Source organism: Nyctereutes procyonoides, unplaced genomic scaffold (assembly GCF_905146905.1).
Source record: "Nyctereutes procyonoides isolate TBG_1078 unplaced genomic scaffold, NYPRO_anot_genome, whole genome shotgun sequence".
Lineage (NCBI taxonomy): Eukaryota > Metazoa > Chordata > Mammalia > Carnivora > Canidae > Nyctereutes > Nyctereutes procyonoides.
Window position 1 is genome coordinate 1372383 of NW_026575117.1, and position 71854 is coordinate 1444236.

General features: G+C 45.1%; 3 protein-coding genes and 1 pseudogene across 3 annotated transcripts in view; 2 read left to right on the plus strand and 2 right to left on the minus strand.

The window, feature by feature from the left end:
- The window catches only part of LOC129515142 (olfactory receptor 10J3-like), a 5478-nt gene extending 1554 nt beyond the window's left edge, over positions 1–3924 (minus strand). The window contains exon 1 of the mRNA XM_055333870.1: positions 3887–3924. Coding sequence (XP_055189845.1) covers positions 3887–3924 — 38 coding nt within the window. The remainder of the gene's footprint in view (positions 1–3886) is intronic.
- Positions 3925–20506: 16582 nt separating this feature from the next.
- Positions 20507–47039, plus strand: LOC129515357 (olfactory receptor 10J1-like). The gene is made up of 2 exons (XM_055334227.1): positions 20507–21006; positions 46109–47039. Exons 1-2 carry the CDS (start codon positions 20507–20509, stop codon positions 47037–47039), a joined length of 1431 nt encoding a protein of 476 aa, XP_055190202.1.
- Positions 47040–65018: 17979 nt separating this feature from the next.
- Positions 65019–66265, minus strand: LOC129515143 (olfactory receptor 10J4-like; annotated as a pseudogene).
- A 4412-nt stretch (positions 66266–70677) lies between these two features.
- The window catches only part of LOC129515274 (olfactory receptor 10J4-like), a 2020-nt gene continuing 843 nt past the window's right edge, over positions 70678–71854 (plus strand). Inside the window, exons 1-3 of the mRNA XM_055334081.1 lie at positions 70678–70903; positions 71140–71350; positions 71727–71854. The exon at positions 71727–71854 is cut by the window's right edge and continues 843 nt beyond it. Of these exons, the coding sequence (XP_055190056.1) occupies positions 71287–71350; positions 71727–71854 (192 nt within the window). The 5' untranslated portion in view covers positions 70678–70903; positions 71140–71286. The remainder of the gene's footprint in view (positions 70904–71139; positions 71351–71726) is intronic.

A 71854-nucleotide genomic window follows, 5' to 3' on the forward strand; every position in this document is an offset into this window, starting at 1 on the left:
CAAGTATCCTCTGAGGCCACAGAAAACGGCTTGATAAGGTACACAGCAGGCCGTTGGCTTATCTCCTTGAATTCTAGCAGAAAGCCATATGGAACAGATCTGAGGCCATCCCTTTGAGTAGGAAATGGGTTTTCCTAGTGTGAGAGCAAGGATTAAAATTCACCTAATCAGAGAAAGACTGGATGTTCTCTTTTCTCCCTCCAATGTTGCATACTCCGAGCTGAGATAGGGGCAGACATGAACTCATCTCATGTGAGCTCAAAATTAGAAACTATGAAGCAGCAGGTTTAGCCTGGCCCTTTAAACCCATGTCTACTCTTGGTAGAACTCACCATGTTCAACCATTACCTCCATTCAGAAAGCTGAGAATCATCCTTTTCCACGTGGAAAACAATCCCTCCTAAAATTCTGTCCTCTGTCCCCTCCTCCCTGTGCTTTCTACCAACACCCAACTTCTGAGCACACACAGCAATCATTCTCCGGAGGGTCTGCAATGTTCTCCCAACCGAGCTCCCTCATCGCATTGACCTTGGTCCAAGTCCAAACCTGCCTCCTGAATGAATGTTGTCATAACATTTTTTTTTAAAGATCTGCCAATGGGATTCACCCAAAGAATACAAAAACACTAACTCAAAAAGATTTACGCGCCCTTATGTTTATTGCAGCATCATGTGCAACAGCCAGATTACACCAGCCGCCCAAGTGTCCATCAGTAGGTGCGCAGATAAAGATGTGGAACGCACACACCATGGAGCATTACTCTTCCATAAAAAAGAATGAAATCTTGGCATCTGCAACAACGTGGCTGTAGCTAGAGAGTATAATGCTAAGCAAAGTAAGAGAAAGACAAATACCATACAATCTCACCTACATGTGGGATTTCAGAAACAAACGAATGAAGGAAAAAAGGGATAAGCCAAAAAACCAGATTCTTTATTGTAGAGAACAAACTGATGGTTATCAGTGGGGAGGCTGTAGAGGGAGGGATGAAACGGGTGAAGGGGACTAAGCGTGTGCTTATGGTGACGAGCACTGAGTAATCTATGGGGTTGCTGAAGCATTACATTGTGCACCTGAAACTAATGTAACACTGTATGTTAACTACACTGGAATTAAAATAAAAAAATTATAAATCTGCTTATGGAGCTTTCCTGCTTAAATTCCTTCAGTAGCCATCCAAAATTTTAAGCATAATGTTTAAAATCATTTGTAAATTGAATATAGTAATGGCTCCTAGAATCGCCGTATTAAAGGTGTTAGTGTATTTGAAGAGCTTGACTGCGGTGGATAGGGGTCTTCAGCCCAGCATTCTAGGATTTATAACAAGCCTGTGATTATCCAGCCTCAATTTTACACATTTTATCATGTCCCTTCCAATTGCTCACATGGACTCCGTCATGTGCTTTTAAAACCTTTCTTGAGGGATCCCTGGGTGGCTCAGTGGTTTAGCACCTGCCTTTGGCCCAGGGCGTGATCCTGGAGACCCGGGATCAGGTCCCACATCGGGCTCCCTGCCTGGAGCCTGCTTCTCCGTCTGCCTGTGTCTCTGCCTCTCTCTCTCCCTGTGTCTCTCATGAATAAATAAATTCTTAAAAAAATAAAATTAAAAATAAATAAATAAATAAATAAATAAATAAATAAATAAATAAAACCTTTCTTGGGGTGCACCCACCAGATCCATGTACTGCGACACGTATTATCCCGACACAGACAGGCTTCAGCAGAATAAGATTTTTAGTTTTGCTTTCAATCCCCTTCCTGAAGACACCCGACGTTCTCCTTCTCCCTTAGACCACAGTAGCCAGTCCAGCTGACACATCTAGGAACAATCTGTAGTGACATCCAGGTTGCGTTCCTGGGTGATAATGGATAGTTCAGAACCCATCACTGGAAAACCACAGTTTTCATTATACTTGCACACTTACGCTGAAATTCATCCAGCTTATTCTTATAACTTCACTTTCCTGGCAGAAGATTTTACTCATGCCTCTAGCCTAGAATATTTCGGTTTCCTTCCTCCTCCAGACCATTAGTCAGCTCTGAATTACCCACACCTGAAACAACTCCATCCCAGCACCGTTATGTGGGTAGATTCAGCAGAACGGCCAGTGAAGGAGGCACAGAGTGGGATGGCGAAATGAGGAACACTGGCAGGAGCAGGATTACTCATCCACGGTGCAAGAAATGGAGGTGAAGGTAGGAGACAAACCGGGAGGGAGGACACAGATGGACATCAACCTCAAAATTCAGACCATATCTTTAACTTTGGGGTTGTTACCATTTCTTTCTTTCAAATAAATGACACATACACAAAAAAGTGAAACAAAGCCTGTCCCTGACTCAATCTTAGATGAATATACTACTTACATTTTTTCACCAGGGAGGAGAACTTATCATCTCATTATTCTCTGATTTTTTTTAATCTTCTGTGAATAACAAAATTTTGCTTCAAATCCAAGCAAAACTGTTTCTTCAGGGGTTCAAAGTGTCGAGTACGTCACAAAATGTGAGTGTTGGTATCAGGAACAGAAAGATAACCAAGCCACGGTCCTTGGCCTCACAGAGCTTGGATTTCTGCACGGTCTTTTGAACAGGACCCCATGAAAGGTCCCTCAAGTCTTATGTCCCTCCTCCTTACATTAGTTCATGTATCCACACTTCCAAAATGATAAAAATCACAAGACCTTCTATGATAGCTCGTGTCACCCGGACCACCGGCCACTGCGGGCTCTCTGATGACTACGCGACCGTCAACACGCACCATCCCCGCAGATAAGGAAGTGGAAACTCACCAACAGCCTGTTCCTCTGCTCTTCTGAGAGTCACATCCCTCCGCTCAGAAAAATTTGACTGCCTGCAATAAGAGATATGGGTGTTCTGTTTTGTTTTTACTAATAGTTATAAAGCATTTCCCAGAGTTTTGTCAATGCCCTTCCTGAATGATTTAAAACCCATCGGTTACTTGAGTTTAGATCACTGTAAAAATAATGCTATTCTACCAAAAGTCTGCAAATTTTCTTATCTGAAGATTACTAACATCTTATTAAGCAGAGCTGTGGTTTAATAGGAACCCCTCCTTCGCTGGCTAAGCTTGAGATACCACCCAGAATGTGACACTCGAGAAACTAGAAAGGAAGGAAACAATGCATCACCCCGTCTTCCAGTGTCTGAGTCTACAAGCGACGGACAGAAAAAGTCCCATTAAGTTCCTCTGGATTCCCACAGTCTCCTCTGACAGAAGCTCCTTTATGGGTCACAAAGCAGTAACTCTGGCTTGAGGTTTCTTAATAAGGTGCAGACTGTCTCAGACTCCTGGGTCTCTCTCCCCAAAACAGCAGCAACTAGTCCCGAGTGACCAGGAGCAGAGGGCACAATCCAAACAGCACAGCACCTAGAGACCTCGTTACTCAGGAAGCTCGTTTGCTAATCCTGGGATTCACATTTTCAGAGAGAGACAGAAATAGTTGTCTTGGCTCTTAGGAGAAATCTCTGGGGTGAAAGGGCTGACTTCAAAATTTGTTGGGTTGGGCCACAGTCCTGCTAAGGTCTGTGCCATACTTCCTGCCCATCTCTCTGGTGCCAAAGGAGAGGAGCTTAAGACCTTGTGGAAATGACTCTTCACGTGTGGCATAAGGAAAGCAACAACTGTCAAGTAGGATCCAAGTGTGGACCCCTGCTGCCAGGTCCACCGAGGACTGACCTTCAGATACCCCGCACTGGATGCCAGTCTAAGTCCCAGCAAACAATCAGCAAGCCAGTCTCTGACTTGTGCTGTAAGAACTTTGCACATTTTTACTTAAATTCCAGCTAACATACAGTGTGAAATCAGTTTCAGGTGTACAATATAGGGATTCGACACCTCCATAGGACAGCCGATGCTTCTCACAAGCGCATGCCTTCATCCCCATCACCTGCTACACCCATCCTTACCCCCTCCCGCCCTGTGATCATCAATTTGTCCCTATAGTTAAGATTCTGTGGTGCCTGGCGGGGGGTGGGGGGGTCCGTTGGTTGAGCCTCTGCTTTGGGCTCAGGTCATGATCCCAGAGTCCTGGAGTGGAGCCCCTGCTCAGCGGGGAGCCTGCTTCTCCCTCTGCCCCTCACCTCTGCTCAGGATCGATCTCTCTCTCAAATAAATCTTTTTTTTTTTTTTTTTTAAGATTCTGCTCCTTGGTGTGTCTCTCCCCCCCTCCACCCTTTGCTTGTTTTTTTCTTAAATTCCACCTATGAGTGAAATCATATGGTTTTGTCTTTCTCACTTTTATGCCTTTTTTAAATATTGAAGTATAGTTCATGCATGATGTTTGTTACACTAGTTCCAGGTGTGCAACATAACCCTGTCCTATGCCTTGCTCACCACGCGGGCAGCCACCAGCTTTCAGCAGGCAACACTATCCTCTCATCCTGGTGACTTATTCTACTTTCAACCAACCTCTCTCATCTCTGCTCTGCTCGCTGCACACCCCCCACCATGCTGGAGCCCTGGCTCAGTTCCCCCCAAGACCTCAAACCCCCAAGGCCCCCTTCCATATACTACGTCCATCTTACTACCCACAGCCCACATGGACGTTAATGAGTAGCTTTAAACTAGGTAAGAGTTGGCACTCAGTTGTCACCTATTTTTTCACTCCTTAGTTCTATTCATTGCATTGATCTTAGGTTCCTAATTCAATTGTAAGCACCTTTCCAGACTCTTATCTCTCCTCTCAGGGTACTTAGAGCTGCTACTAATCAAAGTAATTACCAGCACTTATGATACTTGCTCTTTATAGGCTACGTACTAAACTATGCAACGTACATGTTAATTCATTTAATCCTAACAATAAATCTATACGGCAGCATGACTGTATCCATCTTCGCAAGAGAAAACAGGCCCAGAGATGTTTTGGAACTTTCTGTAGGTCACTGAGCTGATATATGAGAAACCAGGACTTAAACCAGGCAATCTGGCTTCAGGAGAAACACTAGCCCAAGTCTGGACAAAGAAGAATTCTCCATAGCTATGGGTTACATGGAAGTTAACTTGAAATCATGCCCAGTGGTGGCACAGCTGGTGACAGCAATCTAGGAAGGCAGCTTGGTTATGGTGGAAAAGAAGTGGGCTGGCGGTTGTGTTTACTCTGCTTTAGTGTCCAGATCTGGTGGGCTTTTGGACAGACACTTCTCTGATCCGGTCCTCCCCCTTCATCTGTGAGTAATGAGGTCACACTGTGACATGGGATGGTGATGACAGGGATGCCTCACCAGATGTTGCCCTGCACTACGCATCCTTCACGTGGCCTCGTGTGACTCCCAAGAACACGGCGAAGTAGACGTATATTAGCGTATCACTCTCCCCATTTTACAAATGAAGACACAAAGGTCAAGTAAGAGAAGGGGAATAAGTGGCCCTTTCCTGGGTCCCTTCCCCCTGTGACTCTTCACATCTGCATACAATCGAAGGACTGAAACCTCTCTCTTCCATCTCTGCAATGACGACAAGAGGGTGAGTCCCTGAATGATTGAGAGGCCGAGTCTCCATAAAGGAAGGACATGGAGAAGTGTTAGCCTAACACCCCGTTTGCAGTTTCTTCAAGGAACTCTAATTTGAGGTTTACAGGCTTTGGTCAAAACACTGAAACAGGATGAGCAGAGCATCTGGCGGGCTCCACGTGCTCCAGGGCTGCCCTCTAGGTGAGCGGGTAACGAGGAAATGAATCCTCACACCCGGAAACCAGCTTCGGTCTCACTTGATCCCTGCTTCCTGATATGGTCTCGCCCCTCATCTGACTACCTGCTAGGGGGTCAAACAGAGGAAGATAACATAATGTAGAGACTCGGTCGATCTGTACTATTTTTTTCTCATAGAGCAGAGGTAAGCAAACCACTGACTGCTGACCCGTGAACCCGCCATCAGTTTTTGCATAATCTACAAGGATTATATAGGATGGTCTTTACATTCTGTAATGATGGGAAACAAAAGTTAATATTTTGTGACATGAAAACTATGAAATTCAAATTTCAGTAGCTTTAAGTCTTTTTTTTTTTTTTTAAACCATAGCCACATTCACTCATGTACTGCCTATGGTTGCTTTTCTGCTACCATGGCAGCATTTAATAGTTGCAACAGAGGCTTCTGGTCCACAGATCCTGAATTATTTACTACCTGGCCCCGTTCGGGAGAAGTTTGATGTAAGGTGTCCAGGCTGCAATAAATACACTGATGTACTGATGTAAAGTGTCCAGGCTGCAATAAATACACACTAACCATACCAGGGACAAGAGGCCAAAGGGCTAAGAATCAAGAAGAAAAAAAAAAAGCACTTAATAGAAATAGACTCTTAAAAAAGTCACTTATTAAAGTTATTAGATACAACTCTGAGATAAATAGATTGTGGGAGATGCATCATAAGGCGACGCACACCGGTCACATCCATGGATGATCCTCTCCTCCTGAGCGTAGGTGGAACTGGGACTTGCCCCCACCCAGGAGAGCAGGTGATGGGACGTCACTCCCAGGCTTACATTACATCCTAGAAAAATCTGTGTTAGCAGACTGGAGCCCAAGACCCTCTCCTGCTGACTCTACAGGAGTGGGCTGCCACGTTTTGAGAGGACTCGCTGGAGGCCTGGGAAGGGAACGTGTGCGCTCGAGCAAGAGGGCAGATCCAGCCAACAGCCAGTGAGAACACAGCCTCCATCTGAGAACCACGAGGAATGAGACTGCCAACCACCCGAGTTCGGAGAAGAACGCCGAGGTCCAGAAGGGACTACAGCCCGGCTGACGTTCTGATTCTAGGGTTGAGAGGCCCCGAGCCAGGGACCCAAACCCACCCAGAACACCTGCCTGTGGGAACCATGACGTAAATGTGTGGTGTCCTAAGCGGTCACATTTGTGCTTATTTGAGAAATGAGAACATGAATGTAACTATGTCACATGACACATTAAAAAAAATTGTGGCCCTGTGTCGTGAAGCAATAAAACACTAATTTTTATTGTGTTGAAGAAAATGGGTAACAGGTGGGGAAACCACACAGACAACTGGAAAATATTTTTAAATAAAGTGAAAATAAGTGAAAACAGGTGGCTCCGTCGGCTGAGCATCTGTGTTCGGCTCAAGTCATGATCCCGGGGTCCTGGGATCCGACCCCACATCGTCCACTGGGCTCCCTGCTCAGTGAGGAGCCTGCTTCTCCCCCTCCCTTTGCTGCTCGCCTCGCCTGTGCTCTCTTGCTCTCTCTCCCTGTCAAATAAATGAGTCTTTAAAATAAATAAAGTGAAAACATCTAAAGTAAAAAATATAGTAACCAAAACTAAGAACTTAATAGTTTAATAGCACATTAAAAAATCTAGAAAAAAATTAAAAATTAAAAAAAATCTAGAGATAAAAATCAGAAGAACGTATCTGAGGTGGAGCACAGAGAGGGGACCGAGGCAGTACCCCACCCGTCAACGAGCAGACGAGCCATACAGAACCCAGTGAAAGGTCTAGAATGTGCGTAACTCAAGTTACAGGTGCACAGGAGGGAGAGAACCATACCAGAAGCAAGAGATGAAGAAATATGGCCACAAGTTTTCCCAACCTGATGAAAACATTAGGAGGCAGATTCATTCTGAACTGCATGCAAGATACATACACATGCCCTCCACCCCCAACCAAACGGGGGTAGACATCTGGTGTAAAATGGCTAAAAGGTAAAGACTAAAACAAAAAGCCTTAAAAATAGCTAAAGGAAGCAAGATAACATTATTTTCCAGGAATGACAATACAACGATGGACTGGCTGCTTAATAGCAACAATGAGAAGCAGAAACCAGTGGAACGCCAGCTTCGAAGTGCAAAACGAAACGAAAACAGCTTCAGAAATTAAAAAAAAAAAAAAAAAGAAGCATCAGTGGACTTTCGTTAAAGAAATACGGAGTTCTTCAGATGGAACGAAGATCCAACTCAGATGGAAACCAAAATGAAATATGACTAAAATGAACTCTAAAATAACAGAAAAGATAAATGTATGGGCAAGCACCAATGAATATTATGCTTAATATTATCCAATAAATTAATATCTTGTGGATATCTATTCGTGGAATTGCAATATACAGCAATAACATCAAAATGGGGATATATCAAAATCAGATTTCACGAAATCTTTGCTTGGTCCTTGAAACACAATCTCTAAGACAACCATTAAGATGTCGTATAAAGGGATCCCTGGGTGGCTCAGATGTTTAGCACTGCCTTCGGCCCAGGGCGTGATCCTGGGGACCCGGGATCGAGTCCCACGTCGGGCTCCCTGCATGGAGCCTGCTTCTCCCTCTGCCTGTGTCTCTGCCTCTCTCTCTCTCTCTCTCTGTGTGTGTGACTATCATAAATAAATAAAAATTTGTTTAAAAAATAAATAAAAAATAAATGTAAGATAACCATCCAATTAGACAAAAACCGTCACACTGGATAGGAAGACACAGTTTTGTTGACAGCAGACACACGTTCGTTACCAGCGGACAGCGAGATTAGCCATAAAAGAATGGGGGAAAATATCATGTAAACACTAATCAAAAGAAAGTTGCTGTTGTATGTGAACATCAGGAAAGAAGAGTTCACGTCTTAAGAACCTGAGGCTTGGTTTTGTGGCCTGATATCTGGTGTAGCCTGGAGAATGTGCAACCTGTACTCTCTTTTTAAAGTATTTATTTATTCATGGGAGACACAGAGAGAGGCAGGGACACAGGCAGAGGGAGAAGCAGGCCCCACACACGGAGCCCGATGTGGGACCCGACCCCAGGACCTGGGGTCATGCCCTGGGCTGAGGCAGGTGCTCAGATGTCACCCGGATGTCCCTGTGACAGGTGCTGTCAAGGAAGCAGCCCATACGTCCAGGTCAGGAGGCGTAGGGGCTGCTGAGGTCCTGGTCCGTCCTGCAAGGTCCCCCCAACCCAAGCCCTGAGCCCCCAACCGTGCAGGCTGCACCATCCCTCCTTTCAATTCTGTCCTCTTTGCTTCATGGATTTGGGGGCTCTGTGCGTATAGACGTCATGATTTTGTATCCCGCTGCCTTAACGACTCTTCCACCACAAACCCATCTTTGTCCCCTTAAGACGCCCACTCGGAAAGTCTCTCTTGCCGGAGAGTCACATGCCGGTCCCCGCTCTCCTCTGGCTGTGCGGGCGTGTGATCTCCTTACACACTCTACTGTCACAGTATCTGCGACTCGGATCCTAGACGCACGTTGGGTAACAGCCCATCAACGCCTTGTGGCTGCTTAAGATCCAGCCTGACGCCCTTTCCCTTTGGACCCGAGGATCCAACACGGTCACTTTCCCCGTCGTTAAGGCCAGGGGTGGATTAACGCCTTTCCCCTTCGCTGGTGTTTCCGGAACTCTGTGGCCCTTTCATCCCTGTTGCACTCTTCCCGCTTGCTTTTCTGCTAAATGACTTTTTTTTTTATTGTGCCATGTTGATTCTCCCGTTCATTTAGAAACTAGATTTTTTTTTTCTTTGAGTGTTTGTTGTATGCATATCTAAGTGATCACCATGTGGGTCAGGTTAACCCAAGGCCGATTTCGACGCCGCGCAGTAATATGGAAACATGGCTCCATGGCCCCCTCTGGCTCATAGAACATCTTTATTTTTCACAAAGCCAATTTGTAAACCCATACGGTATTATAACAACAGAACTATTCTAAATAATGGTATTTCTTCAAAGAAATTAGTGTGGGGAGAAAATAAAAAGACAGACACACATGCACACGGTGATGACTTTACATATGTCATGGAGCTAGCGTTTCTGGTTTTCTTCATTCTTTCTTATAAAAATGGGTTATCGTCAATGGTCATTTCCTTTCAGCCTAAAGAACTTCTAATATTTCCTGGATGGTAGGTCTGCTAGCAACCAATCCTCTGTCTTTCTTTGTGTAGATACACTTTAATTTTTCCCTCCTTTTTTTAAGGATGTTGTTGTTAGATACGGATTTTCCTGTTAAATTTTTCCTTTCTTTTGGCAATTTGAATGCCATTTCACTATCCTCTGGTCTCAATTGTGTTTCCTGTTGAGAAGTCAGCTCTTAATCATAGTTTTTTTTTTTTTCTCTGTACATGGTGAGTCACTTTTCTTTGGTTTTCAAGATTCTTGTCTCTGAATTTGGCTTTCCGCAGCTTGGTGTCTTACATATGGTTCTCTCTGCATTTACCCTTCTCGGGATTTGTTGTGTTTCTTGAAGCCATCAGTGTTTTTCATCAAATTTGGGAAGCTTTCAACCATTATTTGTTTAGATATTCTTTCCTGCCTCGTTCTCTGGGAAGCCCCTTACACCTATGTCGGCGTGTTACAGGTCTGTGAGAGTCACTTTGTTTTCATCCTTTTGTTTCTCTTCTTCAAACTAGATGTTTTTTTTTTCTTATTTATTTTTTTAAGCAGGTTCCTCACTGGGTGTGGGGCTCCATCTCATGACCCTGAAATCAGGAGTCAGATGCTCACCCACGGAGCCGCCCAGGCGTTCTGACGCTGGATGGTCTCTATCATCGATTTTTGGGCTCCCTGGCTCTTTTTTTCTGCTATCTCCCTTCTACCTTTGATAGCATTTCAGTTACAGTTTTCAGCTCTAGAACTTGCATTCCCTTCTTTTCGATGGCCTCTGAGAGTCCCTATTTGTGTGATCTCTGCCATTCTATATATACAATTTTTTGAACATACTTCCCTCTAATTCTTTGACTCTGTCCATAAAATCTGCTCATCCGATTGCTCGTTCAGAATGAATTCCTATTGACTATTTCCCTCCCCTCACCCCGAATTTGGGTCATACTTTTCTCTCTCTTTACACAAACTTGTAATACTTGGTTGGTAACTGGATATATCATAGCAACTCTGGAAAATCTATATTTTCAAATGTCGTCATTGTTCTCCTCCGTTTTCAGCTACTCTTTTCCACTTAAACGCAGAGGCTGCTGTGCACGGGTGCTGACGTCTGCTCCATTTCTCGATCACGTTGGCTTCCATTCCCAGGGGTTTCCCTGCAAATACATAGCTCAGTGGCTCTCCGGCGATTTGCTGGATTAACTGCACATTAACACCTAGAACCCACAGAGTTTTACTCTCTGCAGATACACCCGGGGGCAGGCTGTCGGGTGCATTCAGCCTGGCTGGAGCCTGTTCCCAGACCTCCCTTGTGCCTTCAGAGTTTCTCTGCAGCTGGAGAAGCAGAACTTATTTCAGCCTTTCTACGACTCTCGTATTTTCAGGACCTCTTGGTTACATTTATGGCTTATTTGTTCCTCACGCAGAACTAAGACCGTAATAACATCAGAGCTGCAGAGCTGGGGGGTTCTCCCCAGGTGAGTCTGCATTAAGCCAGCAGAGCTGCAGGTTTTTGCCCAAGCTCCAGTACACATTACAGACCGAGCTTTCCGACACCAAAGCTGCTGGTTCTTCCTGCCAAATCCAAGGGGATAAAGCTAGACTTCCTACCCTCTGACCTGAGGTGGGGGCCTGCGGGGAGCGGGGGGCGATGATGGGAACGTTCCAAAACAAAAAGAGCGCACACACTCTTGCCATTTTTACCTGAAGCTCTAGGGGATCCCTGGGTGGCGCAGCGGTTTGGCGCCTGCCTTTGGCCCAGGGCGCGATCCTGGAGACCCAGGATCGAATCCCATGTCGGGCTCCCGGTGCATGGAGCCTGCTTCTCCGTCTGCCTGTGTCTCTGCCTCTCTCTCTCTCTCTCTCTCTCTGTGTGTGTGACTATCATAAATAAAAAAAAATTACCTGAAGCTCTAGCAACTTTTCGAGCATAAATGTTTCTTAATGTGTTATCTGCCTTTGGGCAATTTCCAGTACCCTTAAATCATTGCTTATATTATTCTATTTTCTACCTTTTTTTTTTTGCCCCCAGGTTAAGGAAAGAGGTCACGTAGTAACAGGAGTTGCTCCCAGAGGCCTTGGTGTGTCTGACTGACCACGGTGATCCACAGAACAGAATGGGGACCATATATTAGCAATCTCTATAATAAACGTAGATCGATGTAATAGGTCCCATATTTATATAATAGGTATTTTAATACGGGTTGTATCTATGTAAATACAATGGTAACAACACATTTTTAAGTCTATGTAATAGTAATAACGCATCTTAAAAATTATCTGCGGCAGGCCCGCGTAACCCTGACTTGAGTTCTGTGAACCGGCTCCAACCCCGAGAACTGGGTGAGACCGTGCCTTTCCATCCCGATGAACGCAGTCAGGATTCCATCAGGCCCCGGGAAGAGGATCACAGCGAAGAATCCTCAGATTTTTGTAAAAACAAAAAAAACGCAAAACACCATCCTTTCTTTCTCTAGATGGGAATTCTTCTGAGAACTGCATCCTGAATCACTTTCTGAGCCCTGGGAGCAGCAGGTCTCTTGGCGTGTGTGCCCTGGATGCGGCTGCGGGCTGGCCTCCCCGACGGCCCCGCGCCGGCCTCGGCAGCCCCGGTTCCTGTGGCGTTTGCAGTGCGCAACCGCGGCAGCCTCCTCATCTGCTCCCCAGCTTGTGCTCCTCCAACTCATTTTCCACTTGTGCACCAGACGCTCTGACTGTGCTACTCACCTCCTTAAAAGCTTTGCTGGCTCCACGTCGCCCTAAAACAAGCTTGAAGCTGCAAGACCCACAGGCGCACATCCTCTAGCGCCTTCTAAATTCATCTCTCCCTCCAGCTCTTGGTGCACAACTTGGCCTCGTTTCAGTTCTCAGGATGGGTTACTATCGAATAATCTATCACGTCCCTCACTCAGGTTTTTTTTTTTCTGCCTTAGATTCTCTTCCCTAATGTCACCGAGTTGACCCCCACTCATCTTAGAGACCTCAGCTCAAAACCATCGCTCAGAGGAATATTTAGGCTCCCCAGACTAACAAAACCTCACCCCCTTTCCATTACGAAAGCCTGTGTTTTGCCTCGCAGCATTTATTGCTGTTTGTAATGATGCATTCATTTGTGAGATTATAGGTCTGAAAGCTACCCGGCGTGGACATTTGTACACGACAAAAAGGTACCCGATCGGAGTGGGGGACGGTGAGAGAGAAAGGCGGCCCACTGTCCACTTGACAAGCCGTACGCCTTGCATCAGAGCTCCGTCGGTCAGAGGAAGGGATGCTCCCTAGTTGCAAAAACAGCCTCCTCCCCGAGCGGTGCGTGCAGATGCCCAATGCATCAGCGTCAGCTCTCTGCTTCCCGCCAGATGAGCTCCGTGGAAGCAAATCCCCGACTGTCCTCGTCATTCTCGTCCTGCCAACACGTAGCGTAGTGCCCGCGACGTAAATAGACGTGCTTTCGTGTTTGTCACTTCAACCAACTTCAGGATCGATCCTCAGCAATGTATTTTATTTTACACGTTTCTTCTGGGTTCCTTAGGTTCTCAATGAAACATATTTGTTTCTACAGCACAAATTGCTCTTGTGATTCAGGAAACGAAGGTAGAGTTTTATTCGACTAATTGCCTGGGATGCTAATCAGGCCCCTGGGACGGGGTCTCAAGCGCCTCCTCTGCTGCCCCTTGTGCCTGCTTCTCTCAGGGGAGTCCCTGGAGTCCTGGGTCCCACGTAGTCACAAATGCAGCTTGTGGACAGGGTTTAAAGAGGCTTCCCCTGTGCGGGAGCATCCGCTACGGCTGGAGGAATCCGTGGCCCGGGCCTTGAGCGGGTCACTGCGGCCTGAGCTTCCTTCACACTGGGGAAATGCGGCCCTTGTAGGCCTGGGTTCAGCGTCTCCCTCAAGGCCTTGTGAACACGCCTATTCTGAGTTCTTTTTTAAAAGAGTCCAGATGCATCTGCAACTCAGAGAACCTCTCTCGGGTCCTTTGCCAACTTTGCAAGAAGTAAGTGCTGCTGGTAGGAAAGAAAAAGAAAAAACAGGAGAGGGGAATTGATTTTAAATTTTCTAAGCTTCTTCCTTTTCCTGTTCTGGTTTTCTGGTGATTTTCTCAAACATTAGAGTTTCACACTTTCCCTGTGTCTTGCCTGATGGCTGTTTGAGCCCCGCGGCCTATAACAGGCCCTACACTGTTCTCCTGTCCGCAAGTAAATAATACGGGCATCGATTAAAAACCATGGAGGGAGGAGAGGACATGAGACAGTCTTTCTCATCCCTAAGTTGTCACCTACCACTGACGTCCCTGGTGTCTCGAGTGAATGAGGCTGAGGGTCAAGCGGTTGCACAACCTGTTGCCTCCTTCCCTATAACCCTAACCTCACGCCCGAATATCCGTTCAGTAGGGCTTGGATTCCACGCTACCGTGTGGGTTTGGGGACATACTTGTGCTCCACGCCTGGTCTTCTCAGTGACTAGATGTGTGACTGCGACGAGTAGTTTCTCCCTCTGAGCCTCGCACCCTCCATACGTAAAATAAGAGCATTGTATTTGCTTGCAGGGTAATCACTAATCTTTAAACTCTGCAGCCTGTCTTAATAGGCTGGCATCTATCGGGGCTTCTGGGTGGCTCAGCCAGTTAGGAGTCTGACTCTTGATTTTGGCTCAGGTCAAGATCTCAGGGTTGTGAGATCGAGTCCTACATCAGGCTCCATGCTGGGCGTAGAGTCCACTTGCGGTTCTCTCTCCCTCCTCCTTTCTCTTTTTCTCTCTCTTCCATGAGCACAGTCTCTCTGAAGAGGAAAAAAAATTCTGATATATATTTTAACCGAAATCTTAGCTCCTACATTTTGGTTTCTAAGGACCTCAATTTAATTTGCTCTATCAGCCTCTGAGGTCAGTAGGCTGCCTTGACTCCCTTTACTTATAATTATTAATCCTGAGTCAGGTTCTTTGCTCATTTAGCAATGTAATGAGAGAGGGGGGTCGAGATCACTACTTCCAGAAACTGTGAGAGAGACAGAGAGAGAGAGAGAGAGAGAGGGGTGGATGCAAATGAGGCTGGAGCTGGAGATTCTGGAGAAAGATGTGCTGTACTTGCAGCAGAAAAAAAGCAATAGATTAAAAAATAAAATAAAAAAATAAAATAAAAAATAAAAAAAGAGCAATAGAGCGAATCCCAATTCCTCTGCACTGTGCCCTGCCCCTCAGACCCTAGCAGTGCTGCTGGGAACTAAAAGGAAATTGGGTAATACTTATCAAGACCGCGTTCTTTCACAGAGACACCAAAAACTCAGAACGAGATACAGTGATTTCCTCTGTTTGGTAAGGCCTTATTACAGAAGGCTCATCCACTTCCGTGTGGGCGCCACTCAGGTCAGCAGCTCAGCTGGGACAGAAGGAAGGTGCCCCTACAGCCTTAGGGTCCCGGCCCAGGGGGTACCCCAGGTTACCCTCACCATGACATGGGGCATCCTCCGTCCTTCCGGGGATTAGTATTCCCTGCGGATCTACCCAGAGTTGCTCCTAAGTGGCACATGGATTATTACTTTGAAGGATAAAGGAGACTGTAAAATGCTTTAAAAAACCTCATATAAATTTCTCTAGTCTTTTTTTAAGAAGAGAGCTATCCACCCGAAGTCAGCTGGAGGACGAGTGGTCTGCACTAGTGATGATGGTTGGCCAACATTTAGGTCACTGGTCCAGGTTTTCCCACATTCTTCTTTCACGCTTTGCTCCAGAAGTCTCTCCATGTCTACACTCTCACCCGCCCCACCTTCTCCGGCTCGGTGCTCCTCGGGCCCACGTGTCCACAGTGGGGACAGCACGCACCCCCGAGCGCTTCCGGGCCTTGCTGTGACGGCCACGCAAGGGGCCTGCCTCAGACTGCAGGATCCAGAGCGCCCGTTCACCCCCCAGCTCCACTGACACAGTCACAGGCTCCACACGGCGACAATGGAGTTGAGCTCCAGGGTGTGGAACGGGCTGAGCATGATCTGTCACCGGAAAAGGTACAATCTAGTGCATAAGCCAGATAATAAATCATGTCGATTGACTGTGACAACTGTTTTGAAAGAACGAATGAAGGGCTGCAAGAGCCAGGATGGGAGGGAGTGGCCTGGTGGACAGACGGTGAGGACGAGCCCTGCGGGGCTTAAAAGAAACTGAAACTATCCTCCATCCCACAACATGAGTAATACGCATTGATTGTGGGGACTCTGGAAAGTTCGAGAGACAGCAAAAACTCACCCATAATTTCACCTCGCAGAATCATGCACTACCAACCTTTAGATGATTTCCATTCCGCTACTTTTCTAGGCACATTTTCATGTAATTGAGGTAATTTTGTGTATATCGCATCCCGTTTTGTGACTTACTTTCCATTGAATCACATAATTTTCATATGCATCATTTAAAAGTTCCCTAAGAGTCCTAAAATAATATTGTATTAGTTTATTTACAAATGTCGCATATATTCATCTGTATATCCGAGGTCTCTCGTAGACGTACGTGTTCCTACGTGCGCGGATATAGATCTTTACTTTCTTTACAACGTTGGGACGTGATTCTTAGTGTTTTTGTGAGATTTCTCCCAGGGAACAGTATCACAAACATTCTTCTTGACGTGGAATGTTACATTTTTTTATTGTAAAATAGGGTATTAAAGAGTGTATAAAATAAATGTACATTAAAAAAATAAGTAAAATAAATGTATATTTTAAGGAAACTAACCAAACACCCAGCTACCCTCCGCCGGGGGCTAAGAAACAGAAGACCATTATCAATCGAGAAGCCTCCTAGAGTTTCCTTTCGAATACTTCAAATCCTCGCCAAACAGTCACTATCATGCATTTTCGGTTAAAGCCATTCCACATTTATAAAAAGAGGATCCCCAAACAATAATTAGTGGTGCCTCCTTGTGAACATTACATGGAACCCACCCCCCGCCCCGTGATTGGCTTCTCTTACTCAGCATTATGCATGTGAGGTTCATGCACGTTGAAGTGTGAGGATGTGACGAGCGCCCTCAGCGATCGCCTATGGGGCCAGCAGGCCTTTCCTCTAAGGGACCTGGGCAGACCCGGCAGACTTGCAGGCCATACAGGCCATACAGGCTCCATCACCAGGGCTCAGCATCGCTGCCGCAGCAGGAGCACAACCTCCACAACCCACACGCCGGAGGGTGTGACTGTGTCCCAATAAAGCTTTATTTACAAAGTAGGCTCCCGGCCCGCCGCCTGCAGTTGGCCTGCCCCTGCTTTATAATTTGTTCATTCCAGGCTCTCCATTGTGAGTTTGCTTCAATGTATCCTTTCTGCTTTGGAAGAACATTTGGCTCATTTCAGCCCCCCCCACCCCGCCCTCCACAATGAACAAAGCTGTTTTCACTTCGTGTCTCTGTAGTTGTTCTGGATCAGACTCCAACAGTGAGCTCGCTGGCCCCTGGGACCCGCTGGTCTTCAACCTGAACAGGTCACGTCAAACCGTTTTCCAAAACGATTGTATCAGGTCACTCCCCTCCTGAGCTTCCACCGCTCGTGATCGTGATAGGGTTGATTTTCTGAGTCCGATGGCAAGAGGCTGTGGTCTGCATCTCACTTTGGCCTGGGTACGAAGGATGTTGAAACCTGTTCAAAGGCCGTCTGTGCTTCCACTAATATGAAATCCCTGTACACTTTCTAAATCTATCTATAGTAAGCTGATCTTTTTATTCTTTTTGTTGTTTAAAGCTCTAGATACAGTAGATACTAGTGTTTTTTACCTGTTGCTTTTTGCTGTAAATATCTTTCCTTCTTCCTGCTTTTTAGAATTTGTCTCGAGAACTGGAAGTTAACGTTTATGTACCAGAATATATCATTTTATGTTTTGCATCTTTTCCTACCCTGAGCCTTATAAATATTCTCATATATTATCTTCCAAACATTTCATAAGGTGTTTTGTTTCTTCTTAGGTTTTTAGTGCATTTGAAATCAATGTTTTTATGGTGCAATCTGATTTCACTCTTTCCCATACACATAACCAATTATTTCATCATTAGTTGACTCCTCTGTGCTTCCCCCCAGCCTACGGCGCCAGCTCTGGTGTGAAGAGTCCTCCTATTTCAGGACTGTTTTCCCCTGTTGGAGAGACTCTGCCTCTGTGCCAACACCACACCTTCCTAATTACTATTAGCCTGATAATAAGTAATGATGTTTGAAGGGCAAACCTTTTCTTCCTGTTTTTCTTCAGGACTGTTCCGGCTTCTCTCAGATCTCTGTACTTTCATATAAATTTTAGTATCAAGCTACCAATCTAACAACCAACCAACCAAAAACAATCCATTTGAGATTCTGATTGAACTGCACAGAATTCATAAATCATAGATGTAGGAATTCATAGATTTTTGATTAATTGGAATCTTCATAATCTCAGATCTTCCAACTTATACGCAGGGCCTGTTGCTCCATTACTTCAGTCTTTGGTGTTCTTCATTAAGGTTTTGTGGGTTTTTTTCTTTTTTATAAAGATCTATTTTCCTAGGTACTCTTTTTTTTTTTTGGTACTTTGTATTTTTAAGCTAGTATAAACACTAGTCCCTTTAATTTACTATCAGGTTGTTGAAGTACAAAAATTTGATAGACTTTTATACATAAATTTTGTAGCAGAAAGCCTGCTAAATCCTCCTAATAAGGTTAATAATTTATCTGAAATTTCTTTTGGATTTTCTATGTACACAATCATATCATCTGTAAAGAATTTCTTCCTTCTCAATCCTTATAACTTTAATTTCTTTCCGTTGGCTTATTGGATTGACCAGAATATTCAGGGCAATGTTGAAAAGAAGTGGATAAAGCACTCACTCTTATCTTGTTTCTAATCTTAAAGAGAATCCTTCTATATCTCCCCAATCAAGTATATGTTGGCTGCAGAATTTCTCTGCACATCCTTTATCAGCTTAAAGAAAGTTTTTTATTCTTAGTTTATTAAGGGTTCTTATAAGTAGACCCTGAATTTTATTTATTTATGTATTTATTTATAATAAATTTTATATTTTTATAAAATTATATATATATAAAAATTATATATATAAACTGAATTTTATAAATGCTCTTTTGGTAACTATTGAAATAATCATTGACTTTTTTTCCCTTTTAAACAGCTTATCTGAGGAAATATATAATTGGATCGTTTTAATGTGAAACAACTTGCACATTCTGAAGTAAAACCACCTTGATCGTGTACCCATTTCACATGTTGTTGGATGTGGTCTGATGACATTTGCTCAAGAATTTTACCTCTAGATCTGTGAGATCGGCCTGTTAAATTTGTTGACAAGATAATTCCAGCTTCGTAAAATGAGGTGAGAGGACTTCCTCTTTATTACCTAACATAGGAATTTGTATCTCAGTGAAATCAATTTATCCTTGAGTGTTTCATAGCACATATTAGTAGATTTCTCTTGGCCTAGAGATTAATTTGTAGGTTTTTCACTGCTGTCTTTATGTCTTAAAATAGTTTTCAGGTTTTCTACTTCTTGATTCAGTATTGATAAGTGAATATCTTGTTAGAAATGTACCCATTTCATTAAGTTTAAAAGCCTATTGAGGGCAGCCCAGGTGGCTCAATGGTTTAGCGCCACCTTTGGCCACAGCATGATCCTGGGGTCCCAGGATCGAGTCCCGCATCGGGCTCCCCACGGAGAGCCTGCTTCTCCCTCTGCCTGTGTCTCTGTCTCTCTCTCTCTCTGTCTCTCATGAATAAATAAAATCTTTAAAAAAAAGCCTATTGAGAAAAAGTCATTCATAATGTTACTTTTCATCTTTCTGAGTCTGAAGCTTCTATAACTGTGTCCCTTCATTAATTCATAGCTGAGTTTATGTCTTCACTTGTTTACTTGGTCAGATTTTCACGATTTTACCTAAAGTTTATAAACTTTAAGCTTTATGGATCTTCTGTATTTTATCATTCACATCTGTTACACCATTATTGGTTTTTCCCCCCTTCTACTTTGTGTTGTTTTTATAACTTCTTAGAATGGGTTCTCATTAATGTTTTCAGTTTTGAAAAACAAGCATTTTCTTCTTTAAAAAAATTAAGTTCAACTTGCCAACATATAATAAAATACCCGGTGCTCACCACATCACATAAAAAAAACAGCATTTTCAATGATAAACTTCCTTCCGATGTCCTGAATACCTGGTGCATGTTGTGTTACGTGATTCTTCTATTGCTGCTTAGTTCTACATATTTTTTTATTTCCATTGTAAGTTCTTCCTTGAACCATAGGTTATATTTTCAAACATTTCCAATTTTTCAAGTGATTTTTTTTAAATTTTTATTTATTTATTTATTTGTGACAGATTCTAACATAATCGCACTGTGGCCTGAGAATGTGGGCAACATTTTAGGAAAATCTAGTTTTAAGAAATTTTTGAGACGGACTTCATGGGCCACACATAGGATCAGGTGTCCTTGAAAAGAATGCTTTACTTCAAGCTTCCAAATACCCTTGCTCCAGTTTTCAGTGTCTTTGGCTAGTTCTACCATTGAATCTGTCATGTTCCTGGAAAAGGCGGTTGACGAGTGAAGTTTTAAACCAGGTCTTTGCAAGACTGAATCTCTGCTCTTGACAGGGTGCTCAGTAGGGGACAGGGTGGTCTCTGGTGCGAAGGGATGGTGCTGACCTTCTCTTTACCTTTCTGATTTGAGATCCTCAATGAAGACAGCCAACCACACAGAAGTGACGGAGTTTGTTTTCCAAGGTTTCTCCAACTTCGGAGAACATCAACTCACCCTCTTTGCCGTGTTTCTGGCCCTCTACATCCCAACTCTGGCTGGCAATATCATCATCGTGACTATTATCCGTATCGACCACCACCTCCACACCCCCATGTACTTCTTTCTGAGTGTTCTTTCCACGTCAGAGACTTTCTACTCCCTGGTCATTATCCCACGCATGCTTTCCAGCCTCATAGGTCTGAGCCAATCCATCTCCCTGGTGGGCTGTGGGACTCAGCTCTTTTTCTTCCTTGGCTTTGCCATCACCAACTGTCTCCTGCTAGCAGTAATGGGGTTTGATCGTTACGTGGCCATCTGTAACCCTCTTCGTTACTCGATCATCATGAATTGGAGGGTCTGTACCATTCTGGCATCTTCGGTCTGTGCCTCAGGGTTCTTGCTCTCCCTGGTTCAGGCTGTGGCCATTTTCAGACTGCCTTTTTGCAACTCACTGATTGAGCATTTCTTCTGTGATGTTCGACCTGTGTTGGACCTGGCCTGTGCTACTCCAGTCATTAATGACATCCTGACCTTAGTTATAAGCCTCTTGGCCATTACAGCCCCTGCCACCTTCCTCTTTGTCTCCTACGTCCTCATCATCTCCACCATCCTTAAGATCGCCTCAACCGAGGGCCGGAAGAAGGCCTTTGCCACCTGCGCCTCCCACCTCACCGTGGTCATCATCCACTACGGCTGCGCCTCCATTGCCTACTTCAAGCCCAAGTCAGAGAACACCAGGGATCAGGACCAGCTGATCTCAGTGACTTACACGGTCATAACACCTTTACTGAACCCTGTGGTGTATAGTCTGAGAAACAAAGAAGTCCAGGATGCTCTGAGGAGGGTGGTGGGTAGGAAATCCCTTCCCTAAGACGAAATCTCTCTCCAAATAGACATGCACGATTTCTAGATGGAAGCTTATAAGTAAAATTATAGAGCAAGGGCTTTAAGTGATTGGCGAAATTTCCCCCATCACAGCCAGGGCCAGAGCAGAAGTGATGCTGGCCGCCAGCTTCTAATAATTGATTTTCATTTCCTCAACCTCTTTGTTAACATAATAAAAACATAAGTCACTCTGCAGACGTGTAAACAGACACCAGTTGGCCCTCTTCCAGGAGGTAATTACAAGGTCAGGGTGTGATCTAGCATTCATCTCAAGCTTAAAGTGACCAGTCCACTTTGCTGAAGTATAAACCACATTAAAATCGTATGTGACTGAATCTTCTTTTCACATAAGTTGGGTGTTTGAACAAGTGGTTACTAGAAAGGATACTGTGCCAAAAACTAATCGCCTTGTGTTTTAATAAGATAAGCAAGGCAAAAATAGAGATATCTTTTAGGAAATGGGTTTGGGATCAGCTAAAAACCTTCTAGAGAGGAGGTTTTCAAGCAACCCGCTGCAAGTTTCCTGTCACACACATGTGGGGCTCCAAAAGGAACTGGGGTGGGGTTGGAGGGGAGTTAAGTGCAGAGGACTCCTAGCCACATGCGACAGCCATGGGGCTCTGGCCGCATCAACCAAGTGCACGTGACCCTGGTCTCTTTGCTTCTTTTGGCTGAACATAAGCCCCACGAAGGAGTCCTTGTGGAGCTGAAAGCAATGGTTCCCCTGCGGACAGGATGACCAACGAAGAGCTCAGAAGAAGAGCAGACAGGCAGCTCAGGGAGCAGGTTGCTGAAAGAACCTTGTGAAATCGGCTAAGAAAGAAAGAAAAACTACAGGAGGATCCAAATGGAAGCTTCCAGTGAGAGGAGAGTGCGTGGAAGGACAAGGGGACAGTTGGTAGGGCAAAAATTTGGGAAAGGTCTTTTGGATTGGGTCTCCCCCTGCCCTTCCTGAGCCACATCACAAAGGCAAGGAAGGAGAGTTCAGTGAAAATATGAAGAAGGGTCAACACAATTCCTTTCTGATGAATTAGGTACTATTACTCCCAAAAAGCTAAAAAGAAAAAAAAAGTCAACAGTAGAGGATTTTTGACATGAAAACTTCCATGAAACTAAAGCAACTGAGTCAGAAATGGAATAATAGAAGACTATTTGCCATTCCTCACCTCAAAAATATAAAAATGAACCAGGGTGAACTTCAGACTCCACCTGTGAGACAAAATGTGTTGAATAACACGATGATGATTAGCAGCTGTAATTGCTGAGCAAATCAAAGTTACTATACTGAGCTGTTTGTAAAAAGATACACAATCAATATGTGACTACGTGGTATTCTCACTGCAGAACATTTCTGAAATGCAGAAATATCAAAATGTGTAAAGTGATCACATGCTTCTTCTATATGCTAAGTATGCAGGTACATAAAAACCTCACTTTCAGAAGGTTCTAGAATTCATTTTGTCATTCTGAGCTCCCCATCTGATGGGTGGAGGAAAGGTCACCTCGTCCTTTCCATGCAAACTGGGGCAATTTAGTGAATAAGCCACGTTACGGTAACCATAATTAAATTCAAGGTTCTGTTCCTCCCCACTTCTCATTCTTCTTGGAGTGAATCAGTCACGTTCTGGTCAAGTCTTCTAGTTTTCTCAGCTTAGAGAAGGAACCTGCCCGGTCCAAGGTCACTGCCAACTGACCCACGTTGGGTTCAAGGGAGATACACGACCCCCAGAGGCCATCTTTGGTGGCATCTATCCAGAAGGTTCTGGTGTCATCATGTTCTTTAACCAGCAGAGTCCCTGCACCTCATCTTATGACTTTTCTAGGGCCACTGGCCCTCCCTCAGCCACATCTTGAAAGCATCTAGGCATTCAGCTACACCCTGACCCCATAATGAAGAGGAGTCAGTGAGATGTCCCCATGCCGCCCACCTGGAGGCATCACTCCCTCAGGCCTGCTCCACCCGTATTCTAGCTTTTTCTAAGAGGTTTCTCTGTGAAGAAAAAACATACTCCTTCTGTTTTTACCAGCTCTACCTCGCCCTTCTACCCCACAGCAGGGCTTAGCTGGCAGATGCAAGACTGGGCCTTCCCCAATATGCAGCCAACTCCAGGGTTGTTGGCTCCACAAAGCTGGATGCCTTTGTTTTGGCAGAAAAACCTGAATTCTTCCTAACTCTGTAACTTACATCATACATTTCACATATAAAGGACTTCAGTCCTTAAGCTTTTGATTTTCACAATTATTTGTAAGTTAAAAGAGACTTTCCTCGCTAAAAAAGTTTGCTAAAGTTAAAAACTGTCTCAGCTTTTAAGACGGATGTTTTAGTTATGAGTTTTAAAAAAAAAATCTTTTTGAAATTCAATTGACTTTTTTCTGGATTCTTTTAGGTTTACCCTGGGGCAAATGAAAGTCCTGTGAAACGACGAGGAATGTGAACACAACGTAGAATTTTTATTCCGCTGCATTTGTATATTCCACGTCGACAACATTAATGATCATGGAGTTTTTCAATGTTTTATTTGCTAGAGCTAGCTATCTGCCATTACTTAGATTTATATATATATTTTTTGGATGTTCTGCTTTATTTAAACATTTCACATAAATTTTAGAAGTGGCCTGTTCAATCTACAATCCCCACCCTCATCAAAAAAAAAATGCACACAGCATTCTTGACACAGTTAAACACATATAAGCAAATCACACACTGGTACTATTTTATTGGGATCCTACTGCATTTGTAATGTATGGAAAATTAACATCTTAATCATCTTCAATCTCTGTATTCACCAGCAGTGTTATTTTCCATTGGTTCAAGACTCTTTTTGAATCAGGAACTTTTACAGTTTCTATAATTTTCTTTCTAAAAGTTGTATAGTTTTATGTTTTACATTTAAGTGATCTATTTTGAGTTAGTTTAATGTGTGAAGTTTAGGTCAAAGTTTAATTTTTGCTTTCAGATAGCCAATTACTCCAGCCTTCGTTAAAGGTGATCATCCTCCGTTGACTTGAATTTGCACATTTGTCAAAAGTCCATCTAACCCGTTTCTGTGGATTTCTGGCTTTCCATCTGTTTCAGTGAGTTATGTGCCTCTTGCTCCAATACTGCCCCGTCTTGATTAATGTAGCCATATAGCAAGCCTCAATATTGGGTCGAGTATTCCCATTTTAATCTTTGTCAAGATTGTTTTAGTTATTCTAGGTCCTGTGTATTTCCATATCAATTTTAGAGGAAGCTTATCTATGTCCACAGAAAACCTTGCTGGGATTTCATAGGAATTGCATCAAATTTATGGATCAATTTAAGGAGGCCTGACATCTTTACGATGTAGAGTCTTCTAATCCATGAACACAATAGGTCTCTCCATTTATTTAAGTCTCCTTTGATTTCTTTTATCACCATTTTGTAATTTTCAGCATGCAAATCTTACATTCTATACCTAAGCATTTCATTTTTCTTTGGAGAAATTGTAAATGATATTGTGCCTTTAATTTTGGTTTCCAGATGCTCAGTGTTAGTTTATAGGAATGATTTTCATGTGTTGATATTTTATGTTGTGACTTTGCTTAAGTCACTAGTTCTAGGAGTTCTGGGCGGGGGGAGGGGTTGGTAGGTACCTTCAGTCTTTCTACATAGACAATTATGTCATCCACATAACTATAGGAGTAGTTTCATTTCTTCCTTTCTGATCTATATGCCTCATTTCTCTTTCCTGCCGTATTGCACTGACTATAATTTCCATTACTACCTTAAATGAGAGTGGTGGGAGCAGACATTCTTGCCTTATCCCTAATTTGGAGTGAGGGGTGTGGGGGACAGGAAGCATTCAGTCTTTTACCATGAAGGATAATGCTTTCTATAGGTTTTTTGGACATGCTTTTTATCAAATTGAGATAATTTTCCTCTATTCTAAACTTATAAAGAACTTTTTGTCATGAGTGCTGGATTTCAAGTGTTTTCCTGTGACAGTTGATACATGATCTTTCTTCTTTAGTCTGTTAATATGGTGGATACCATTGCCTGATTTGTGACTATTGATATAGCTTTGCATTCCTGAAATAAATCCAGTTGGTCACAATGTGTAATCTTTTAAAAATTTGTATTTATTTATTCATGGGGGACACACGGAGAGAGGCAAAGACACAGGCAGAGGGAGAAGCAGGCTCCATGCAGGGAGCTCATTGCGGGACTTCATCCCAGGACCCTGGGGTCACGCTCTGAGCCGAAGGCACTCAGATGCTCAACCACTGAGCCACTACGTGCCCCACGATGTGTAATGGTTTTTATATGTTGGATTTGGTTCCCTAATATTTTGTTGAGGATTCCTGCATATAAGTTCATGAGAGATACTGACCTGTAGTTTTATTTCTACAGCCTTTACATGGTTTAGGTACCAGGATAATATTGGCCTCAAATTATGGACTCAAAGTGAGTTGATCAGTATTCTATCCTCCTGTCTTCTAGAAGAGACTGTTCATACTTGATGCTAATTTTTCTTTCACAGTTTGGTAATTTCTCCAGTGAGATCATCTAGGCCTGGAGATTTCATTCTCAGAAGTTTTTAGATTATGAATTCAGTTTTTAGAAGACTACTCATTTTTTCCCAATGTTATAGGATTATTTAGATTGTACGGTTGAGTTTTGGTAGTTTGAGGACTTGATCCATTTCACGTTGTTGGATTTATAAACAAAGTTGGTCACAGTACTTCCATATTATCCTTTTAATAGCTGCAGAATCTGTAGTGATACCCTCATTCCATTCCTGATAATGGTGACTTGTGTCAAGTTTTGTTAGTCTTTCTAGAGATTTATCAATTTCATTGATTTTTCAAAGAGCCCAATTTGTTACACTGATTTTTTTTCTATTTTCTTATTTTCAATTTCATTGACTTCTGCTCTTTATCATTCTTTTTTGCTTGCTTTGGGATTTTGTGACTCTACTTTCTTTAGGTAGGAACTTTAGATTATTATTTTGAGAGGTTCCTTCCTTTCTAATGTAAGCATTTAGTGCTATAAATTTCCCCAGCAGCACAGCTTTAGCTGCATCTGCATGATAAATCGTACACTCATTTCCATTTTTTTCTATATTTTCTTTTGAGACTTTGACCTGTGGATTTTTCAGAAACATAATGCTTACATTTTTATGCTTTTAGAACTTTTATCATCCTTCTGTTACTTTGGGTTTGTATCCTGACCATTTTGTCTATTATGTTAGAAGACTATAGACCCTACTTAAATCTTTTACTTCAGCAGGTAGTTGCCTAATTTAGGATTAGCATGCAGAACCTGACCTACTTTTGTTGCCTGTAGTTTCAGTAACATTTAATTTTCAGAACATTTTCTGGTTTTGGGGGTGTGTTTGGCTTATTTGGTGCTGTTGATAGGACTCCGCTGGTGTTGCCTGAGGGTTGGAAGGGATTTTCCCAAGCTGGAGAGGAGTCCCAGCCTGTGGGGATGGAGACTTCTCTAGACAGGTACTTGTTAGGGTTACATTCCCCTTATATGTGGGGATGGAGATCCTCTCCTTTGTACACCCCACCCCTAAACTCATGTCACTGAAGGATGGAGGGAAGTTGGAGGGAGGAAGGAAGCATCAGGCTCACATGTCAAAGAGGCTTCCAGAACTGGAGTTGGTGGGAGCAGCAGCCCTAGTGTTTCAGGTCAGGGCACGGAGCTACAGACCCTTCGAGTAGAGAACACTCTTTCTGTGGCTACTGTTAGTGCGGCTCCCTAATGGGTCCCCTTGCCAGTAGTGATAGGCTCACCAGCTACTGTGGGAGGGACTCCTTTTGATCCAGGATGGGGGAAGGTTAGGATTTCCTGCCACTGGTGCTGCTCCTCTTACCACCTAGAATTCTCCTTTGGTTGCCTCTTGGGTTATTTCCAGGGGTTATGGTTGTACTTAAGGGGAGAGATGAATCTATACCATTTATCTGTACCAGAAATTCATTTTTTCTGTAAATTTTGCACATTTCTTAAGTTCATTCTTTGACATTTCTTATAGTTTTGCAATTGAAAATGGCTTTTCTTCCATTATATTATTAATTGGGTTTTATTTCTGTGTAACTAGGATGATAATAAATCTGAACCCAGACTCTTTATAGAATAATTTTGATGTAATAATTTTTCAGTGAATCCTCTTGGGTTATTTCTGAGTATTCTATTATATCACCTGGGAAATATTATAATTCTACCCTTTCCTTTACAGTTTTTATACCTTTTAATTCTTTCTCTTGATGTATTTATGTTCGTCTGCAGATTTAAACAGAGACAGAGTTAAACAGAGTTGAAACAATACAGAGTTGTTTGAGAGTTAAACAATAATGGTTATAGTGATCATTTTGTTTCATTTAATGGGAGGGTTTCTCATTTTCCCCTGTGAAGCCCGATGCTGGATTTTTAGTTGAGATACATTTTCATGTTAAGGAATTATTTATCTAATCCTATTTAATTGAGTATTTTAAATGAAGAATAGAAGTCACATTTGATCATATGTCTCTCAGCATCTAGAAAGGCATATGATTTTGCTCTTTTTATATGGTTTATGGTTTATTAAATTTATTAATAGATTTAAAAATTCAGAACCCTCCTTGTATTGGTGCTTTAATAGCTAACATATTGAATACTTACTATGTGTCAGGCAATTTTCTAAGGATATATGCTAATCTGCTGATTTCATCCTCAAAACAATCCTGTGATATAGATACTATCATTACCCTCACCTGATAGGTACAAATACTGTTAGATCTACTTTCCAGGAAAGGAAACTGAGGCACCCAGAAGTTAAATAATAGGCCTAAGCTCACATAGTTCATAAATGGTAAAGTTTTGAACTCCAAGAAGTTTTCGATCCAAGAGTTTTGCTATTGATCACATGCGGTACTGCATTACACCCCTTCACAGCACACTATTTTAATCTAACACTGGTTTCTCTATTTACTTCAGTGAAATTTGTATTTTGCGTCTGCCTAGACCCGGCAGCCAAAGATGGGCTACTTTGTTGTGAACACTATTTTGAGTTAAAAGCGATTGAAATCCAGCAGATTCAGGAAAAGCTCTTGACCTCCCCTCCTCAACTATGTATATCAGTCCCAGGAAGAGTGTTGGTAGCAGAGATTCCACTTTACCTAAGGAACTTACTGCATAATAGAGCACCTTTGCTTTCCAAAGCTCCCCTTCTCACCTTTCCCCTCAGGGTCTTCCTCCCCTTTGTATCCTCAGACCCCGCCCCTCTCCTGAGCTCACGGAAGCTTCCCGATGCCTGTCTTTGAAATCCCATGTCTGTGTGGATTCCTCATACATTTGCTATTAAACTTGATTTTTGTCAGAGCATCTTCTCTGTGTTAGATGGGATGCTGCCTGGCAGCATTAAATAAATCACTAAATAAGAGCAATTAGATCTTCACATTGAAAAATAAAAAAATAAAAAATAAACTTGATTTTCTCCTGTTAATCTCTCTCATGTCAATTTGATTCTTAGTCCAGCCAGAAGAACCTTCAAGGGTAAAATAAATTCTTCCTCCCCCCCACATGTGTGTCCTGTCTACGTGTGATAAACAAATCAGCCTTTGTTTTTAATGCTGTTCACTTCATAAAATAATTTGAAGGGTTTCCTCCTTTTCTAGGCTTCCCACCTTTTTAAAGAGTATTGTGGTTATTTATTCCACAAAGTTTTGGTAGAATTATCCTGATTTTACATCATATGATTTCTAGAATTCCCTGGGGCTGAGATTCTTGTGGAAAGTTTTGACCACTTTCTCTATGACTTTGGTTCTTGTTGCTTTATGCTGATAGCAAAGAATAAGGGCAAATCTCAAATTTATAATTCCAGCTCCAGATGCAGGCTTGTGTAACTAGCCGCCTTCTTCTGACACTTCCATTTAGAGGTCTAGGATCGTTCCAAATAAAAAACACAAATTAGTGTACATCCCTCCTAGTAAATGGCACCCTCTCTACCCAGTTGCTCAATCCGAAAGCCAGTGAGCCTGTCTGGAATCTTTTTTTTTTTTCCCTCCTCCTCCCCAGCACTGAATCCGTCAGCACATTTTTATGCAAAAGAGGGCAAAGATAACATCCTAGCAGCACTACAGGGTGTTAAGCAAAACAAAGTTATAAGGAGAAAATCTTCAAGAGTGCACACAATCTCCCAAACTCTCATTAACCTGTAGCTTTAGTTGTGCATAAGTGGGCTGGTTATACTGTGGGAATGGCACATTTATTTAAAAAAGAAGAAACAGGGACCATCTAAGTGATTATCTAGCAACAGGAGCTCCCAGGTGGAAATAGCCCAGGTGGAAACAGCCATGTAGAGAGAAGGGCAGCAGGGAAAATTCGGCAGCTGGTGTCTGCGTCTTCTTCCACCCAAGTTCCTTAGAACTGCTCTGTCAGCTGTTTGCCAAGCTACTAACAGGAAAGAGAAAATGAGCCTGTGGGGCCATCTAGACTGGTGTCTCCTGACAAGCTTTGTCAGTTCTATCTTCAAAACACCACATGAATTTATCCATTTCCTTCCACCTCCACTGAAACTACTTTTATCCAGAAAAATCTCTTGCTGAGCACTCCCCTTGTTTACTCTTGTTCTTTTCCAATCAATTCTCTACATAATAGCAAAGTTATCTTCTAAAAATGAAAACAAAAAATTAGAAAACTAAATAAAAATGAAAACCAGATGACACCCTTCCCCTAATTAAACTATCCAATGGATTCCCATTGCACTCAAAATAAAATCCACTTTCCTCATGGTGGCCTAAAAGGCCCCACCTGTCTGTACCACCCATGCCTTTAGGAAGGACCTCATCTTTTACTACTAATCGCCTGCTACTCAAGCACCCATCCCCATGGAAGGTTTATTCCCACTTAGGATCTTCATACTTGCCATTCCTTCACTGTAGAGTGCTGTTCTCCAGATTCCGGCTTGTTCATTCCCCATCATTCATGCCTCAAGGGAAATGAGCAGCTGTCCTCAGGGATTCCTTCCCTGACCACTTCATTTACCATAATGCCCACCAATGACATTCCCCATTAGCTGTTTTATGGTGGTTATAGCACTTACCACTATCTGAAACAAAATAATAAGGTTGAAAATAAGGGATGGGAAACTGTATACTAGATAAAATACTAAATAGAAGGAAGCAAAAAGCACTAATAAAAACAAACAAGCTGTGAACAAAGGACCTGCCGTCACAGTTCATACTCAAGAACATATATGATTTTCAAAGTATGTATGTAATATATGTTATCTCAGTAAGGGATAAGTGTCTGAAGATAAAGCAAAAAAGGACAAAAGCATAGTCATTCCTGGCAGCGAGAAGAGCAGATCTTTTAGGTCAGGTGGTCAGGAAAGGCCTGCAGTGACTTGAGCAGAAAAATGAAGGAAGGACTGAGCCATAAGAGAACCCAGGGGAAGAACAATCCAGGCTGAGATCAGAGCATGGGAAGAGCCCACGGAGGGTTAACTGGCATATGTGAGGAGCAACAAATAGCCAGTGCAGGTGGAGTTAATAATCAGGACAACTAAGGGGGGAAGTCACATCGTGGTCTTATAAGCTATGGTACAGACTCTGAGTTTTATTCAAAGAGAATGGGCAGTCATTGTGGGAACATCTGAGCAAGGGATTACTTGATTTGAATTATATATTAACATCTTCATTGTGGCTGCTAACTGCAAGGAAAAATCAACCCCCAGAGCCAAATGGGAAATAGGGAAGGACTAGTTAGGACCTTGCTGTAGCGCCATGTTATAGCAATGGCAGCTTGGAACAAGGTGTGCCTTTGAGTGAGGAGTGGGCCAGTTCAGCCCCACTGTGTTCAGCTGGGGCACATTCTACTTGAGATGTCAAGTGGACATCCAAGTAGGGATAACGGGCAGAAGATTGAACATACAACTTCACAGACTGGAAAACAGTATAGACTGGAGATTTAATTTGTGAGGTGTTTAAACTCAAAAGAAGAAGTGATCATTAGGTTGCAAGGATAAACACAGAAATGGTCTGTAGCTGAATCTTGAGGTGCTCCAACATCAAGATACTGAAGAAGATATATAGAGAGAGGACATGGCGGGGGTGGGGGGTACAAAATGAAAAGCATGAAAACTCTGGGCATTTTCTGGAAGCTACATGAAAACAAGTTTCCAAAAAAGAATTACTCATTTGGATCAACCGCTGCCAATATGCCCAATAGGGTTAGAATTGATCATTAGATTTGGCAAAATGGGGCGATTAGTCTCATTGAAAAAAATCTGCATTGGTAGAGTAATGGTGAACAAGCCTATTTAGTGTGGATTCAAGAGCTCAGAAAGAGTAATTGAAGACTATGGAATTTCTTTCAAAGGGTTTTGATGGGAAAGGGAGTAAATAAATGGGCCTGTAGCTGGAGAAGGACGTGGGACCAAAGAAGATTGTTCTTGTTTTTTTATTCTTTTAGCACAAGGGGAATAAGAACAAAGAAGTCTGTAAACAAAAGTGATCTAGCACAAATCTGATCAATCAAAGGAGACAGGAGAGAACTGCTGAGCCAGGCCCTGAGTGAGGAAGAGGCGCCCAGCCAGGGGTGATGGAGCGCTCCCCAGGGTGAGGGTGTACTTGGCTCAGAAGCGAAGCACAGACACACGTGGTGAGTGAATGTGGTGGTGGCGATGTTTACAAGGACTCTTCTAATTGCTTTTAATTCTTAATGAGATAGAAAATAAAGTCATCTACTGAAAACGAGGATACAGAAGAACCTCTGGAAGAACCTCTGGAAGTTGGAGGACAAGAGAGAATGTGTGAAAGATCCCAAAAGGGGCGGGGAGGGGGGGAGATACGTAGGGTAGGTAAGGAAATAGAGCAGGTTGCCCAGCAGCATCACTACCCCATTTACTGTTAATGTCATGAATTTTAAGTAGGACCAGTAAAGGGGTTCTGGTCACCAGTTTTGATTTGTGTGGAGGTGGTTTCCCACACCACCAAGCAATTTTTCCAATACCAGATGAGTGTCCTGTAATTCTGACCCTGTGTACCTGGAGATAGCATCAGATCCTACAGGTGAAGGGTCCAGTCTGACAAGACTAACCCCACCTTCCTTCAGATGCCAGTTGCAAGCCCAGGCTGTCACTTGACTGGCTATAAGTCAGAGGCTCCCGTGATCCCTTCTTTGGCTCTGATTAATTGGCTAGAGTGGCTCTAAAAACTCGGGCAATGAGTTTATTCACCAGGCTACAGATATGTTATAAAGGATGTTAAAGGATACAAATCATCATCAGTCAGATGAAGAGACAATAGGGCAAGGTCCTGAGCAAAGGAGTTTCTATCCTTGTGAATTGTGTGTCCTGCGTCCCCAGCCTGGAAGCCCTCTGGACTCCATTCTTCTGAAATGTTATGAAGGTTTCATGACACAGGCACAACTGATTCCCTCATTAGCCATTGGTGATTGATTCAACCTCCAGTCCCTCTTTCTTCCCCAGAGGTATTAGGGGTGGGACTGAAAGTTTCAATTCTCTAATCATGTGATTGATTCCCCTGGCCTTGATTCAGAACCCCTTGCCCCATCCTTCGGTATTGTTCAAAAGTCACCTCATTGCCAGAGACTCCGTTGTGGTTGAAGGAGCTCGTTATGATTAATAAGACCTTCATTTCACCCTCTGGCTCTGAATCCTGAGGACGAGACACCAGGTGATACTTCAATGTAGCAAAAGATGTTCCTATTGCTCTAATTGCTCAAGGAATTCCAAGGGTTTGGGGAGCAATGAGCCCAGCAGCCTGGAGGAAGACCAAATATATATATATGAGGTATTTTTTGGTGATCTGATTGACCAAATGTTTTTTACAAATCACAATATCACAACTGGCCATCAGTGACACCAGCAAGACCCCAAGACCTGACCTTTACTGCCCACCCAGCCTGTACCCACCAACTTTTGTTCCACATCTTCCTTCAGCTCTTCTTTCCAGCTGACCTGCTAACTCAGGCAAAAGACCGGATGGCCACAAGCATCCCTTGGTGGAAACCGTAACTACCCCTTCAGGCAGTAACAACTTCCCTGAGGAGGAGCTCCCCCTGATCCCAGACCAGTGGGAGCTCAACCCTGACTTACACCTGAGCCAGACCCCTGATGGGACCCACAGTTACCTTTACTCCATTGTGATGCTAAAATCTCCACCTAAGCACGAGCCCATGAACATAACAAATTGGCCTGTTTCCTGAAGATGCATTTGTGACCTATGCCCACCTCTACAAATGGTGACAAGGATCCCCTTTCTAAATATTCATCCTGGGGCCCCTGGGTGGCCCAGTCCGTTTAGCATCTGCCTTTGGCTCAGGTCAGATCCTGGGGTCCTGGGTTGGAGCAAGTCTGGTGCTCTCCTGCTCAGCGGGGAGCCTGCTTCTCCCTCCCCTCTGCCCCTCTCCCAGCTTGTGCTCTCTCAAACAAAAGTTCATGCTAACCCCAAATAAAAGGAACCCATGCACCCTTGCTTGGGGTGGGGGTGGGGGTGGGGGTCATGGTTTTGAAAGTTATTCCTCAGGATCTCTTTATTTGCTTCAAATAAAGTTTCCTTTGTGTGACAAGTCCACCTGGTGTGGTTTCTGTGTGTAACTCACCAAGGAGCAAACCCATGCCAATTAAGTTACAACGGTGACATTTTTCATCAGTGAAGTGCTCTGGGCAAGGAACATTTGGTTTAACCAAAGCTGGTATATTTGCCAGGTAAGACAGGGGCAAGTGAATTAAAGGTCAATGCAAGACAATGATTGACCATGACAGGGGATGGAACCTCAGTAGGGTGGGGACAAAAGAGACACCAGCAAGAGCAGTAGCCCGAAATGACAGAAACACATGCAGATAGAGAGCGTAGGACTTTATAAATTGAGAAATTATTTGGATCAGGGTACCAGTGAGAATGAGTGGGAAAGATCAGCAATAAATCAATAGATCTTTAGAAAATATAATGGAAGTAGCCCGTTTCTAAATGAAACAAAATATAGCAAATACATGGGAATAGGAAATGTGCATTTTCTTTTTTTTCTTTTCTTTTCTTTTTTTTTTGCATTTTCTACATAGAGAAGATTTTAAAACCCTATGAGACACATAAAAATGTTTTTTTTTTTTTAATCTTACTTTGGATGGAAAGCCTCAGTGTTGTGAAGACTAAGGATGTTTATTCTCCTTAAATTTCTATGAATACAAATCAGAAATTAGTAAAATTGCCAACAATTGTAAAAAAAACATGAGAATAACTAGAGAAATTCCAGAGAACAATGATGGGGGCAGGTGGGGGGGATCTGCACATGGTAGCAGTCTGTAGTACTGATTTATATGGTGTTTTTATTATTCAATGTAGGACCTAGGGACAGAAATGTTTTCCCTCTTCTAGGTTCTTTGGCTGATCTAATAATTGATATAAAATTGATATAAAACAAGTTAATGGAAAATCAAAGCTTAACGGCATATATACCTCCTATGTGCATGGGAGACAACCAGAAAAACTAAGTAACCCCCCCCCCAAATAAACAAAGCCATCACGTTAAATACAAGCAAGAGACCAAGGAATCCATTGGAGGTGGAGGGGGGATTCCTGGGAGGTGACCAGGGAAAGCACAGTAAATAAGGTTGTTGTGCAGATTTGATAAGACTTTCCACAGATGGAGTCACCCCCATCTTCCTGTTCAGAGAGGGAGACACCCTTACTAATGGAGATTTCCCTTATAAATGCGAATGTCTCTTACAATTCTGCTCAGTTTTCAGAGCTTCACCCATGTGTGATGTTAAAAACAACTGGCTTAAAATAATCCCCGTGCCAGAGAGACACATTTTGGAAAGGCAAACTCTGCTCTCCTTTCAATGGTGCTGAGACAATGCCTAGATTGGGGAATAATAAAAGGTATATCTGATTTGATTTCAAGAAATATTTCTACATTTGTTTCTTACAACCAATTAAATTCCAGATGAATCACATATTGAAGCATAAAAGGTACAAATGAAAATATGGATACTTCAGAAAAAATAATCTTGTAGTTCGGAAGGCCCTGATGCGCACATAAATACAGTACTAATAAAATTTCAGACCCATAAACTCAGTAAAAGTGATAAATGGAAGCAAGCAATCTGAAACATGTATGATAGAAGGCATATTTCCCTATTATAGAACTCATTACAAGAAAATGACAATACAAAAAATGAGCAAGATATGTAAAGGGACAGTCGCAGCAAAGGAAGTGCAAATGACTAACAAGCATATGAAAGGATACTCAGCCTCTTTCTTAATTAGAGAAATAAAAATTCAAAAATTAATAGAGCCTCTTTACCTGTCAGCTCGCCGAACACCAAAATAATTGTTCAAAGCCTGTGGTTGGTGCAAGTGTGACTAAGGAAGAGTTCTCAGTTATGCCATATGGATGCGTACATCCAATTTTGGCTTCAGTTTAGCGATAGTTATTAAGTTCTTAAATGCACCAGGAATTTCACCTTCAGGAACATATCCTACAGATACCCTCACGGGAGCGCACAATTATACAGGAAAAGTGATTCTCTGGAATACTCCTGAAAAAATGTCAAAACCCGCAAAGCTTGACTATGCGCTGATACAGGATGGGTTAAGTAAATTATGTTGTATCCTTATTCTACAATGTGCAGCTGTTCAAATGAATGCATAGATCTTCACATGCTGATCTGTCAAGACATCTCAAGGGTATTGTTACATGAAAAAGTTTATAACCGTACACAGGATATAGTCCATTTGGATTACAAAAACACACGCTCAGGTATATGCCTAGAACATTTCTAAATTCTATTTAGTAGGTTTGGTTTTTGAAGCAGCAGAGGTGAGCAATTTAGAAGCAACTTTCTATGTAAATTAGATGAGCAAATGTGCAAATATATTGAAAATATGAACCAGCTTTCTTACCGTCGTAGACAGGACCCATAAATGTGGGAAGGGGCAAGAGCAGCGTACCTGTGAGATAGCCTGAGGTACAGATACCATTATGAAATCATGGATTTTAAGATGTAGATGTGAAGGCAGACACCGAGACACACACCACTTTCTAGTTTTTTCACGGCGAGACTCTAAAAGGAATGGCACGGCGATGGCAGTAGGTACACCTGCCACCCAGATCCCACTTTCTACTACAATCCTCCACCAAAAGGTAGTAGAGCTCCCTGCAGAAATGGCTGATTCCAGGGCCAACGCCAGCGAAATACAAGACAAACCTGGACCATCTTGTTGGGCTGGTGTATAAGGAGGTTATTAATGAATAACGGAGACAGGTCAGAGGAACAGAGCAGCCAGACAAAGGCAGCCCCCACTGCCCAATTCTGTGATGATCTGGACGTCAAGATAATGTTATAGCATCTGCCATTATCTAGTAGCACCTACACTATCTAAATCTGGTTGTATCTAAATAGAGGCCTTCCTTATATAGAACGCCAATCTAGAGCGGGAAAAATGGAGTTAGAAACTCATCAGTGGAGCCTAAAACTCCAGGGTGAGAGTCTGAGGAGGAATAGGATATCACTCTCACTAAGTCACTGTAAAGAAAGAGAAAACACTCTTCACAACAGAGAAGCCTGGTGGGCACCACCGTGGAGAAGACGTTATAGTGATGTGGGAACCAAAGGCAGAAGAAAAATTATTGTATTTCCTTACTACTTACAGCCCATTGACAAGTCCTTGAGGCAGGAAAAGTGACCTTCCTGGAGGGACTCATCTGCTTGGATGCTGTTGCTTAGCTAAGGGCAAAAGGCGATCATAGCCTGAGCCCCGGGATCCTGTAAGTCTACTTTAACATACGAAAATTCCTTTGGAAAGAAACTTCCTCAACCTTCCCTCCAAGATACACGTTGGCACTCATCCCCGGAGTATATGACCCCCCATCCGAAGGGTGTCACTGAGTAAGGGACAGGCGGGGGCTAGGGAGGGAGAGAGGGAGAGATGGGTAGGGGCTACGTGACCAGGCTCACAGAAATCCCAGGAATGCTGAGCTGCCCTGGGTGTCGGGGGTGGGGGTGGGGGGGAAGTGTCTCTCCATGGCAGTCACCTGTGACCAACGAAGAATGACCCAACCCCAAAGAAGCAGCCATTAAAGATGGTATCACCAGTCCTCAGTCAAAACCAAGACGCCACCAGAATGGTAAGGCCACAAGCTCCCCGGTCAGTCCTAAATAAAAGACTGTGGGTGGAAAAAAAAAAAAGACTGTGGGTGGGGACCCACATTCCCATCGGGACCCCTCTCACTCCTGAGAGCTCTCTCTGTGTCCCCGCTTCATAAAACTCTATCGCTTTGCTCACTCTCCTTGGTCCGCGAGATTCATTCTTCAACCCTGCGAGACAAGACTCTCGCTCTCCTCTTCAATGGGTCACGTTGCTAATATTGGGACACACTGACATCTTGTGTCTCCCCGCAGGGCACACTGAGAATGATACAGCATCACTTGTGTGACGTTCTTGTTAAAAACTCAACCTGAATTTAATCGCAAAAGGAGATTAAACCGAAGGATGAAGACAGACCAGAAAGAATTGAAAAGGAATCGGCGACAAATGTGAGGGAAAAACTAGGATTTCTAGCGCTCCTCAGGTGGACCCAAACTAAGACATTTTACAGACATACTTGGCCTGTGGTTTGTAAGAGTATCGAGGTGGAGAAACAGATGAAACGGAGGAATCGTTTCAGATGAAAAGGCTCGGACAACACAGGATAATGCAAAGCGATGGGTAATCTTGGCTGGGACCCTAGGATGCGAAGCTTACACGATATGAAACATGGGAGCAATTTTTGTGCTAATTCTCAAGACTTAGAGAAGTTTGAAATTGTGTCTTTAAAAAGCATCTTAAAAAAAGGTGACAAAATTATTTTCTTTGAAGACATCTCTGCAAAAAAGGGTTCACTCAGGAGGCCGTGGGTTGCTCAAGCCCCGCATCCTCCCGAGCCAGGGTCAGCTCTCGGACTGGCTCTTGGCCAGCTCCCGGGAGAGGGTTCCGAGCCCCTGAATTATTCTGTTTGATGAACGTCTTGTATGTTGAGGCCTTGAGCCAACGATACCTGTCTGACCAGATCATTTATATTGACAACGTGATCTACGGGGAACCTGCTTTTGCCCCGAGGACCGGAGCCGGAGCACCGCAGCTGAGTGAGGCAGGTGTTGCAGGGCCGTGGGACCCCCAACAAGACCCCTGAGATCCCCTGGGGGACACCACCCTGCACTGTTGCCGTGCACTGGCCCTGGACGTTCACACATGTCCCCGTGACCCCACCGGGAAAGGACACTTGGAAGCTGAAACGGGGTTTCTCCTGGACTTTTCGCCCCTGGCTCCTCCTCCTTCACTGACTCGCATCAGCACCTCGCCACTGCAGTAAATCCTAACCACGACCACAGCCATTTTCCTGCATCTGGGAAGTCCTTCCTGGACAATCGCCTAGTTTGATGGCGATCTTGAGGACCTCCAACAAAAGATTAAAGACGTTTCAGGATATGGAGAGACAGCCTGAATCAATCCATCCCCCTCGCGATGTTTGGATTTAGCCCAGTTCCAAACTTGACCTAAAATGTGATGAAGAAGCAAGGGTCCAACTACCTAGAAAGGAGGAGGAACTGATCTCTCTGATAAAGAAGATCATAAAGTTTTCACCTCTAAGACAGTGTGACCTTGTCCCAGGGTGTCAAACTGAGCAACGGAGAAGAAAAGAGTCCCTCGGCTGACCCGTGTGTGCGCATGACAGGGAGGGATGGCAGATCGAATCAGAGGCCAGTGGAGAAAGGAGGCTCTCCAAACAAAAGTGCCAGGGTAATTGGTTGTCCATTTAAAAATAGAAAAATGCATTTAGACGTCTGTCTTAGCACGTATACGGCAATCAGGCTTAAATATGAGCAGGATGTTAATATGCTCAGAAGAGAGTCAGATCATTGCAACCTGAAGGTAAAAACGCAAGGAAGACGCAGAGAGCGTGAATGACGGAAGACGAGAATGATACACTTGACTACATTATGATCATTCTGTTCAGTAAAAAGCAGTTAAGAAAATGAAAAAACAGGGGCACCTGGGTGGCTCGGTCATGATCCTGGTCCGGGGATCCAGTGCCGCGTAGGGCTCCCTGCCCAGTGCGGGGAGCCTGGCTCTCCCTGTGGCCCCGCCCCTGCTCATGCTCCCTTCTCCTCTACTAAATACAATCTTTTTTTTTTTTTAAAGATTCTATTTATTTATTCATGAGACACAGAGAGAGAGGCAGAGACACAGGCAGAGGGAGAAGCAGGAAGCCCGATGCCGGGGTCATGCCCTGATCCGAAGGCAGCCGCTCAACCGCCGAGCCACCCAGGCATCCCACTAATAAATAAAATTAAAAAAGAAAAGAAAAGAAAGGAAAAGAAAATCCATCAAATGGCAGCGAATATTCCTATATTAAAGGGGTGGCACCCAGAGCTAAGAACCCGTCATGACAGAGCAAGGAAGACACGACCCAGTAGGAAAGGGGGCAGTGACAGAAACGAGGGTTCTGGGCCAGACCAATATTCACGGCTAAGAAACCTGGAAGAGATGCTCACCCCGTGAGGACTCGGGAAGCTCCCTCACCCCCACCCCTGGCAGCAACAGGTGCTCCGGGGACCCGGCCGTCTGCTGACTGTGCCCGTGCCGCCAGCTGCCCAGCGCATCTGGCTGTCAAGCTCCTGCCACGGGCCATGTGTACCTCCTGCCATTAGCTAGGGCCTCTCCTGAAGGGGAGACACCTTCGCTCGAGGGGGCATGCGTGGAAATCCTGGGAACACGACACGTTAGAAGAACACGAATCTGGAAACTGGAAACCACCATGGTACCACCCCCAGCCCGGGGCATGAGCTCGTGGACCATTCCTAAGCAGCCGGGCGCTAAACCGCAGTGGCCTCAGCATCTTGGAAACGCGACACTGAAGCTTTTCAAAGTGAATTCCAGTGAACTGTGTCCTACGGTATATGTTTTCCCGGAGCTCAGAAGTGGCTATAGACAAACAACACATTGTGTGAACGGACCTACACAATCCAAGTCTGAAATCAGACCAAAAGCGACATGAGATCGGAAAAGCACAGGCCGGGGAGGGGCGGGCCGGTACAGCCGCTAGAGGCGAGCCAGGAGCTCCCAGATGTTTATGTTGTTCCGCTTCACAACTTGCATGATTTCATTTATTTATTTTTTTTTAGATTTTATTTATTTATTCATGAGAGACAGAGAGAGAGAGGAAGAGACACAGGCAGAGGGAGAAGCAGGCTCCATGAGGGGAGCCCGCCGTGGGACTCGATCCCAGGTCTCCAGGGTCACGGCCTGGGCCGAAAAAAAAAAAAAAAAAAAAACGCTGAGCCACCCGCGCTGCCCAACTTGCATGATTTTAAATGCGGTGTTGAGTATCTAAAAAGATAAAGATCTTAAAACAAAGATCACAGCGTGCTGGGGTGCATGAGGCCACGCGACCCCCCACGGGCTCCTCGCCACGCGGCCTGGGTCCGACAGCAGAGGCGGAGCTTCATGAGTCGTGCCAAGACTGAGGCCCCGTCTGTGCCTCGCAGACGTCGCCCAGCATCTGAACGCATCGTGTCCCTTCCCACGTTGGTGCCGCCCCAACGTTGGTCGCCAAGGTGGGAGTCGGTGGGGATAGGAGACCTCCTGCCTGGGGAGGCGTGCACATCCCCCCTCGTGCTCCAGTAATCCCCAGCATGCGAGCATTTCACACAGGACGTTAGGGTCCTGCAAACCCCGAAGTAGGAACGTCCGAAATCAGCCTGGTTTTAACCTCGTCTCCCTCTGAGTCTGGCCCGTCTCAGGCCACCGGCTAAGTGGCTGGGGCAGACGGCTTGGGCACCAAGGGACGTCCCACCTGCCTCCCTGCCTGTGCAGCACCCCCGCCCTGGAGACCCAGCAGGCTTGGTGCGGCCCATGTGGGGGCCAAGTCCCCGCCCCGGTCACAGGGGATCACGCGGCTTCTGTCCCACTTGCCCCCCACGGCCTGCCCTTGGAGCCGGAGTGCCGGGCAGGGAAGGGAAGCCCAGGCCACCTGCGGGGACCAGGTGGCAGCATTTCAGGCGCTTGCTTGGCATCACAGATGGGCTCGAGGGCGAGCCCCAGCCGGGCCGCAGCTACAGGGCACTGGTAAGGCCCATCCCCGCAGTCCGACGCCCTGAGCCCGGAGCTCTGTGCTGTGCCGCCGACCTGCACGCTGGACGGCCGAGCTCGGCACAGGCCCTGGCAGACGTGGCCGAGGGCACCTGCCCAGGGCCAGGCCTCAGCCTCCCTGGAGCTGGCGCGGCCACCCCTCGAGACACCTGCTGCCCGCCAGCTGCTCAGCAGAGCCCTAACCGCGGCCCTTCCCCCTTTCTCGGTGATTCATAAACTCAGGATTTGGCCGGATTTCTTTTTTTACCCCTTGAAAGGTAAAAGGACACCTTCTCTACTGGAAAGTTAGGGTTACTAGAGTACCCTCCTCTAATGCGGCCTAATTTGGGGGCCGGGGAGCTCAGACTGTGCCGGCAGGAAGCTCCCCCTGCCCTGAAGGTGTGTTGGCAAAGGTGCCCTGCTGGTCTCTGGCCCAAGAGGCGTGATGGTGGCTTCCATTTAGGGGAGGGAGGCCCCCCTCATGCCTCAAATCGATTTGTGTCTACGGTGACTCCCAGGGTGACAATTTCTCCGTTCTCACTAGAGGGAAGGAGAAACCAGCAAGGTGACCCAGAAGCGAGAGATCACCTAATTCAAGCCAATCCTACTTGGACGCAGAACCAGCAAACGCTGTAACGCAAATGAAGAGACCATTTGGCCACAAAAAAACAAGAGGAGAGGGTGAGATGTTAGCTTGATCGATGACAATTCAATGAAAAATTCTGAGTTTCCTACAAAATTCTAGTTTGGCTCATCTTTCCTCTTAGGTCTCTGATATGGATAGGGATACGGGCAAATGGTAACCAACATTTTTTTTTTTGTATTTGCTATACTTTTCTAAATTTAAAAAATGACCACAAGTTCAGTAGAGAAGGAAGTGGGAATAGAGAAAAATAAAATAAAATAAAAATTAAAAAAAAAACCAGGAATGTTTTTCAGGTTTGTCAAGATATGAATATAGGCACTTCCTTTCTGCCGACTGTTGAAAAATTAACTTGGAAGGACTGACAAGGGTCAGTAGGTTAGATGGGTTAAGCACAGAGGCCACAGGCTGGGCAGCTCTGATGTCGCCACCGGGCCTACATAAAGGAACCAAAATCTTTTTTTTTTTAATACTATATTTATTTATTCATGAAAGACACATTGAGAGAGAGGCAGAGACACAGGCAGAGGGAGAAGCAGGCTCCATGCAGGGAGACTGACGTGGGACTGGATCCCGGGTCCCCAGGATCACCAGGGCTGCCCAGGAACCAAAATCTAAGCCTATAAATGCCTCAAGGTCATGAAATCAAGACACTAAGGAGAACCAATCACAAAGAGCCAAGTAGGCTTGACGCTACAGCCAGTTGCTCTGCCCTCACTTTGCTTCCATCTTTTCTCTAAAAGCATCTCTGCGAGCTCCTGCTGGGAGAGCACTCCTAACCACTCCCATTTGGGGCTGCTGGACTGGATTTTTGCTCACATAAACCTAACATTTTTAATATTCTCAGTTTTTTTTTTAAGATTTTATTTATTCGAGAGAGAGAGAGGCAGAGACAGAGACAGAGGCAGAAGGAGAAGCAGGCTCCCTGCAGGGAGCCAGACGTGGGACTCGATCCCGGGACTCCAGGGTCACGCCCTGGGCCGAAGGCGGCGCTAAACCGCTGAGCCACCGAGATGCCCACATCTCAGTTTTAGTTTCATAACATTAAACAAAAAGTAGTGAGAATAAGATACTGTCAAAGAAAAGCAGTGCATGGGGTCGGGGCCGGGAGGCCAGCGTGGCGACAGGCCTGAGAGGCGCAGCCTGATGGTCCCTGAGGGGGAATTCCCAGCTCACGCAGTGGTCTCCCGGCCGTCTAGAGAGGTCTACTGAGCTTTGCTTTTCCACTTCTGAATCCCATGGGACAGAAGCGATAGCCAGATTTGACTGTTTAAGGAATAATTAAAACAAAACAACAACAACAACAAAAAACCCCTCACCACACCCCAGCTTCTGATACTGAGCAGGGTCCTTGACGACTGGGAAAACCGCACGGGTTCCCGGAATCCAAGCAGTGGCTCTTAGCTAGAGCTCACTTGGGCTTTGTAACCATGGTTTTCCAAGGCCCCTCTGTATAAAAATAGAATATTTATTTAAAAAATAAAACCTGACAAATAAGCCGCTGCTGTTCCTAAGTGCAGGGAAAGTGCTGTGCGGTTCCCAAAGCGCAGGCCCAGGCGACGTGGGAAACGAGCCCCACACATAACGAGGTCCCCCGGCACCGGCTGTCGGCTTCCTGCAGCCCTGGGTGCTCAGGGAAAGGCACCCAGAAACCTCGAGAGAGCATCCTCAGAGAACTTTCCCTGAGTGTTAAAAGCTCGTCCTCGAGCTGGAGGGAACGTCTACTGTCCCAGGAGTCCCCCGTGACTTTCCTACTAACCTCCGTCCCCAGACTGGCCCTGGGGCAGGTGCAAGGACCACATACATCCAGGTGCCTTTTCTCCATGACCATGATTAGGGAATACTTGTCACCCAGGGGCCACGTCTCTGGCCTCTCCTCCCATTTATCTGTGGACCCACAGATTTGCAGGAGGAAAAGTAAGCGAGCTTTCAAAGACGACTTCAAGGGTTTACAAAGGGTCACGGGAGGAACCACAACACATATATATGGGTTTTAAGGTTGTTACAGGGCTGGGCTGAGAAGGGTTCCGGTGTCTAGAAATATTTGTTTTCCTCCTGGATGTGGCGTTTCCAAAGATGCCCTGCCAACCCTAAGGAATCAGGACTCCCCGGGACTGAAGGGCATCTTGACTACTAGGAAGTGGGGCCCCGGCACTGCTGAGCTGTGATTTCTGGGCCCCGTTCCCTGAAACAGTCACTGGCCCGAGCCACTGCCGACGAAGCTTCACGGAGCAGCTTTACAGTCGGCCGCTGCGCACGGCGCGCGCCTCGACACCAAACCACCCTCCTCCTATAGAAATGGTCCCTGAGACCCCACGTAAGTTTTTGGGGTTTTGTTTTTGTTTTTGTTTTTTTCAACGTCACAGCATTTTCTTCCATAACGTACTCTCAGGAGTGGAGGCGTTAGCCACGCCGCTCCCTTACACCCTCCCACAGATTTCCTTTACTAAAAGTGGCGTATTTCTGAAAAGCAGACTAATTTTAAAAGCGCTCAAAACGCTGACCTCTGCTACTTACCCCCTAGTACGTCATCCCGCAGTGGGGGTGACCTGCTTTACTTCCAGGCGAAACAGACCATTTAGGCAACACCGTCGTTTCTATTATTGAATCTATTTTTTTTGTAGCTCACCTGTTTACACAATTATGGGGTGGTTGGTAGTTGGGCAACGGCTGTCAGAAGAACCGCACCACGTTTGGTGTGTTTTCCGCCCAGACGTTAATAGTGTCCTGCTTTCTTCCAGGGCCATAATTTCAAGGTTAGAGTTCAGCCCCGTCCTGTGGCGGTTGGTTGCCGTCAGGTGCACAGATAGACGAGGACACGGGGTCTAAAGACACTCAGTCCTCCTCTTTAGGGGAAACCTCGCTGTGGCGCCCCACGCTCCGCTTCCTAACCGCCGCTCACTGGGCGGAACACATGACCTGTACGGACCCCGGCCCAGACCCCGGGCCCCACACGGAGCACGCTATGGTCGCAGAACAACGGGACCTGGCCCTGGCGCGTGTGGTTCAGGGGTGCAGCTTTGGGCCATGGGGGCAACGACAGGAACAGGATCACAGGACTCGGCTTCAAGCCCTTTTTATTTTTGCCCCCAGGCAATTCCGGGCCGGTTACTGCATCCGAAGACCACCAGGTATCCTCGTTGGCCCCCCTCCACCGACGGCAACGACATTAAGCGCATAGAAACACACTGGGGTCACCGACACGCACAAGGCGCCGTCGACACTCTCGACACTCAAGAGCCGCCGGGCTGCTCTGTGCCACCGACCTGTGCAAGGATGAGGGTGAGGATGCCAGGTGCCGGGAGGTCGGGTGGGGGCGGCCAGATGATTCTAGAGGGCATCGTGGGCTTTGGGCGGCTCTGAACACTGACGGGTATGTAGGAAGAGGCTGGAGGCTGAGGGGAGTGGGACCAGCAGAACAGAAGGGGAATGCGGTGCGGGTGCTGCACCCCAACCCTAGCTGCTCGGGAGCGAGCTGGTGGCCGCAGACCCTAGAGCTCCCCGCGCCCCAGCCCCCCGCACGACCGAACCTCGACGTAATCGACAATTTTCTGAATTTAATGGAAACATTTAAAACTTCGGTATCCTGTTCATATGAATGACTCGACAACGTCGTCATCACTACAGTCGTAGGAAGATGCGGGGCCTGGGCTGGAGACAGCGATTCCTCACCCAGGACAGGTCAGCCCCCGAAGGGAGGTGCTTACCGCCCTCGACTCGAAACGCCACGTCCTTTCTCTTAGTGAGAAAACAGTTTTTCCACTCTCTATGCCCCAAAGAAATGAACATGAATGCAAATTTAGATAAACGGAGACCCGGGCAGACGGACCACAAAAGCTTGGCCAGCCTCGCCGGGAGAAACCACCCGTCTAGGTTCCTCGCGTGATTTTTTTTCTTCCTTTCTTTCTTAGATACTACCTACGACTTAATGGAGGGAAAGAATCACACTTTGGTGAGCGAGTTCACTTTCCAGGGCTTCTCGAGCTTCGGCGAGCACCAGCTCACCCTGTTTGTCGTGTTCCTTGCGCTCTACACCTTCACCCTGGCTGGCAACGTGGTCATCGTGACTGTCATTAGTGTTGACCGCCACCTCCACACGCCCATGTACTTCTTCCTGAGCACGCTGTCTGTTTCGGAGACCGTGTACACCCTCGTCATTATACCCAAGATGCTCTGTAACCTCCTAGGCCTGAGTCAGCCCATCTCCTTGGCAGGCTGTGCCACCCAGATGTTCTTCTTCATCACCTTGGCCATCAACAACTGCTTCCTGCTCACGGCCATGGGCTACGACCGCTACGTGGCCATCTGCAACCCCTTGAGGTACGCGGTCATCATGAGCAAGGGAATATGCATCCAGTTGGTCGGGGGAGCCTGCAGCATTGGCCTGATCGTAGCCATGACACAGGTGCTGGCTGTGTTCAGGCTGCCCTTCTGTGCCACAAGGGTGGCCCACTTCTTCTGTGACATCCGACCCGTGATGAAGCTCTCCTGCATCGACACCACAGCCAATGAGATCCTGACTCTGATCATCAGTGTGCTGGTGATCCTGGTGCCCATGGGACTGGTCTTCATCTCCTACGTCCTCATCATCTCCACCATCCTCAAGATCCCCTCTGCCCAGGGCCGGAAGAAGGCCTTTGCCACCTGCGCCTCCCACCTCACCGTGGTCATCGTCCACTACGGCTGCGCCTCCATAGCCTACCTCAAGCCCAAGTCGGAGAACTCCAGGGATGAGGACCAGCTGATCTCGGTGACCTACACGGTCATCACCCCGCTGCTGAACCCGGTGGTGTACACCCTGAGGAACAAGGAGGTCAAGGATGCTCTGCTCCGGGCCACTGGCAGGAAGCTTTCCTGATCAGATAGACCCACTTCGATGAGGGTCCTATAAGATTCTCTAGAGCTGGAAAGCAGAGCAGTGCCCACAGTCCCTAGGGTTAAAATTCTGGAGCCTACTAAGCAGTGGGTGGCTGAGAGGAGAACAAAAGCACTACAGAGTCAGCCCCTGGAGAAAGGGACACATTTTCCCCAGGGCACAAGCAAGCCTGCACCTCACACGCAAACCGGATGGTGGTGGGCACTGCACCATGTGCATGGGATGAGATCAGGACAGAGGCTGGATTAGCCAGGGAAGGCTGCTCCGGGACAGGGCTAACATTTTAAATGCATTCTGTAACACTAGTTTTGGACACGGGGTTTCCCCACGCCCACTTACACAGGTTTAAGTCATAGCGGAAGTACTTCCCTCATGGGCAATTCAAGCTCCCTGCATCCTAGACACCATAGTAAATGGATATCAGAGATCAGAGCATCTACCAATCCAGTAGGCTTAAATTCTGTATCTTTTCCCCTTTAGCTCCAGGTTGGCAATAGAGGAAAAAGGAAACCTGTTTCCAGGATCATGTCAGAGAAACATTTTCAGAAAGTGACTAAAATCCCTCCATGATCTAGTTAAAGCTGTAGTGGCAAATACATCACACTGGCATTTATGAGACCATACAGGAGACGCGTGGTGATACAATCTGTGAGTGACTCGCCCATCAGGGAGAGATGGGCTTGCCTCGGGAGGGGCTTTCGTGGGGCGGAAAGAAGCAACAAGAGCAGGGGAGTAAAGGAGAGAGTCCACAGCAGGGATGAGTGGGAGAGGGTCGGGAGGGTGTACGTGGTAAGGACAACGTAGTCATCCATAACTTAGAGACAACCAAAGTGATTCTAGTCATCCATCCTCCCTACCATGACTTAAGACCCACCAGGCCCTGAATTAACGGGACATGGTTCACTGGCCATCTCCACTTCCAGGACCCCTGCCCTCAGCGTGTCCTCCACTCCACACTGCCTTCCACCCCAACCACACCTAGTGACTGGTCCCTTCCCCTTTCCCATCCTCAGGCCCTTCTACTGCTTACGGCCCCTGGATGGAAACCTCTCATTGTGACTCATTTTGAAACCCCAAACCAAAGCCGCTCTCCTATGAGCCTTCTGATTCAGGAATCAGTCCACCCACTTCCTCCACCCCACTACCCCCCACTCGTGCATTCACACGACACTACAGCGAACTTCCCCTTGGGGTCTTCACGGACACACATGTGAACTGGGCAGTGCCATGGGGCTTTAGTGCAGAGCGGCACCTGCTGGGTCACGTCTCACTTGTACCCAGAGATATGGTCCTCACAGGCTGTGCTCTCCTTGAGGTTCATTTAAAAAGTAGGGCTGTGTCTAAGTATCTCTGAAATAGCTCATTATGGTTCACTCTTACATAGATTCAACTACGGGCTTTATTTTTTAAGAGATTTATGGTGAAATCCAAGAGAACCCAAAAATAAAGGTACCCTGCACTTTTACTAAGTAAATAAAAATTTTATTTTAGACTAGTTACCAAAACGTGCCTTTGTCCGTTTGACCTTCTCAACAGAAAATCTGCATCTGCCAACTTAGCTATGTCAAAAGTAAGGTAGTGCTTTTTGGAGGTTGGCTGAGTGACGGGAATGGAACATAAGTAGTGGAAGAAAAAGACTCCATCTGGGTCCTGCCAAACTTCTTACCATCTACATTTGGATGAATTATTTAGCTTCCCTAAGACACAGTTTCCTTATCTATAAAACATACCCAAAGTTTGTGACAGACACGTGAGACAAGAAACGTGAAAATCCTTTGCAAATGATGAAACAAATTCTTTAGATTTCTATTAGAGTAAGAACAAAGCAACGTCATCTCCATAAACTTCCAGTCGTATCTAACAAACCCAGAGTCCAGCCCCATCCACCTGAGGCAGCCACTGCCCTCAGAGATTTCCAGGCTGCTCTTCCGGCTTCCAGCCATCCCTCCGGTTTCTACACGTGGCTCGGGGTCTCTCTCCTTGGATGGTCTGGAGGGTCAGTACGGCAAGGTGGCTTCTGGAGGATCCTCCAGGCACAGGGTGGTCACAAATCTGAAACAGTGCCTCGAGGAGCACCAGGTGCCAGAAATCGGGTGCTGTAGTTGGCTTCCCCAGCCCCAGGCCACCACCCTTTGCTTCTCAACTGCTCTCTTTCCTTAAGAGCATAAAATCATAAGATGCTTGAGTTTAAGACACACTTTTACTCCTCCCCAGATGAGGATCTCTAAGGAAGTGACTGAGTCTTTCCTGTTCTACGAAATGGGGTTTACCAACGTCTCCTCTGTCTTTCCCATTTGGCTGTCGTAAGAATCAACTAGACTGAAGACAGTAGAAATTGCTGCGGTAACCACAAAAAAGTGTTAAGATAGCATATTATCATCATGATCTCTAGATTCTTACCTCTCCAGTTTCTCCTGACCATTTTTATATTATTTCGCCAATTGTTGACTCCTACCTTTCTCCCACAGTTGCTTGCACTCTATCGCTATTGCACTAAGGTCACATAGGCGCGGTGCCTTGCAAAAAAAAAAAAAAAATCCCCATGCTTCGCATCACTGTATCTTTTATTAGCAATTCCAGCACTTACTGCCTACCCTCCTGCTCAATAACAAGCACCTGCCCTCTTCGTAGTACCGTGATCTCAAATTCTTCACCTTGACCCACAGCCCTTGGTAAGGAATGCATGGTCTAATGTAACGCAGTGTGCATGCATACATCTACAAGCTGAAAGAGTTCACAGAATACTATTTATCCTTACTACTTGGCAATGCATTCTGATGCTTTTTATTCTAGTCTGTTCTAGTTTGGTTTGTTTTTGGTTTTTTATTTATCAGAGAGAGAAAGAGAACGCATACAGGGGGAGCAGCAGGAGCAGAGACGTAGGGTGAAGGAATCCCAACCAGACTCCACGCTGAGCACCCGACATGGGGCTCGATCCCAGGACCCTGAGATCTCGACCTGAGCCAAAACCAAGAGTCAGATGCTCAACCGACTGAGCCACCCAGGTGCCCCCAGTCTCTTCTGTTCTAATTCATTTTAGTCAAATGATGTTAATGAATAGAGGTGCAGATACAACATATGTTGGCCAAATACTCAACAGCTGAAAGTTCAAGTACTCAACTGAGGCTAATGCTGAAGCCCAATACCATTAGACTAGGTTTCTGGGCTACTGAAATGAAAATTTTACTGATATTGAAAATCCGGTATTCGTATTTAAACACCGGACATTCCAAGGAGGGATACTTACTCTTCACTGTAGATGCTGGGTTGCTGCCGTAGTCACACACCTGGGACACCTGGTGGGTGTGCTCACTCCTCACGTGAGACACAGAGACTGGCAGAGAACAAAATCATCTTGAGGGATACACCTCACTTTTCTCTAACACTTTCTTCTATTCATATTCTTCATTAAATATGGATTAAAAATAATTTAGCCTGAAGACGGTCATCGATGAGCGTGGTGGCAAAATTAAAATCAAGCTGTAAATTAAGGACTTAAATAGAATTAAAAAGCTAAAACTATAGGGCTTCACAATTGTTTTATTTAAAATCATGATTACAGGCAGCCAGGGTGGCTCAGTGGTTTAGCGCTGCCTTCGGCCTGGGGTGTGATCCTGGGAACCCGGGATAGAGCCCCATGTCATGCTTCCCTTTTTTTAAAAAAAATTTCATTTATTTATTCATGAGAGATAGAGAGAGAGAGGCAGAGACACAGGCAGGGGGAGACACAGGCTCCATGCAGGGAGCCCGACGGGGGTTTGACGTGGGATTTGAACCACCCAGGCTGCCCCCATGTCATGCTTCCTGCATGGAGCCTGCATCTCCCTCTGCCTATGTCTCTGTCTTTCTCATGAATAAATAAATAAAATATAAAATAATAAAATAAAATAAATAAAATAAAATAAAATAAAATAAAATCATGAATACAGAACACCAGATAATTTTACAAAGACTAGAATTCTGACACCTAATTTCCATCATTCTGCTTTGTATATTTAAATTTTCTAAGTGTTTATTGGGTTTACAACATATAACATTCTTTCCAAAACTAAAAATCAACATACAACCCTCGATAGTTATCTGAAATGTGATTTTCCCAAAACTCTTAAATTTGTCCCCAAAACCAACAATTCCCAATCGTCAATTGCTCATGCATTTTACTTTTGAAGTAATAAATGTAATGTATACCTCAATTGATTGAATTTTAACATGTAAAACATATAAGGCTATTTTGATCTAAAGCCACAGAATGATTAACTATATTTGAAAATGCATATTTGGATTTTTTTTTTAAAGCCAGTGGCTTGCTTTGTCCAGATTCCTGATGCTGTCAGCCTGATTGGAGGTGACCATGTATGCTATCATGTGATCATTATTCTCCTCCAAGCTCAGAGTTACCCCAAAAATGGTATACAAGATTTTTAGCTATTGACTTTGCAAAGACTAAAGACCAAGGTAGAAAGAAATAGTAGACTCTGATTAAATGCCAAAAGCAAGGTCAAACTTCGATGTGCTCCTGAGGTGACCCTCTAAAGTTAGGGTGATGCCACAACAGGGTGCTGCACACGTGAGCACCTCCATGCTGGCCAGGATGAGCATCTGAGAAGGAGGCCACCTATTTTTGTCTTTTTTAAATTCTGAAACAGCGGCATATTAATTGGCATTTTTCTGATTACAAAAGCAATACTCTCACTCTTGAAAAAAAAAGCTTCAAAAATTATAAAGAAAATGGAACCTCTGTCTCTGATGTTCACTCTGGGATAATGAATGCATAGAGCATGTTTCCTCCCCACACTCGGCAGCCCCATCCCTACCAAACCCTAGAAGGGAAAAAACTTTGAAGTAGGATCCTATAGCCAGTGCTTAGAAACAGAAATACAATTTTTAGTGGGCTACAAAATACATAGCATGACCTAGAGACGCAGAAGAAATGTGATCAACTGGATGAGGTACCTCAGAGGCAGTGGGAATCAGAAGGGAAGCCCAGTACAAAAGCCACTTCATACCAGAGGTGGAAGAGAACCAGATCGATGGGAAATGGCAGGATAAAGAAATATAGGGTAGTAGCCCAGAAAAAAGCGGCCCTCCCCCTCATTTCTTGCTCCCAACAGAAGAGTATTGGTGGCTTCCAGACAGAAGCAATCCCTGGAGAGAAAGGGACAACTAGCAACACAGGGGTCCGGCTGTAACAGATCGAGGAAACAGGACATGAATACAGGATGAAGCAAATACGTACCAGAAGTCTTGAGCTCAATAGTAGCAATATTTTCTTTGTAAAATAATTATAAGAAAATTAAACTCACTTCTCTTATTCAATGTGAAGTTATACATACTGGTTAACACTAGTCATTACTTAAAACAAAGTTATAGGTATTCTGTTAAATATAATCGAAGGGGAGAAGGGTGCCTGGGTGGCCCAGCTGCTTGAGCCTTGATTCTTGGTTTTGGCTCAGGTTGTGATCCCAGGGCCATGAGATCGAGCCCTGCGCTGAGCTCTGTGCTCAGCAGTCTGCTAGTCTGCTCCCTCTCTCCCTCTCGGACTCTCCCCACCCCACCCCCACTTGCATACTCACTCTCTAAAATACATCATCTCAAAATTAAAAAATATAATTGGAGGGTAGAGAGAATGTCGATGAAACACAAACTTTTACATAGGAATTATTTGTGGCTTTTCCCTAAAACCTGACTAAATTTCAGTTCAGAACAGGCTCACATTCACAGCCAAGAAACAGGGAGATGACAGCGGGCATGCGCAGCAAAATCATGGAATCTGGAAAGGAGATTAATACGTGGTCACTGTCCTCTGTGTGACTTAGCACAGAGATCATAGATGTGGAAGGTGCCTGAGGCAGAAGAAACACCAGAAACACTGATTTCTTGCCCAGAATGCCAGAAGCGCTCTTAAAGGGGAGAGAGCAAGTCTTTCTGGACCTAAGAGTGTACAATTAGTTTGGTAAAACACCGTTGAAAATATTTAATATTTATACAGCCAGAGCCTCTCCCCTACCTGCTCAGAAGGCCGGAGGGTGGATTTCTGGGGACACTGACAGAGATGAGGTAGGCTGGGGGGCCGGGGGAGGTTGGTACAGTATTTTTTAAAAGGTAAGAAAGATGTAAAGAACATCAACAAGACTTACAGGACACTGATGTTAAGGCTTACAGCTCCCAATCAGGAAAATGAAGGTTTGTCCCCTGGAGAACTTGACATTCCATGAACAACGACCAACAGATAAGGAAAGTTCAGTGTCCTACATTAGAAGAGTAAGCTTATAAGAGAGCCAGCTTCGCCACATCACTCAGCTCTATCCCCCTGGAAAGTAAAGCCTTCCGCTGAACATACCCCAGCCCTTTACGTAACATGGTTTCCAAATAGCGTGTTGGTGTATTAGTCACATTACAAAGGACAAGGATCCCCAAGCTTTTGGGAATAACATGAAAACAGGTATCATCTAATAAACAGGTAACAGAAGAACATGGAAGAAGCAGATACAGGGCAGGGAGTGGATTAAAGTCTTTCTAAAGATACATACTCAACATTTTCAGAAGGACATGACAAGACACTGTATTGGTGAAATAAAAGCCGTTCTGTATAAAAGGCATGTCCTGGGAAACAGAAAGAGCTTTTTTACAGATTAAAAATACATTACCTGAAATAAAAAATTAAATAGGAGAGTTGCAGGAGAAATTTGATGAAATGTCTTGAATAGCAGAACAAAATGACAAACAGGAGTGAACTAAGGGGCCGACAAATGAATACAGAAAATAAATAGAAGATGTTTAATATTTGACTAGGATAGACTCCGAAAATAAGTTAGAAAGGGTTAAATTTTCAAAGAAATGGTAAAAGAGAATTTCAAAGAGCAAAAGGACATGAGTTTCCAGACCAACTGTCTCCCACAACCAAAGCAGTCATGACACATGCAAAATGCACCTTCATAGAGTTTCTGAAAACCATGTTACAAAGGTGACCTTACAGATTTTAAGATTGAAAAAACCCCAAATGTAGTAATAAGCAATGAACAGATCAAGAATCAAAATGGCCTTGGACTTTACACTAGAAGCTGGAAGACAATGAAATAATGGCTTAACATTTTTAAGAGCAAATTAGTCCTATTCGCCTTAGAAATAGAAACTGCCAGTTATTTTACCATGGAGAGATGGGTTTATTTGAGAATAAGAGAATTGCAGTCTGGGACAAACAAGCTGCAGCACAACCGTAAGGAAGTCTGGGGAACAAAGGACAAGCACTTTTTTTAAGGAGAAAAGGGGGGAGTTGTGAGGGTTGTTCTGAACAGGAAGTCCATTGGAGGAAACTAGGAATTCTGAGTGTGGTGGCTTCTCATGGGCTGAGTCATTGCTGGGAGGGATGAGCAGCACCTCGTCCTCCTCCTACAGTAGTAGAGTGGCATCCATGTTCAAGGTCAAGTCCATGTAAGGTCAAGTCCCTTTCTTCCTGCTGGGTCTGAAGTCAATGAGGAGTGGTAGGGCTACCCACACCCCTGCCCAAACCTCTCAATTCCATTTGTGAGGCTTCCCATTACTAATTTTTGTGTCTTAAACTAGAAACATAAATTCAGCAAATTATCAATCAAGTGTGAGAGTAAAATAACATTTTCCAACATGTAAAACCTCAGCATTTTGCCCCTATCTCCTCTTTCTCGGGAAGCCATTAAAATGAGGGTGTACACCATTAAGAAAGATAAAGGATCCAGGAGATAGTGAATCCAGAAGAGGAGAGATGGAAGGGGATCCCCAGGTTGGAACTAAAGTGTCACATCCATAGCCTTCCAATCAGCGAAGGAGCAACTGAGCAAAACCAGAGAAAGGCAGAGGGTTCTTGGTCAACTGGCTCTGTGAAAAGAAAAAGATAGGAAAATTAACAGATGCCTGACATTACAGACCATAGAGAGGTTAAAAAAAAAAAAACGCTTAGCCCTCTTGTTCAAGAGATATGTAATTATAGTGTATGATGGATCAGCTGTGGATATTATTCATGTAATCATTATTATTGAAACAGAAAATAGTGACAACCAAAATTAGAATGTACACATATTTTGAGAAAGAAGAAAGAGGAAACGTGTGAGTTAGGAACTAAAGACAAAAACAGGTAAAGTAACTGAAAATAGTGTGATGGTTAATGTTATGTGTCAGTTTGGCTGACACATTGGCCGGGCCACATTGCTGAGATACTTGCTCAAGCATCAATCTGGTTGATGTTGAGAGTGTTTTTAAGGGAGACTAACATTTAAATTGGTGGGATTTGAAAATATGAGAAGAGCCCAGATGTTCATCAACAGATGAATGGATAGAGAAGATGTGGGGTGTGTGTGTGTGTGTATGTGTGTGTGTGTGTGTGTGTGTGTGATGGAATATTACTCAGTCACCAAAAAGAATAAAATCTTGCCATTTGCAATGACATGGGTAAAACTAGAGGATATTATGCTGAGCAAAATAGGTCAGAAAAAGACAAATATGATTTCAGTCACATGTAGAATTTAAGAAACAAAACACAGGATCATAGGGAAAGGGAGAGAAGAATAAAATTAGACAAAAGTCAAAGAAGGAGACAAACCATAAGACACTCTTAACTCTAGGAGATAAACTGAGGGTCACTGGGGGGGAGGTGGTGGGGAAAATGGGGTAACTGGGTGGTGGGCATGAAAGAGGGCACATGATGGGATGAGCACTGGGTGTTATATGCAACTGATGAATCACTGAACTCTCTCTCTGGAACTAATAATGCACTATATGGTAATTAATGGATTTTAAATATTTTTTTAAAAAATGAACTAAAATAAATAAGTGAGCTTTGAGTAGGGAAGATTTCCTCTGTAATGTTGGTGAGACAGTTGAAGGCATGAGTAGACAAAAAACAAACTAACTAACCTACCATGAGGAGTGGAACTCAGCAGCCAGTCGCCTTCAGACTGGAGCTGCGGCACCGGCTCCACCCTGGGCCTCCAGCCTGGTGGGCCACCTGGAAGACCTGAGATGTGTCCATCTTCATAATTGTGGGAATCAGCTCGTGAAAATAAGTATTCATCTGCTCTCCGTTTCTCTCTCGCACACACAGATATATAAAATAGACATATGCAACTGATGAATACACGACTCTACATCTGAAACTAATGCTGTACTCTATGTTTGCTAATGAATTTAATTAAAAAAAACACACAGACATACATATTCAATTGACTTAATTTTTCTGAAGCCACCAAATACAGGTAGCCTCTAGAGAAAAGAAAAAGGGAGGAAGGAAGACAGTAGAGAATCATTTCCTTATATATATATAAATAAATAATATATATATACATACACACATTACACACATGTGTATATATATTTCAGAAATATTTGCATTTTTATGTTTATTTATTATTTATTATGTGCTCTATTTCTAAAAAAAAATGAAAATGTTAAAAAAAAAGTTAAGGGTAATCATTAGGTAAATAGCTAGACAATGCAAAACTTTCACACCAGGGTAGACCATGTAAAATAGACCATATAAAAACTGATTAGATGCTGAGAAAAGGGGGGAATAAGGAGAAACATGGTAAAAGGAAAACCCAAAATAAGAATAAGCTTCCTATAAGAATTATATAAATATTAGTTGAACTAAAATTCATCAAGGAGAAAAAGACACTAAAATGAACAAAGAGGTAAATGTAGTTCACAAAGAACTACATTGAAAGAACAATTCACCAAAAATGCGTAACGGCCAACACTGGTATGGACCTAACAGCCAAGCTTCAAAATATATCAGGCAAACACTAACAAAACCACAAGGAGAAACCAGGATTGTAAAGTCACTGAAGAGACATTTTCAAAACACTGGTAAAGCAGACAAAGTGTGAGAAAATACAGAAGTTTATGAAGAGAAAACACACTTAATTAAAAAAAATTTATTATAGTCAATTTTATCAATTTTAAATTCTTTTCATATACACGCAATTTTTGACAAAAATCTGACCACACTCTTTACCCCAAAGAGATCTCTGTGAGTTTCAACAGATGCATATAGCTTTCACAACCCAGGCAGTAAATTTAAAAAGGCAGCCACAAAAGTTGGCCACTCCTCCCTTGCTAGCCCCTTCCGAAAACCGTCCCTACATCTGTGAATATAAAAATATATTTTGCAAAAAAATATATATATATAAGCAAAAGAGGAAATAAAAATGTTGTTAAAAATTAGAAACTATTTGAAATTAAAAGATAAAAATGAAGACTACTAAAACCAGAGCAGTATATTAAAATATAAATTTTAAATTTGTATCATAAATTTATATCATAAATCCACTTCTTAGAAAAACAAAAGTAAACTAAGTGTTTAATTCAAGAACGCAGAAAAAAATGTGTTTATATAAATGAAGGCAAAGATAAATAAAAAATAGTTAGAATTTAAAGAATTAAGTAAAAATCGCAATATAAATGAAATCTTGAAAATATTAAAGTTTTAGTAGGTACCATTGAAAACCGGTGAAAGAAAAACCATCTAACAGAATAAAAATCACAAACAGAATAAAGACCTAACTAGGGATATCATAAAACTTAAAATTATAATAGCAATAAATACTTCAGGTCAATTTGAACACAGACCAAGTGTACAATTTTAATAAAATGTTAATTTATAATAATGGGCTGAGAATAATTAGAAAATGAACAGAGCAAAAATAGTGAAGAAAAACGAAAATGACAGTCAAAATGTAGTTTTCATCCTCATTCAAGATAAAGACAAGAAACCAAACCTTTAAGATATGCACATTCTTTCAGATTTTAAAAATAGGAGAATCTCAAATCATGAGGCCACTAGTCTGAAAAACTTTATGTCCAACCAGAAACAGGTAGTTAAAAATACAAAATTAAACACCAATGCCATGAGGGCAATTATTGAAAATAAAAATTTTTTAAAAAAGAATTCATAGCTAAGAAAAAAACCCCAGCAGGTCCAAGTCGGGTTCCGACAAGGAACAGCTGGATGATTTAATATTAAAAGAATCAAAATATTTATTGTATTAACAATTAAATAAAATTTATGATTTCAAAAGATGAGAAACATAAAATATTAGCTATAAGTCCAGCATCCAGTTGACCATAAACATTCTTACTAAGTGTAAAAAGGAATTCCCTTTATTATTATTATTATTTTAAATTTCATTTATTTTTGACAGAGAAAGAGCGAGCAGGAGCAGGGGAGGGGCAGAGGGAGAGGGAGACACGGGCTCCCCCCTGAGCAGGGAGCCAGACGCCCACCCGGCTCCATCCCAGGCCCCTGGGGTCATGACCTGAGCCACCCAGGCGCCCCATGCAATTCTCTTTACTTATGAACATCTGTCAGAAGCCTGCAAACATCCTTTTGTGACAACACATTTGAGTATTTAAGTCAGGGAGAAAAAACCCAAAACTATATACATATCAGCAAACATGGAAGACAATACAGGTATGTCTTGTCTGCAGTGCTCGTCTTCTCCTGACTTACAATACAACTACATCAAGCAATCCCCACAAAAATGAATGTGCAGATGGACTCGTGATGTGCAAAGACGTAATACAGCAAGAATAGCGCGAGGAGAGGTGAGGGAAGTATCTACACTGGAGATTTTAAGTAAAAATCGCAAAATAAATGAAGTCTTGAAAATATTAAAGTTTTGGTAGGTACCATCGAGAACCGATGAATAAGGACCTAACTAGGGATACAATGAAACCGTTAAAATTATAATAGCAATAAACACTTTAGATCAATTTGAACACAGACCAAATGTACAATTTTAATAAAATGCAAAATGCCAATTTTGTTTCTATGCCAATTAAGTTGGTATTAATTAAAACTAAATTTTTTTTAAGGGGGGAAAAATTGTAATCGTCCTCAGGGCAACCACTAAGAAATCGACTTCCAAAAAATCCAGGAAGGAAAAAGCAAGGAAATTAAAATCATATGCTGGGAACTACGGCAGCAAAGGTGGCAGTGATGGATGGACCAGAGGGGAGAAAACCGCGTGACAGAGGGAAAACCAACAGTAAAGTAGGAGAGGGAGCTCCCGCCCGGTCAGCAACTACGGTAAACCCAGCGTAGCTCAACAATCCAATCAAGAGGCTGAGACTGGTAGGATGGATTAGAAAATATAACCCAACTCTACAGTGTCTACAAGACAGACTGTCGATCCCAAGAGACAAATAGGGTAAAATTTTAAAAATGGAATTAGATACGCCAGGCCGGCAGATGGTAAGCAAAAAAATATGTGGAGTGGCTATATTAATATTAGACAAAATTAACATTAGGACCAAAATTGTTACGAAAGTAGGACATTTTCTAAAATAAACTGATGGAAGCTCAATCCGTCAGGAAGAAAGGACAATTATCGATTTTACGTGTACCTGCCAAGAGATCCCCAAAATACACGGAGCAAAAACTAACAGATTTGAAGGGGAAAATGCACTATTCGGTAATAGTCGGAGCCTTTAGTACTCTGTTCAATAACGGATAAAGCAACTAGGCGCAAGACCGACGCAGGAGGGGATGTGAGCACTGCTGTGAGGCGTCTAGACAGATATCCAGGGAACATCCCCCCAAACTACCAACATACGCATTCTCGTCCAGTCCTCAAGGAACATTCTTCAGGACAGACCATATGTTAGACCATTAAGAAGCCTCAATAAATTGAGGTGTATTGAAATAAAGTAGGTTCCCTGGCAGCGGTGCAATTAGAAATCACTAACAGAAGGAAATTTGAGAAATTCACAAATGCATGGAAATTAACAGACTTCTAAACAATGACTGTGTCAGAGGAAAAAAATACAAAGTACTTTAAGATGAATAAAAATGAAGACACATCCCAAAACTTATGGAATACAGCAAAAGCAGTGCTTAGAGAGATATTTATAGATGTAAATGTGTGTTTTAAAGATGTTCTCGGGGCACCTGGATGACTCAGTGGTTGAGCGTCTGCCTTTGGCTCAGGTCATGATCCCGGGGTTCTGGGATCAAGTCCCACATCTGGCTCCCTGCGGGGAGCCTGCTTCTCCCTCTGCCTGTGTCTCTGCCTCTCTCTGTGTCTCTCATGAGTAAATAAATAAATCTTTAAAAAAAAATAAAGACGTTCTCAGGGCACCCGGTGGCTCACAGTCAGTGAAGCATCTGCCTTCAGCTCAGGTCATGATCCCAGGATTCTGGGATGGAGCACCACCTCGGGATCTCTGCTCGGGAGGAGTCGGCTTTCCCTCTCCTCCCGGCTCATGCTCTCTCTCAAATAAATAGTCTTTAAAAAAAAAAAAAAGAAAAAAGAAAAAAAAAGCTCTCATCATTAACCCAAGAATCACCTTAAAAAACTAGAAAAAGAGCAAACTAAAACCAAAGCAAAGAGAAGGGGGGAAAACTTAAAGACTGAATGGGAAATAAATATAGATAACAGAAAAATGGAAACATTTATGAAACCAAAAGCTGGTTCTTTAAAATGGTCAACAAAGTTGATAAGCCTTAAGCTACACAGACCAAGAGAAAAAGATGACACAAATCGTAAGGTTGAGAATTAAAGAGAAGATATTGCCATTGACCTTACTGAAATAGAAAACCATAAAGGAACGCTATGAACACTGTAGGCCAACAAGCTGGGTGACCTAAATGAAGTGGACAAATTCCCAGAAAGTCACAAACCAGTAACACTGACGTAAGAATAGAAAATCTGAATAGGCCTGCGGCAAGCACAGATTGCACCGGTAATGAACAGAAGTCCCACAAAGAACAGCTCAGAACCAAGTGGCTTCACTCATGAAGTCTACAAGACATTAAAGAACTAATACTAATCCTTCACAAACTCTTCAAAAAAAAAACATGGAAGAGGAGGAAACGCTTTCTAACTCATCCTATGAGGTATTATCTGGACACCAAAACCAGACAAAGGCATCAGCAAAAAAAAAAAAAAAAGCGGGTTTGGGGAAGCTATAGACCAATATTCTTGATGAATTTAGTTACAAAAATCCTCAACGAGATGGAATCCAGCAACAATTCCACTCTGGGGCATAGATTCAAAAGACATGAAAATATGTCCACACAAAAATCTGTAGATGAAGGTTCATAATAGGCCTCTATGCATAAGGGCTAAAAAGTGGCAACAGCCCAAATTTCCATCAACTGCTGGCTGGATACGTAAACATGGAATATCAATACATTAGAATATTGTTTGACCATAAAAAGGAATAAAATATTGATACATGACGCAATGTGGATGAAACTCACGTTGTGCTCGGTCAAAGAAGAAGCTAATCACAAGTCACGTGGTATAAAACCTCACTTAGAGAAGATGCACAGAAAAGGCAAATCCACGGGTAGAAAGTGCATCAGTGTTTGGAGAGTGGTTGGGGGAAGCGGAGAAAGGAAGAGTGGCTGCTAAGGGCTACGGAGTGTCTCCGGAGGTGATGAAAATGTGTTGAAATTAGCGGTGATAGTTGCACAACTCGGATTTTGGTAAAAACCACCGAACTGCTTTCTCTAAAAGGGTGCATTTCACATTCTGAATGCCGTTTCAATAAAGCTGTTGTATATTTTTGTTATGTGTTTGTAAGGTGTTATTACTGTAAATGGATATTTTTATAGGAGATCCTTCTGGAGAATATTATGTCCCTTTACGGAAAAACATAAAGGAAGCACAGCATAAATGGGGCCATATCCATTGATGGGAAGATTCAGGGAAGCAAAGATGTCAATTCTTCCCAAATCGATTTACAAATTCAACACAATTGCAATAAAACCCCCAGTAAGGTGCTGCGTACATACTGGCAGATTCTAAAATTAGTTCCGAAGTATAACTTCACTCCTTTATTCAACAAATATTTATTGAGTGCTTATCCTTTTATTAAAGCTTCTGGGGGTACGACAATCCAAATTATAAACCACCTCCCTGCTCTCTTGGGGCCTATATTTAGTAATGTGCTAAAATAGACAAGGCTACTCCAGAAAACAAATTGCAGTGGGTTTTTACTTGATCTGGAACATACCAAGATACATCATAAATCTATATTAATTAAAACAGCATAAAATTGGTACAGAATAGCCAAAATAGATCCACAGAACAGAATCCCAAAACAGATGCGTACCCCTCTACACCAGTTTGGCATAGGACCAAGAAAGGACTGTGATAGAGTAGGTATCACCTAGAAATGTGCAGACACGAAGTTCTCATTAGTTGTTTTTGTTTTTGTTGTTGTTGTTTTTTTAAACTGCACTTCCTAAAAAATAAAATAAACTGCACTTCCTGGCTCTGAACTCCTGTGTGCTTAGAGCTGACTACTAAAAAAGGAAAGGAATGGAATGGAATGGAATGGAATGGAATGGAATGGAATGGAATGGAATGGAAAGGAAAGGAAAGGAAAGGAAAGGAAAGGAAAGGAAAGGAAAGGGAAAGAAAGAAAGAAAAGAAAAAGGAAAGGTAAAGAAAGAAAAGAAAGGAAAGGAAAGAAAAGAAAAGAAAAGAGAAGAAAAGAAAAGAAAAAAGAAAAAAGAAAAGAAAAGAAAAGAAAAGAAAAGAAAAGAAAAGAAAAGATCCATCAGTTGTTTCTCCCCCCATTTGGTCCCAATACTCCAAAGGAAGGGTGTCACTTGAGGTTCGGCTGTTGCTACGAAGCAAAACAGACTCTAACCTGCTGGTCGGGTCAGGAGGAAGAGAAAATTCACGGGAAAGCAAGTTTCGGGAAGCCCAACTTTCACCCACGCACTGGGCACCCAGGGGTGATGACCGTCCTGATCCCGCTCGACAGGTCCCACCTCCCTTCTTGCACCCGGATGCCCTCTCGGATGCTCCTTCTGATGCACCAGATGCTCCCCGAGGACGGAGGCTGGGACGGGAGCTCCTCCCTGGTTCCTTCGCTGACCCCCCACCCCCGGGCCCGAGGCGTCCCCTTGTCGCTTCCAGTTCTTACTTGGCTCTTCAAACCAGCGTGACCAGTGAGAGGACAGGCCAGGTGGAGCCAGGTGGGCCCGGGCTCAGCTCAGTTGCACGTCGAGGGCTCGGCGACCCTTGGGGGGCCAACTGCAGAACGATTTGCATGACCAAGCCGACGTCCTTTACCCCATTCACTTGTCCCTCCTGAGACAGAAGTGCCTCAGAGGCCACGGAATACACCCCGTGGCACAGAGCACACACGGACCCACTCGTGAAAATCCAGGCTTCTGTTAAGCCAGGCGCTGAGAACATTAGCAGGAATGTAAACAAGTGTCACTCTCCTAAACATTCTTCGTTTGGGTTATTTTGCTCATTTTTCATGACCATGTTATTTCCATTGTCACGCGGATTGTCATTTTTAAGTGACTAAAAAACTTTCTGCAAAAATGTTCAGTTTTAATTTCTATCATTGGTAAACACAAACAAAAGCTCTTGGGTCTTCAGGTTTTTTTTTTTTTTTTTTAAGAGTTTAAAGGGCTCTTCGGTCACAAAGGGTGGGATGGTCCTGGCTTCATCAAGCACCGCATCAGCTGCGGAACGCGGCCCTCAAGGGACAGCGCTCGGGCACCCGAGGCAGCACGGGGCCCATACACTTGGTTTTCAAGGACACACTACGGTTCGAATTGGGCGACATGCCTCCAGCCTCTAGCACGGTCCTTGGGGCAGAGTAAGCCCTTCGTGCATGAGCGACTCCTCCCTCGACACAGGCTGGGAGTTAACTCGGCAGTCCCCTGGACGTAGGAAGACGCCCGTGGGCCTCCGTCCCCCTGCACCTCCTCCACTCATGCCTCCAGCTCTGGGCAGAGCCAGGGACAAGAGCAGGTCGCCAGGACCCAGAGAGGCTGGTTCTGTCTAGGAACCCCCGTGTTGATACCACATTTCTATTCACCCCAGAAATTACGCAGACCCGACGTAGAGAAACTGGAGGTACAGCAGCCAATACCAGCACCTGGGAATGAGCCTCCAGACAACCCAGGACTGAGTGAAGACTGAGGAGGAAGGACGCTGGCACCTGTTCCTGGCTCCTGGTCCGTCCCCTGGGGGCCTGCAGGACAGAGCTCTGGAGGCGTGCAGCGTGGGACAGCGACACGTCGGAGGGAGCCCGGCCATAGCCCGGACATCTGGGTTCAGGATAATTTCCTGGGGGTGGGGGGACAGTAAAGCCGTGATGCCCATTTCTGGTGGAAATGGGAGGAGGAGGAATTTTTTCCTAAAGCGCACAAAGCCCCCCACAGACCAAGAGCAGTCCTGCCTATTCACTGGAGGCCCAGATTCCGCCCATGGAAAACTTGCATCTTGTAAACAGATTCGCTAGAAAGAACAAGAGACCAGAACAGAAGCAGACCCCAATCCTGAGTCCCCAGCTGTCTACTTCTCTACGCCTGGGCCCATTGCAGCCACGTGCACATGCCTCCATTTCTTTATCTACAATTTCTTTTTCTTTTTCTTTCTTTATCAACAATTTCTAAGTGTTGTCTTGCCTACCTTGGAGACCACGTGAAATCCTGCACGTGGGGGTGGCTCATAAACTATGAAGTGTGTACAACGATGACTTTATCATCAGGGTGATGTTGGGTTCCAGGCTTTACCCCCCCATGCAGGGGGGACGCAGGCATGAAGCAGCCCTTGGGAGGAGGAACGGCACCCGGCGAGGCTCAGCACAGACTCCCCAGGGTGGGGTGAAAGAGACCAGCTAGAGAGCGCCAAGTGCGTCTGCACTAAAATTTGCAAACAAAACGTGAGACCAAGTTGTACGAGGCACAACTTGACCAATCCCGTCTCTTCTGAAGGCTCCCTGGGCTCAAAGCAGAATAAAATTTCTGGAGCTTTTTTTCCAAGGTGTCCAACATGAATCTTCCCTTTTTTATGTGTTATTCAGCAGAAGTAAGAACTGGCCAGAACCCCGGGGCCTGTTACCTGGGTTCATGGGAATACGGCTGAAGTGTGACAGGAGATGTCTCCTGGGAGGACACTGTAGGAACAGACCCCATAGGAGGCTCTGCAGAGACCCACAGCGTTCCTGTCAACACTAAGGGGGAATGAGCATGTGAAGGGAAGCTGCCACAATCTTGACACACTGAGGGTTGAGTAGTATTTTCGGCACGGCTCTGTGCAGAGAATCCTTGACCTCCTTGCTCCTCAGGCTGTAGACAGTGGGATTCAGCAGGGGGATGATGTCCGTGTAGGTCCTGCCCCAGGGAACTCTGGGACTTGGGCTTGAGGTAGATGATGGAGGTGCAGCCATAGAGGACGATGACTGTGGTGAGGTGGGAGGTGCAGGTGGCAGAGGCCTTCTTCTGGCTCTCAGCTGACGTGATCTTAAGGATGGTGGAGATGATGGGGACATAGGACATGAAGACCAGGCCCATGGGTAGAACCAGGACACAGACACTGACAACAAAGGTGATGATCTCGTTGACAGTGGTGTCCGTGCAGGCCAGCTTCAGCAGGGGTCTTACATCACAGAGGTAAGAAGTAAGAAAGGCATCACAGGGACACCCGGGTGGCTCAGTGGTTGAGCATCTGCCTTCAGCTCAGGTCGTGATCCCAGAGTCCCAGGATCGAGTCCCACGTCGGGCTCCCTGCAGGGAGCCTGCTTCTCCCTCTGCCTGTGTCTCTGCCTCTCTCTGTGTGTCTCTCATGAATGAATGAATGAATGAATGAATGAATAAATAAATAAATAAATAAATAAATAAATAAATAATTTTTTTAAAAAAGAAAAGCATTTCAGAAGGACAGGGCAGGGACACCTGGGTGGCTCAGTCCATTGAGCATCCAACTACTTGATTTCAGCTCAGGTCATGACCTCAGGGTCGTGAGATCAAGTCCCACAGTTAGGGCTCCATGCTCAGTGATGAGTCTGCTTCTCTTTTTCTCCCTCTGCCCACACCCACTGCTCATGCCCTCTAAATAAATTTAAGAAAAAAAAACTGGCCAAATACAGAAGTTACCTGGACGAGGACGTGTCCAAGCCAATTCTTAGTGACATGGTTGCCCACTGCCCAGGCCTCTTACATAGGAGGACTGTGATGGTGAATTTTGTGTGTGAACTTGACTGGGCTGAGAGGTGTCCAGACAATTTGCAAAACATTAATTCTGGGCATGCCTGTAAAGGAGTCCTTAGAATATACTAACATTTGAATCAGTAGACCAAGTAAAAAAGGTCACTCTCCAACCGTGTGGGCAGGGATCATCCAATCTGTTGAGAGTCTGCACCTGTTGAGAGCAAATGGCAGACGAAGGGCAAATTCCGGGTCTGTGGAGGAGCTGAGACATCTTTTCCTGCCCTCAGATATCAGGGCTCCTGGTTCTTGGGCTTTAAGACTCAGACTGGGATTTACACTCTCAGTTTTCTTGGTTCTTTAGGAGATCATGGGGCTTCGCGGCCTCCATGTGAGGCAACTCCTATAGTAAATCTCTTACACACTATCAGCAACACCTATTGGTTCTGTGTCTCTGGAGAACTTTGATGGTAGGTACAATGACTGAATGCCACAAGGGCTGCCCATGGTTGCACAGTGATCACAATGCATGGCCGTGAGCGGGAAAACCATTGTTGGTTGCGCAGGTGAGACGGAAGTGTGGGTGGAATAGTCCTGAATGGCAACAGGCTAATGAGGACTCGGGAGGCCAGACAGAAGGCAGGGATGACAGCCACAGTGTAGGAGTTTATAGCATGCTCAGGAAGCAGTACAAGGGAGTATGGAGATGATGGTCCAGACAAATAGTCATGAGGACAGCAAGTCCAGAAAGAGTCAATGGGTACAAAGTTAGAAGAAAGAAAAAAAAAAAGGACAAGCCTATGCTATCACCAAAAGGTCTGGATCTGAATGAATTGGACAAAGGAAAGGAAGGGTGAGGCTCTCATTGCCCAACAGGTTGCACTGTGCTTTGAGCTGTACTCTTGAATAACGCCCCAGGCCTCAGGCATCACCAGTGCTTTTCCACCAGCTAGGAGCTCAGCACTCTCGAGAACAAATCAAGAAGTTTCTCATGATTTGCCTCATTTATATCAGGAATGAGAGGGAGGAAAAGTTTCAACATAAGTGGACAGCAGAATTATGAAAACAACTACTATACTTGATGATTAAAGAGGTGGGTCCAGGTCAAAGAGGCAGCAGGTGTTGAGTGACCCTGGCACATCAGCTCCCTCTGTACCACCTGGGACTGATCCAGGCATCTCTGTCAACATGTATGGCTAGCACAAAGTGGCCTGGGAATGTCTCAGAATGGGTGTTCTTCCCAAATATTCTGAGTCCTGAGCTTTCCTTTCCCTAGCCCTGCTCCTTCACGTACAGAAGATGACTAGTACAAGGTCAGGCTGTGGAAGGGCCCTCGAGCTAGTATACTCACCCTGTTTCCAGAAGTGGAGGCCAATGCTCTTTTGAACTAAGTTCGGTCATGTTCCTTGTTTTATACAGTAGCCTTTCTAGAGAAAAAAGCAGTAGCTGGTGTCAAATGACGTTGACTTTTTCTAACTCTTTCTGATGTGAAGTTTCTCAATGAAAAGAAAGATATAGAGGGGAGTTATTTTCCAAGGGTTTTTGTCTCCCCCCATACCTGTACTTCATAACAATGGCTAATAGTGTCATCACTGTAACTATAATTTTTAGTGACTATCCCTTCCACGATCCTCCTGTGTTTCTTAATGATCCATTTCCTTCAAAAATGTACTGCATGGACTTTATCCCACTTTTGCTTTCCAGTCTAGCAGAAGCAAGAATCAGCCCATTTCCCTGTGGGACATGGGTCATCTTCTTTGTGTTCCTATCACCAGTACATGGCAGTAGTGGGGGTAATACCTTGATATGGCTGATCGACTCTTACTTAATTCAAGAACTAAAAGACCTGTGTCCTGCTGGCATCTCCAATGTGTACCACAGGATTCCTCCTATCACTAAGTTCAGGTCGGAGTCAGAGGCAAAAAAAAAAAAAAATCTTTTCTATAGAATAAAAAAGAAAGATCACATGTGACTTCTCCTCAGCAATCCTACAAACAGAAGAGAGTGGTGGGAAATATTTAGGGAGGGAGATTGGCCCCAACAGACACCAAAAGAACCAAATGTCTTTTCTTGGGAGAAGGCAGTGTGTGCTGGATTTCCCACTTCCTCTCTGGCTCCTCTGTGTGCCCTCCCTCCTGAGCCGCACTCTCTCTCCAGGTGGGGTCCAGACCACTCACTGGGTTTATTGAGGCAGCAATTGCATGCCAGCATGGCAAGGTAGCTCCACCCCACTACGCCCACCTGGCCAGGTACAGCTGGAGCCTCTCCTCCCTTCCACAGACAGACTCTGCTCTTCCTGGGAACAAGAAGGTTAATACAGGGCATTCAGTTTACTTGCATCTCGCTCCCAGCTGTTCTAGAACTCATGGAACTGAGCCACACCTGCAAACGTAAATGGCATCCCTCTCCTCTACCCGTTTCTTCAACAAATGACCCTGCTTCTAAGAAATTGAAAGCATCCTGTTTCTTTTTAACTTGTTTTATCACAGACGCTTTCTCTCAGTTGCTTGCTGAGTCTGCCACTATAAACTGAAATGTCCAAGGACTCACATCTGGGTTTTTTAACCTTCCTTCCTGAACAGGTGCTTCTACTGAGCACCTTAGTGGCTTCCATTCATCCCTCCTTCCAATTGTTTTTGTTGAATAGGTAATACACCGCAGCATAGGTAATATTAAATATTGCTCTGCCTTCAATGTCCTTCCGGTCCCTTTTAGAATGCTGACTCTGAAAACATCACCAAAATAATCTGTTGATGAACAAAGCTGAGTTTATCCCTTTCTTGATAAGGGAGAGTATGATCTTGACACCGACTATGACCCTCTAGTATCTGCCAGAGGGGAGTGAAAAGTGAGGCTACTTGTGATGTTTTGGGGTGAAGTGTATGGCAGGTTTTTCAGCTCAGGGGTTCAGTTAGGGCCGGGTGAATAACATGATATAATGCTTTAGGATCTGTGGATTCCACAAAGCAAGACTTTTGAGGTAAGAGTTCTGAGTGCCTTCAAGAGGTGACTATCATATGGTGCTACTATGGAGCTGAAGAGTCTGGGACGCCTGGGTGGCTCAGACGGTTGAGTGTCCGCCTTTGGCTCAGGTCACAATCCCAGAGTCCTATGACTGAGTCTTGTATTGGGCTCCCTGCTCAGTGGGGAGCCTGCTGCTCCCCGTGCTTGTGCTCCACACCCTGACAAATAAAATCTTAAAAAAAAAGGGGGGGGGTGAGTTTGATGGTCATTGAGCTGTGTTTTTTCTTGTGAAGGTTCATAAGAACAACAATAAAGTTCAGAACTTTTGTTTTCCTGGGTGAGGATTTTTTGGAATGCTGACGCCATGCTGACCAAGACAGTGCAATAGTAATGTCATGTTATTAAAAACAAATGAAAGGAAGCCTGGGTGGCTCAGCGGTTGAGCGCCTGCCTTCGGCCCAGGGTGTGACCCTGGGGGTCCTGGGATCGAGTCCCGCGTCAGGGTCCCCGCAGGGAGCCTGCTTCTCCCTCTGCCTGTGTCTCTGCCCCTTTCTCTCTGTCTCTCCTGAATAAATAAAATCTTTTAAAAATAATAAAAATAAAAACAAATCGTGCCCCGGGGGACCCGGGGGCTGCTGCATCCTCTCCACATGCCTGCCCGAGCCCCTGCCTAACGAGGTCCCCAGGCATCGCGGAGGCTTGGGCGTCGCTTCTGCCTCCTTGGGGACAGTCGCCGCGGCTTCCAAGGGCACAGGGGGACGGCCCCCCCGACGGCCTGCACCCACTTAAGGGAGGGGCTCCGGGAAGGCAGCCAGGGCCTCGGGCTGTTGCTCCCACATCCCACCAAGCGGGAGAGGATTTCCCAGACAGGCCCCGGACTCCGCGGGGCTCCGCGGCTTTCTTCGAGGCTTCCCCTCCCAAGGCTGCGTGTGTGCACTGCACCCCCCCCACCCAGCACAGCAGGAGCAGGACCCTGGCCAGCGCCGTGGGTGCTGAGGCCGGAGCCCCCTGGTCCGCCTGGCGAGGTGTAAGTCCCCCCACCCCTTCCCCCCACGCAGGGAGGCCGGGCTTCCCCACCCCTGCTCAAGCCAGGCCACCTCTTCTTTTTCCTCCCTGCCTGGGGGGTATGGTCAAGTGGGAAAACCAACAGCTGTGCTGTAAAACTTACGGAATAAAAAGCATTATAAATACCAAAAAAATCACTCAGAAAGGGTGATCCGGACATGAGCCTAAGTAAATCGGAGGCAAGAACTTTCAAAGAGCTTAATTGGTGCATTTAGCCCCAGATAGTGGGCTTCAGGGCATCGCTTGGGGAGGACTGGGAGCCGGGGACCTGGGAACGCACAGTCCCACCCGTCCCCCTCTGGCACGCTCTGGGTCTGGGGGGTCCGATGGGGTGAACCTGAGGCGTCCCCTCTACCCACAGAAAGCTTATTTCTGGGATAGAGGAGTCCCCACCACGTCCTCCTGTTTCCTGCACCAGGTAGAGGCAGAGGCCGGGAGGTGAGGGTCAGAGAGACGCTCCCACAGCCCAGCTTCCCGGGGCAGGAGCCGGGGCAGGACCGCCTGGACGTGGGCATGGCCGCAGAACTGCTGTGCTGGGAACAGCCTGCTGTCCCCCCACACCCTCCTGCCCCGGCCCCCACCCCCCACACCCTCTCGCTCCCCTGCTCCCGTGTTTCCTTCTGTGCCACCTCCCCCCCCACGCCTGTCTCCAAAAACCAGAACAGCCCCTCGAGCCCTCAGGCTGCTGCAAACGTTCCAGCTGGATGAAGACCAACCACCCTGGAACCTTGGGCCAGGCCCAGGAGAGAAGCAGCGAGGACCGCAGCACCACCTAAAACACCCCCCTCTGAACATCTACCTCGTCTTCCCCCGTGCGACCATGTCCCCGCGGCCTACTGTATACCCCTTCTCTGTGCTCAGTGCCCTCCGGGCTTCTTCTCGGGTAAGTCTCCCAGCAGCCATCCGTCGTGGTGATGGGCCCTGCCTTCGTCTCATGGGGGTGGGGGGGGCGGTGGAGACAAGGAGAACCCAGGAGGGAGTGGGAAGGGCAGGTCGGGTGAAGGTGCGGGAGTGTGATGCCCCGTTGTCCCCGTATCAGGGGCTGTGCTCAGCTTCCCACGCGGCAATGCGCATCATCTCCATAGTAACCCTGTGAGTCCGTATTATTCCATTTTGTAGATGAGCAAATGCGACGAGTGAAGTGAGCAAAGAAGAGCAAGCGTCCCCGCACTCAGCCGGGGTAAAGCAGGGACGCGTGTGCCCTGAGGATCCTGTTCCCGCTGTCTGCGTGCAGTACCGGTACTTGGGACCTTTCAGAAGTTTCCGATGCTTGGCCGCTTTGACTGGAGCCCAGGAAACAAGCAGAGACGCCGTCCACGCGGGAGGCAGGGTGTGGAATCAAGCGGCACTTGGGGGACGTGGGAAGGAAGCAGGGAGCATTCGGGCTCACAGCCTGCGCCGGGCCACACACCAGTTGCCCCAGAGAAAGGCGCAGTCTGCTCACCCACCCTAGACCTCCGGCCCCCCAGTGACCCGGGCCGAGGCCCACGCCTCCCCCGAAGCGCCCCCACAGCCTGGCTCCCTTCCCAGCCAGCCGCCCCACCAGCCCCGGGAGTGCTCACTCCCTTCCCCGCCCCGGGCGCCCCCCGGCCCAGGCCCACAGAGCCCCGGGAACCGGAGAGCCCGGCCAGCGTCTGGGAGCCTCGGGTCCCCGCACCTGGCTGATGAGGACTCGGGTCTCCCACCTTCCGCCTCGTGTCTTTCAGACCCGGATCCTCTGATGCCAAGGCCCAACGCCACTGCTGTGACGGAGTTTACTTTCGAAGGCTTTTCCGCTTTGGGGTGGCAGCGTAGACTCCTCCTCTTCGTGGTCTTTCTGGCCTTGCACCTGGTG

Excerpts from the sequence above, each read along its gene's own strand:
- LOC129515357 (XM_055334227.1), top strand. The coding sequence starts at position 20,507 with ATGAAGACAGCCAACCACACAGAAGTGACGGAGTTTGTTTTCCAAGGT. Across the intron at positions 21,007-46,108 it reads GTGGCCATTTTCAGACTGCC|AATGGAGGGAAAGAATCACA; the intron begins TTTTTGCAACTC and ends TACCTACGACTT.